Raw genomic sequence first — 72,089 nt, 5'->3', positions numbered from 1 at the left:
CGAACGCCGACCAGGGCCAGGCCCACCTCTCTCCTAGGTGGTCTCAACCTGCCCTGTCGCTTCGCCACAAAGATCCACACAGAGGGCTGTCGGGAAAGTATGTCCTTCCAGCCCCCAATTCGTGAATCAACCGCGGGTACTCCTTGAGCCGACCCGTATTTTGTCATCACATGTATCATGTATACAGTATATAGTATATACCCGCGATCACCTCCCGAGTGATCACGGCCGAATAGTATAGCATGGCAGACGGACAAGAATGTAGGGCCACTGATGATAAACTAGCATCCTATACTAAGCATTAGGATTGCAGGTAAGGTATCAACAGCTGGAGCAACAATGACAGGCTATGCATCAGAATAGGATTAACGGAAAGCAGTAACATGCTACACTACTCTAATGCAAGCAGTAGAGAGAAAAATAGGCGATATCTGGTGATCAAAGGGGGGGCTTGCCTGGTTGCTCTGGCAAGAGAGAGGGGTCGTCAACTCCGTAGTCGTACTGGGTAGTAGCGGCATCGGTCTCGGTGTCTAGCGAGTGAAGAGGAGGAGGAAACAATAATATAATGCAAACAAATGCATGGCGATGCATGACATGGCAAGTAGTGGTGCTAGGGGTGCCCTAACGCGGTATGAGGTGATACCGGTGAAGGGGGGAAACATCCGGGAAAATATCCCCGGTGTTTTGCGTTTTCGGACAAATGAACCGAAAGGGGGAAAGTTGCGTGTTTGCTATGCTAGGGATGCGTGGCGGACGAACGGGCTACGTATCCGGATGCGTCTCGTCGTTCTGAGCAACTTTCATGTTGAAAATAATTTAATCCGAGTTAGGGATTAAAAGATATGATTTTCTAAAGATTTTATTAATTCTGGAATTTAATTAATTATTTATATTAATTCAAAATTGGATTTATGACATCAGCATGATGTCATGCTGACGTCAGCAGTCAACAGGGGTTGACTGGTCACCTGACCAGTGGGTCCCACTGGTCAGTGACATATTTTAATTAAACAAATTAATTAACCTAATTAGTATTAATTAGGGGGGTGGGCCCCACTGTCATACTCTGTTAGTTAATTAACAGTAGTTAATTAGGTTAATTAGTCATTAGATTAATTAATCCTAATTAGTTAATTTAATCAGAATTAATTAAGTTAATTAACTAGTTAATTAATTAATTTTCTTCATTTTTAATTCTTTTTTCCAATAAACGTCCTGGGGCGTGGGCCCCATATGTCATAGTCACAGGGGGTTCTTAGCGGGCGCTGGCGCTAGCAGTTTACTGGGCGGGCGCCCGAACGAGGGGCGAACCGGGCCGCATCGAGGACACGGGTGTCAGAGCGCACCGGCGGCCAGGGCAGGGCTCGCTGGCCGGCCGTTTCCGGCGCAGGAGGGGGTCGCCAGAGGCAGCAGCAGGCGCGCTGCGGCCTCGCGCAAGGCGGCAGAGGCGAGGTGATCGCCGGAGCGCGGCAAGATAGCAGCAGCGGCAGTAGGATGATGCTACGGCGAGGGGGAGCGCATCGGCCAGCGAGAACGGTGGTGCGGGCGGAGCAAGGTAGCAGCAGCAGCAGGGGCCGGACGGCGTGGGTGCGACATGGTTGCGGCAGCGGCAGGCGCGGATGCGGGCGGGCGAGCACGGAGGACGAGGCGACGGTGGCCTCGCTTGGCAGCGATAGGGAGGAGGTGGGGCTCGGGTGCGCGTGTGCGGCAGCAGGCGGGCGAGAGGCGCGACGACGGGGCAACCAGCGCGGCGACTGCGCGCGCGGTCAAGCACGGCGAGCGCGTGCACGCTCGGGAAAGAGGAGGAGAGGGAGAGCTCACGGGGGCCGTAGGTGTTTTGGCAGCATGCTCGGGGAGGCTCGGGGTGGCCGGAGTTGGTGGCGGCGTGCAGCGGTCCGAGGAGGAAGTCCAGCACGGGGCGGCGTCGTTCGGGGAAGGTGACGGCGTCGGGATCGAGCGGCTCCAGCACGAGGCGTTCCGAGCAGCGGCGGCATTTGAGCCTGATCCCGATTGGATTGGGGGAGAGGGAGATTGGGGGTGCGAGTGGGGGAATGGGAGGAGTGGGCGCCGTGTGGGCTAGGGTTACGGGGTGCAGGGGGGTTAAGGGAGTGAGGGGTGTGGCCTGGGCCGGTTGGTTCGGCGGGATGGGCTGGTGGCCTGCTGGGCTAAAGGCCAGTGAGGGGGGGTTCCTTTCATTTTTGTTTTATCTTTTTTTAGTTAGTTTAGTTTTCTCTTTTGTATTTTCTTTTCTTTTATTTATTTACTTTTTTGTTTTATTCTATTTTAAAATACTTAGGCACTTTATAAGAAGTGTTTATTACACCATAAATAAATATGCAAATTATGGCACTGCCCGAACATTTTTATTTTAACTTTTGAAAACTTTTATTATTTAACTTTATTTTAAATTTGAATTTGACTCGGTTTTGAACTAACGGTAGATTATCAACGGTAACCGTGGTGACGTGGCATGATTAGCGTTGGATTACTGTAGCATGATTATCCGGGTGTTACACCGGCAGGGCCGCCGACGTCGGCCGTGGCAGCGGGGGCGCTCGAGCAAAACCGGGCGCGCGGCTACGGTGTGAACTAGCGCACGCTTTCGGTCGCGTTCGAGACAGAGGGGAGCGCTGCGCCGAGTGGAGCTGGCGCGAGGCCGTGGTGGTGGCCGGAAGTCGTCGGACGGCGAGGTCCGATAGCAGACAGAGCACGATGAGGCGGCGAGCTAGCTAGGACGGAGCATGCGACGCGAGGAGAGGAACGGAGAGGGGGATGCTCACCGGGCGGCTATGACGAGCCGTCGACGGTTTTGGAGCGCAGGGTTCGCCGGAGACGACGAAGATTGCCGGCGACAGAGGCGGAAGGGGGTGGAGGAGAGCGGCCACTAGAGGGCCTCCCAGCTCCCGCTGATGGTCGAGGAAGATGAAGCGGAGGATGGCGCTCCTCCCAGCCTCCAACATGATCGAGGGTGCGCCGGGGACCGCGAGATCGACGGAGGGCGACGGCGACGTGCTCGGGCAAGGAGAGGGGAGAGCGGCAAGCGCGTGAGGGAGAAACTGGCAGGGAGAGGGAGAGGCGGAGCGGGGCAAGTGGGAAGGTGAGTGGGAGAGGCGTCCGAGGCGTCGCCCTTATCCTCTCCCAGCGAGGCCGGCGAGGTGGTCCGGTGGAGACGTGCGCGTGCGGTCGCTCGCACAGTGGGGAGGGGGAAGACGACAGGGGGAGTGGGCCGGCCTACGTCGGCCAGGTGGGCTGAGGCCCAAGGGGGGCGCGGTGGCCAGCTGGGCCAATCGGCCCAGTTGAGGGGGGGGGCTTTTCCTTTTTCTTTTACTTTAAAACAGTTTTTAAGCTTTTCTGTTTTAGCTATTTTAGGCCACTTAGACATTTTGCAAAAAAATGTTGGTTCCCCACCAATATTGCCAAAGGATTATTTGCCACATGATGAACATTTTAGTTTTCATGTTTAAGCAATTTAGAATTTCACTTAGCATTTGAATTTGCATTCAAAGGGAAAATTGAAAGAAACGTGAGACAATAATGATCAGAAACTTGTTTAGCAAAATTATAAACTTAACCCCAAGGGTTACTGTAGCATCATTACACCGGGGTGTTACAGACATGATGCTAAATTTTAGTGTATGAGATGATCATGTTTTGTAACACAGTTATCGACAACTGGCAGGAGCCATATGGTTGTCGCTTTATTGTATGAAATGCAATCGCCATGTAATTGCTTTACTTTATCACTAAGCGGTAGAGATAGTCGTAGAAGCAATAGTTGGCGAGACGACAACGATGCTTCGATGGAGATCAAGGTGTCAAGCCGGTGACGATGGTGACCATGACGGTGCTTTGGAGGTGGAGATCAAAGGCACAAGATGACGATGGCCATATCATATCACTTATATTGATTGCATGTGATGTTTATCCTTTATGCATCTTATTTTGCTTAGTTCGGCGGTAGCATTATAAGATGATCTCTCACTAAATTTCAAGGTATAAGTGTTCTCCCTGAGTATGCACCGTTGCTACTGTTCGTCATGCCGAGGCACCATGTGATGATCAGGTGTGATAAGCTCTATGTTCACATACAATGGGTGCAAGCTAGTTTTGCACACGCAAAATACTCGGGTTAAACTTGACGAGCCTAGCATATGCAGATATGGCCTCGGAACACTGAGACCGAAAGGTCGAGTGTGAATCATATAGTAGATATTATCAACATAGTGATGTTCACCATTGAAAACTACTCCATCTCACGTGATGATCGGACATGGTTTAGTTGATACGGATCACGTGATCACTTAGATGATTAGAGGGATGTCTATCTAAGTGGGAGTTCTTAAGTAATTTGATTAATTGAACTTTAATTTATCATGAACTTATTACCTGATAGTATTTTGCATGTCTATGTTGTTGTAGATAGATGGCCCGTGCTGTTGTTCCGTTGAATTTTAATGTGTTCCTAGAGAAAGCTAAGTTGAAAGATGATGGTAGCAATTACACTGACTGGTTTCGTAACTTGAGGATTATCCTCATTTCTGCATAGAAGAATTACGTCCTAGAAGCACCGCTAGGTGACAAACCCGCTGCAGGAGCAACGCCAGATGTTATGAACACCTGGCAGAGCAAAGCTGATGACTACTTGATAGTTCAGTGCGCCATGCTTTACGGCTTAGAACCGGGACTTCAACGAAGTTTTGAACGTCATGGAGCATATGAGATGTTCCAGGAGTTGAAGTTAATATTTCAAGCAAATACCCGGATTGAGAGATATGAAGTCCTCAATAAGTTCTACAGCTGCAAAATGGAGGAGAATAGTTCTATCAGTGAACATATACTCAGAATGTCTGGGTACCACAACCACTTGACTCAGCTGGGAGTTCATCTTCCTGATGATAGTGTCATTGACAGAGTTCTTCAATCACTGCCACCAAGCTACAAGAGCTTCATGATGAACTATAATATGCAAGGGATGGATAAGACAATTCCCGAGCTCTTCGCAATGCTAAAGGCTGCGGAGGTAGAAATCAAGAAGGAGCATCAAGTGTTGATGGTCAACAAGACCACCAGATTCAAGAAAAAGGGTAAAAGGAAGAAGGGGAACTTCAAGAAGAACGGCAAGCAAGTTTTTGCTCAAGTGAAGAAGCCAAAGTCTGGACCTAAGCCTGAGACTGAGTGCTTCTACTGCAAAGGGACTGGCCACTAGAAGCGGAATTGCCCAAAGTATTTGGCGGAGAAGAAGGATGGCAAAGTGAAAGGTATATTTGATATACATGTTATTGATGTATACCTTACTAATGCTTGCAGTAGCGCCTGGGTATTTGATACAGGTTCCGTTGCTAATATTTGCAACTCGAAACAGGGGCTACGGATTAAGCAAAGATTGGCTAAGGACGAGGTGACGATGCGTGTGGGAAATGGTTCCAAAGTCGATGTGATCGTCGTCGGCACGCTACCTCCACATATACCTTCGGGATTAGTTTTAGACCTAAATAATTGTTATTTGGTGCCAGCGTTGAGCATGAACATTATATCTGGATCTTGTTTGATGCGAGACAATTATTCATTTAAATCAGAGAATAATGGTTGTTCTATTTATATGAGTAATATATTTTATGGTCATGCACCCTTGATGAGTGGTCTATTTTACTAAATCTTGATAGTAGTGATACACATGTTCATAGTATTGAAGCCAAAAGATATAAGTTTAATAATGATAGTGCAACTTATTTGTGGCACTGTCGTTTGGGTCATATTGGTGTAAAGCGCATGAAGAAACTCCATGGTGATGGGCTTTTGGAATCACTTGATTATGAATCACTTGATGCTTGCGAACGATGCCTCATTGGCAAGATGACTAAGACTCCGTTCTCCGAAACAATGGAGCAACCAACAGACTTGTTGGAAATAATACATACTGATGTATGTGGTCCGATGAATGTTGATGCTCGCGGCGGGTATCATTATTTTCTTACCTTCATAGATGATTTGAGCAGATATGGGTATATCTACTTGATGAAACATAACTCTGAAACATTTGAAAAGTTCAAAGAATTTCAGAGTGAAGTGGAAAATCATCGTAACAAGAAAATTAAGTTTCTACGATCTGATCGTGGAGGAGAATATTTGAGTTACGAGTTTGGTCTTCATTTGAAACAATGCGGAATAGTTTCGCAACTCACGCCACCTGGAACACCCCAGTGTAACGGTGTGTCTGAACGTCGTAACCGCACTTTATTAGATATGGTGCGATCTATGATGTCTCTTACCGATTTACCGCTATCGTTTTGGGGTTATGCTTTAGAGACGGCTGCATTCACGTTAATTAGGGCACCATCAAAATCTATTGAGACGACGCCTTATGAACTGTGGTTTGGCAAGAAACCCAAGTTGTCGTTTCTTAAAGTTTGGGGCTGCGATGCTTATGTGAAAAAACATCAACCTGATAAGCTCGAACCCAAATCGGAGAAATGTGTCTTCATAGGAAACCCAAAGGAAACTGTTGGGTACACCTTCTATCACAGATCCGAAGGCAAGATATTCGTTGCTAAGAATGGATCCTTTCTAGAGAAGGAGTTTCTCTCGAAAGAAGTGAGTGGGAGGAAAGTAGAACTTGACAAGGTAATTGTACCTACTCCCTTATTGGAAAGTAGTTCATCACAAAAATTGGTTCCAGTGATTCCTACACCAGTAAGTGAGGAAGCTAATGATGATGATCATGAAACTTCTGATCAAGTTACTACCCAACCTCAAAGGTCAACCAGAGTAAGATCCGCACCAGAGTGGTACGGCAATCCTGTTCTGGAGGTCATGTTACTTGACCATGATGAACCTACGAACTATGAGGAAGCGATGATGAGCCCAGATTCCGCAAAATGGCTTGTGGCCATGAAATCTGAGATGGGATCCATGTATGAGAACAAAGTGTGGACTTTGGTTGACTTGCCCATTGATCGGCAGGCCATAGAGAATAAATGGATCTTCAAGAAGAATACTGACGCTGACGGTAATATTACTGCCTACAAAGCTCGACTTGTTGCGAAAGGTTTTTGACAAGTTCAAGGAGTTGACTACGATGAGACCTTCTCACCCGTAGCAATGCTTAAGTTCGTCCGAATCATGTTAGCAATTGCCGCATTTTATGATTATGAAATTTGGCAAATGGATGTCAAAACTGTATTTCTTAATGGATATCTTAAAGAAGAGTTGTATATGATGCAACCTGAAGGTTTTGTCGATCCAAAAGGTGCTAACAAAGTGTGCAAGCTCCAACGATTCATTTATGGACTGGTGCAAGCCTCTCGAAGTTGGAATATACGCTTTGATAGTGTGATCAAAGCATATGGTTTTATACAGACTTTTGGAGAAGCCTATATTTACAAGTGAGTGGGAGCTCTATAGCATTTCTGATATTATATGTGGATGACAATATTGTTGATCAGAAATCATACTGAATTTCTGAATAGCATAAAAGGATACTTGAATAAGATTTTTTCAATGAAAGACCTTGGTGAAGCTGCTTATATATTGGGCATCAAGATCTATAGAGATAGATCAAGACGCTTAATTGGACTTTCACAAAGCATGTACCTTGATAATTTTTTGAAGAAATTCAAAATGGATCAAGCAAAGAAAGGGTTCTTGCCTGTGTTACAAGGTGTGAAGTTGAGTCAGACTCAATACCCGACCACTGCAGAAGATAGAGAGAAAATGAAAGTCATTCCCTATGCTTCAGCCATAGGTTCTATCATGTATGCAATGTTGTGTACCAGACCTGATGTGTGCCTTGCCATTAGTTTAGCAGGGAGGTACCAAAGTAATCCAGGAGTGGATCACTGGACAGTGGTCAAGAACATCCTGAAATACCTGAAAAGGACTAAGGATATGTTTCTCTTTTATGGAGGTGACAAAGAGCTCCTCGTAAACGGTTATGTCGATGCAAGCTTTGACACTGATCCGGATGACTCTAAGTCACAAACTGGATACATATTTCTATTAAATGGTGGAGTTGTCAGTTGGTGCAGTTCCAAGCAGAGCGTCGTGGCGGGATCTACATATGAAGCGGAGTACATAACTGCTTTGGAAGCAGCAAATGAAGGAGTCTGGATGAAGGAGTTCATATCCGATCTAGGTGTCATACCTAGTGCATAGGGTCCAATGAAAATCTTTTGTGACAATACTGGTGCAATTGCCTTGGCAAAGGAATCCAAATTTCACAAGAGAATCAAGCACATCAAGAGACGCTTCAATTCCATCTGCGATCAAGTCAAGGAGGGAGACATAGAGATTTGCAAGATACATATAGATCTGAATGTTGCAGACCCATTGACTAAGCCTCTCTCACGAGCAAAACATGATCAGCACCAAGACTCCATGGGTGTAAGAATCATTACAATGTAATCTAGATTATTGAATCTAGTGCAAGTGGGAGACTGAAGGAAATATGCCCTAGAGGCAATAATAAAGTTGTTATTTATATTTCCTTATATCATGATAAATGTTTATTATTCATGCTAGAATTGTATTAACCGGAAACTTAGTACATGTGTGAATACATAAACAAATAGAGTGTCACTAGTATGCCTCTACTTGACTAGCTCGTTGATCAAAGATGGTTAAGTTTCCTAGCCATGTACAAAGAGTTGTCATTTGATAAACGGGATCACGTCATTAGAGTATGATGTGATTGACTTGACCCAGCCATTAGCTTGGCATGATGATCATTTAGTTTGTTGCTATTGCTTTCTCCATAACTTATACATGTTCCTATGACTATGAGATTATGCAACTCCCGAATACCGGAGGAACACTTAGTGTGCTATCAAACGTCACAACATAACTGGGTGACTATAAAGATGCTCTACAGGTGTCTCTGATGGTGTTTGTTGAGTTGGCATAGATCAAGATTAGGATTTGTCACTCCGTGTATCGGAGAGGTATCTGTGGGCCCTCTCGGTAATGCACATCACTATAAGCCTTGCAAGTAATGTAACTAATGAGTTAGTTATGGGATGTAGCATTACAGAACGAGTAAAGAGACTTGTCGGTAACGAGGTTGAACTAGGTATTAAGATACCAACGATCAAATCTCGGGTAAGTAACATACCGATGACAAAGGGAACAACGTATATTGTTATGCGGTTTGACCGATAAAGATCTTCGTAGAATATGTAGGAACCAATATGAGCATCTAGGTTCTGCTATTGGTTATTGACCAGAGATGAGTCTCAGTTCGATATACTGGAAGCCTATGTTTGGACATCAGAATGGTTCTGGGTGAGTTCGGGAATATACCGGAGTACCGGGAGGTTACCGGAACCCCCCGGGAAGTATATGGGCCTTATTGGGCCATAGTGGGAGAGAGGAGAAGGGAGCCTAGGAGGGGGCTCCCCCAAGCCCAATCCGAATTGGGTGGGGGGTCGGGCCCCCCTTTCCTTCCCCCTCTCTCCCCCTTCCTTCCTCTCCTAATCCAACTAGGGAAGGGGGGGAATCCTACTCCCGGTGCGAGTAGGACTCCCCTTGGGCGCGCCATAGAGGGGTCGGTGTTGGGGAACGTAGTAATTTCAAAAAAATTCTACGCACACGCAAGATCATGGTTATGCATAGCAATGAGAGGGGAGAGTGTTGTCCACGTACCCTCGTAGACCGTAAGTGGAAGCGTTAGCACAACGCGGTTGATGTAGTTGTACGTCTTCACGATCTGACTGATCCAAGTACCGAATGCACGGCACCTCCGAGTTCAGCACACGTTCAGCTCAATGACGTCCCGCGAACTCCGATCCAGCAGAGCCTCGCGGGAGAGTTCCATCAGCACGACGGCGTGATGATGGTGATGATGTTGCTACCCACGCAGGGCTTCGCCTAAGCACCGCTACGATATGACCGAGGTGGAATATGGTGGAGGGGGGCACCGCACACGGCTGGAAGAGATCAACAGATCAACTTGTGTGTCTAGAGGTGCCCCCTGCCCCTGTATATAAAGGAGCAAGGGGGAGGTCGGCCGGCCCTCTATGGGCGCGCCAGGAGGAGGAGTCCTCCTCCTAGTAGGAGTAGGACTCCCCCTTTCCTACCTCCTACTAGGAGGAGGAAAGGAAGGAGGAGAAGGAGAAGGAAGGAGAGGGAGGAAAAGGAGGAAAGGGGGGCCGGACCCCTAGTCCAATTCGGTTTGGGCTAGGGGGGCACGCGCCCTGCCTCCTCTCTTTCACCACTTGGCCCATGAGGCCCATTACTTCTTCCTCGTATTCCCGTAACTCCCCGGTACCCCCGAAAATACCCGAATCACTCGGAACCTTTCCGATGTCCGAATATAGTCGTCCAATATATCGATCTTTACATCTCGACCATTTCGAGGCTCCTCGTCATGTCCCCGGTCTCATCCGGGACTCCGAACTACCTTCGGTACATCAAATCACATAAACTCATAATACAATCGTCACTGAAACTTTAAACGTGCGGACCCTACGGGTTCGAGAACTATGTAGACATGACCGAGACACGTCTCTGGCCAATAACCAATAGCGGAACCTGGATGCTCATATTGGCTCCCACATATTCTACGAAGATCTTTATCGGTCAAACCGCATAACAACATACGTTGTTCCCTTTGTCATCGGTATGTTACTTGCCCGAGATTCGATCGTCAGTATCTCAATACCTAGTTCAATCTCGTTACCGGCAAGTCTCTTTACTCGTTCCGTAATATATCATCCCGCAACTAACTCATTAGTTGCAATGCTTGCAAGGCTTTAAGTGATGTGCATTACCGAGAGGGCCCAGAGATACCTCTCCGACAATCGGAGTGACAAATCCTAATCTCGAAATACGCCAAACCAACAAGTACCTTTGGAGACACCTGTAGAGCACCTTTATAATCACCCAGTTACATTGTGACGTTTGGTAGCACACAAAGTGTTCCTCCGGTAAACGGGAGTTGCATAATCTCATAGTCATAAGAACATGTATAAGTCATGAAGAAAGCAATAGCAACAAACTAAACGATCAAGTGCTATGCTAACGGAATGGGTCAAGTCAATCACATCATTCTCTAATGATGTGACCCCGTTAATCAAATGACAACTCATGTCTATGGCTAGGAAACTTAACCATCTTTGATTCAACGAGCTAGTCAAGTAGAGGCATACTAGTGACACTCTGTTTGTCTATGTATTCACACATGTATTATGTTTCCGGTTAATACAATTCTAGCATGAATAATAAACATTTATCATGAAATAAGGAAATAAATAATAACTTTATTATTACCTATAGGGCATATTTCCTTCAGTCTCCCACTTGCACTAGAGTCAATAATCTAGTTCACATCGCCATGTGATTTAATACCAATAGTTCACATCACCATGTGATTAACACCCATAGTTCACATCGACATGTGACCAACACCCAAAGGGTTTACTAGAGTCAATAATCTAGTTCACATCGCTATGTGATTAACACCCAAAGAGTACTAAGGTGTGATCATGTTTTGCTTGTGAGAGAAGTTTAGTCAACGGGTCTGCCACATTCAGATCCGTATGTATTTTGCAAATTTCTATGTCAACAATGCTCTGCACAGAGCTACTCTAGCTAATTGCTCCCACTTTCAATATGTATCCAGATTGAGATTTAGAGTCATCTGGATCAGTGTCAAAATTTGCATTGACGTAACCCTTTACGACGAACCTTTTGTCACTTCCATAATCGAGAAACATATCTTTATTCCACTAAGGATAATTTTGACCAATGTCCAGTGATCTACTCCTAGATCACTATTGTACTCCTTTGCCAAACTCAGGGCAGGGTATACAATAGGTCTGGTACACAACATGGCATACTTTATAGAACCTATGGCTGAGGCATAGGGAATGACTTTCATTCTCTCTCTATCTTTTGTCGTGGTCGGGTTTTGAGTCTTACTCAACTTCACACCTTGTAACACAGGAAAGAACTCCTTCTTTGACTGTTCCATTTTGAACTACTTCAAAATCTTGTCAAGGTATGTACTCATTGAAAAACTTATCAAGCGTCTTGATTTATCTCTATAGATCTTGATGCTCAATATGTAAGCAGCTTCACCGAGGTCTTTCTTTGAAAAACTCCTTTCAAACATTTCTTTATGCTTTGCAGAATAATTCTACATTATCTCCGATCAACAATATTTCATTCACATATACTTATCAGAAATGATGTAGTGCTCCCACTCACTTTCTTGTAAATACAGGCTTGACCGCAAGTCTGTATAAAACTATATGCTTTGATCAACTTATCAAAGCGTATATTCCAACTCCGAGATGCTTGCACCAGTCCATAGATGGATCACTGGAGCTTGCATATTTTCTTAGTACCTTTAGGATTGACAAAATCTTCTGGTTGCATCATATACAACTCTTCTTTAATAAATCCATTAAGGAATGCAGTTTTGTTTATCCATTTGCCAAATTTCATAAAATGCGGCAATTGCTAACATGATTCGGACAGACTTAAGCATAGATACGAGTGAGAAACTCTCATCGTAGTCAACACCTTGAACTTGTCGAAAACCTTTTTGCGACAATTCTAGCTTTGTAGATAGTAACACTACTATCAGCATCCGTGTTCCTCTTGAAGATCCATTTATCTCAATGGCTCGCCGATCATTGGGCAAGTCAATCAAAGTCCATACTTTGCTCTCATACATGGATCTCATCTCAGATTTCATGGCCTCAAGCCATTTCGCGGAATCTAGGCTCATCATCGCTTCCTCATAGTTCGTAGGTTCGTCATGGTCAAGTAACATGACCTCCAGAACAGGATTATCGTACCACTCTGGTGCGGATCTCACTCTGGTTTACCTACGAGGTTCTGTAGTAACTTGATCTGAAGTTACATGATCATCATTATTAGCTTCCTCACTAATTGGTGTATTAGTCACAAGAACAGATTTCTATGATGAACTACTTTCCAATAAGGGAGCAGGTACAGTTACCTCATCAAGTTCTATTTTCCTCCCACTCACTTCTTTCAAGAGAAACTCCTTCTCTAGAAAGGATCCATTCTCAGCAATGAATATCTTGCCTTCGGATCTGTGATAGAAGGTGTACCCAACATTTTCTTTTGGGTATCCTATGAAGATTTACTTCTCCGATTTAGGTTCGAGCTTATCATGTTGAAACTTTTTCACATAAGCATCGCAGTCCCAAACTTTAAGAAACGATAGCTTAGGTTTCTCGCCAAACCACAGTTCATACGGTGTCGTCTCAACGGATTTAGATGGTGCCCTATTTAACGTGAATGTAGTTGTCTCTAATGCATAACCCCAAAACGATAGTGGTCATCGGTAAGAGACATCATAGATCGCACCATATCTAATAAAGCACGGTTACGACGTTCAGACACACCATTACACTGTGGTGTTCCAGGTGGCGTGAGTAGTGAAACTATTTCACATTGTTTTAACTGAAGGCCAAACTTGTAACTCAAATATTTTACTTCTGCGTTCATATCGTAGAAACTTTTATTTTTGTTACGATGATTCTCCACTTCACTCTGAAATTCTTTGAACTTTTCAAATATTTCAGACTTGTGTTTCATCAAGTAGATATACTCATATCTGCTCAAATCATCTGTGAAGATCAGAAAATAATGATACATGCCGCGAGCCTCAATATTCATCAGACCACATACATCAGTATGTATGATTTCCAACAAATCTGTTGCTCACTCCATTGTTCCAGAGAACGGAGTCTTAGTCATCTTGCCCATGAGGCATGGTTCGCAAGCATCAAATGATTCATAATCAAGTGATTCCAAAAGCCCATCAGCATGGATTTTCTTCATGCGCTTTACACCAATATGACCTAAATGGCAGGGCCACAAATAAGTTGCACTATCATTATTAACTTTGCATCTTTTGGCTTCAATATTATGAAAATGTGTATCACCATGATCGAGATCCAACGAACCATTTTCATTGGGTGTATGACCATAGAAGGTTTTATTCATGTAAACAGAACAACAATTATTCTCTAACTTACATGAATAACCGTATTGCAATAAACATGATCCAATCATATTTATGCTCAACGCAAACACCAAATAACATTTATTTAGGTTCAACACTAATCCCGAAATTATAGGGAGTGTGCGATGATGATCATATCAATCTTGGAACCACTTCCAACACACATCATCACTTCACCCTTAACTAGTCTCTGTTTATTTTGCAACTCCCATTTCGAGTTACTACTCTTAGCAACTGAACCAGTATCAAATACCGAGGGGTTTCTATAAACACTAGTAAAGTACACATCAATAACATGTATATCAAATATAGCTTTGTTCACTTTGCCATCCTTCTTATCCACCAAACACTTGGGGTAGTTCCGCTTCTAGTGACCAGTCCCTTTGTAGTAGAAGCACTTAGTCTCAGGCTTAGGTCCAGACTTGGGTTTCTTCATTAGAGCGGCAACTTGTTTGCCATTCTTATTGAAGTTCCCCTTCTTCCCTTTGCCCTTTATCTTTAAACTAGTGGTCTTGTCAACCATCAACACTTGATGTTTTTCTTGATTTCTACCTTCGCCGATTTTTGCATCGCGAAGAGCTTGGGAATTGTTTTCGTCATCCCTTGCATATTATAGTTCATCACTAAGTTCTACTAACTTGGTGATGGTGACTAGAGAATTATGTCAATCACTATTTTATCTGGAAGATTAACTCCCACTTGATTCAAGCGATTGTAGTACCCAGACAATCTGAGCACATGCTTACTGCTTGAGCTATTCTCCTCCATCTTTTAGCTATAGAACTTGTTGGAGACTTCATATCTCTCAACTCGGGTATTTGCTTGAAATATTAATTTGAACTCCTCGAACATCTCATATGGTCCATGACGTTCAAAATGTCTTTGAAATCCCGATTCTAAGCTGTTAAGCATGGTGCACTAAACTATCAAGTAGTCATCATATTGAGCTAGCCAAACGTTCATAACGTCTGCATCTGCTCCTGCAATAGGTCAGTCACCTAGCGGTGCATCAAGGACATAATTCTTCTGTGCAACAATGAGGATAAACCTCAGATCACGGACCCAGTCCGCATCATTGCTACTATCATCTTTCAACTTAGTTTTCTCTAGGAACACATATAAAACATAGGGAAGCAATAACGTGAGCTATTGATCTACAACATAGATATGCAAATACTACCAAGACTAAGTTCATGATAAATTTAAGTTCAATTAATAATATTACTTAAGAACTCCCACTTAGATAGACATCCCTCTAATCCTCTAAGTGATCACGTGATCCATATCAACTAAACCATGTCCGATCATCACGTGAGATGGAGTAGTTTCAACGGTGAACATCACTATGTTGATCATATCTACTATATGATTCACGCTCGACCTTTCGGTCTCTGTGTTCCAAGGCCATATTTGTTATATGCTAGGCTCGTCAAGTTTAACCTGAGTATTCTGCGTGTGCAACTGTTTTGCACCCATTGTATTTGAACGTAGAGCCTATCACACCCGATCATCACGTGGTGTCTCAGCATGAAGAACTTTCGCAATGGTGCATACTCAGGGAGAACACTTGTACCTTGATAATTAGTGAGAGGTCATCTTATAAAGCTACTGTCGAACTAAGCAAAATAAGATGTATAAAAAATAAACATCACATGCAATCAAAATACGTGACATGATATGGCCATCATCATCTTGTGCCTTTGATCTCCATCTCCAAAGCATCGTCATGATTTCCATCGTCACCGGCATGACACCATGATCTCCATCATCTTGATCTATATCAATGTGTCGTCACATGGTCGTCTCGCCAACTATTGCTCTTGCAACTATTGCTATCGCATAGCGATAAAGTAAAGCAATTATTTGGCGCTTGCATCTTATGCAATAAAGAGACAACCATAAGGCTTCTGCCAGTTGCCGATAACTTCAACAAAACATGATCATCTTATACAACAACTTATATCTCATCACGTCTTGACCATATCACATCACAACATGCCCTGCAAAAACAAGTTAGACGTCCTCTACTTTGTTGTTGCAAGTTTTACGTGGCTGCTACGGGTTGAGCAAGAACCGTTCTTACCTACGCATCAAAACCACAACGATAGTTTGTCAAGTTAGTGCTGTTTTAACCTTCTCAAGGACCGGGCGTAGCCACACTCGGTTCAACTAAAGTTGGAGAAACTGACACCCGCCAGCCACCTGTGTGTAAAGCACGTCGGTAGAACCAGTCTCGCGTAAGCGTACGCGTAATGTCGGTCCGGGCCGCTTCATCCAACAATACCGCAGAACCAAAGTATGACATGCTGGTAAGCAGTATTACTTATATCATCCACAACTCACTTGTGTTCTACTCGTGCATATGACATCTACGCATAAAACCTGGCTCGGATGCCACTGTTGGGGAACGTAGTAATTTCAAAAATTTCCTACGCACACGCAAGATCATGGTGATGCATAGCAACGAGAGGGGAGAGTGTTGTCCACGTACCCTCGTAGACCGTAAGCGGAAGCGTTAGCACAACGCGGTTGATGTAGTCGTACGTCTTCACGATCCGACCGATCCAAGTACCGAACGCACGGCACCTCTGAGTTCAGAATACGTTCAGCTCGATGACGTCCCGCGAACTCCGATCCAGCAGAGCTTCACGGGAGAGTTCCGTCAGCACGACGGCATGATGACGGTGATGATGTTGCTAACGACACAGGGCTTCGCCTAAGCACCGCTACGATATGACCGAGGTGGAATATGGTGGAGGGGGGCACCGCACACGGCTGGAAGAGATCAACAGATCAACTTGTGTGTCTAGAGGTGCTCCCTGCCCCCGTATATAAAGGAGCAAGGGGGAGGCTGGCTGGCCCTCTATGGGCGCGCCAGGAGGAGGAGTCCTCCTCCTAGTAGGAGTAGGACTCCCCCTTTCCTACTCCTACTAGGAGGAGGAAAGGAAGGAGGAGAAGGAGAAGGAAGGAGAGGGAGGAAAAGGAGGAAAGGGGGGCTGGCCCCCTAGTCCAATTCGGTTTGGTCTAGGGGGGCGCGCGCCCTGCCTCCTCTCTTCCACCACTTGGCCCATGAGGCCCATTACTTCTTCCTCGTATTCCCGTAACTCCCCGGTACCCCCGAAAATACCCGAATCACTCAGAACCTTTCCGATGTCCGAATATAGTCGTACAATATATCAATCTTTACATCTTGACCATTTCGAGACTCCTTGTCATGTCCCCGATCTCATTCGGGACTCCGAACTACTTTCGGTACATCAAATCACATAAACTCATAATACAATCATCACCGAAACTTTAAGCGTGCGGACCCTACGGGTTCGAGAACTATGTAGACATGAACGAGACACGTCTCCTGCCAATAACCAATAGCGGAACCTGGATGCTCATATTGGCTCCCACATATTCTACGAAGATCTTTATCGGTCAAACTGCATAACAACATACATTGTTCCCTTTGTCATCGGTATGTTACTTGCCCGAGATTCGACCGTCGGTATCTCAATACCTAGTTCAATCTCGTTACCGGCAAGTCTCTTTACTCGTTCCGTAATATATCATCCCGCAACTAACTCATTAGTTGCAATGCTTGCAAGACTTTAAGTGATGTGCATTACCGAGAGGGCCCAGAGATATCTCTTCGACAATCGGAGTGACAAATCCTAATCTCGAAATACGCCAACCCAACAAGTACCTTTGGAGACACCTGTAGAGCACCTTTATAATCACCCAGTTACGTTGTGACGTTTGGTAGCACACAAAGTGTTCCTCCGGTAAATGGGAGTTGCATAATCTCATTGTCATAGGAACATGTATAAGTAATGAAGAAAGCAATAGCAACAAACTAAATGATCAAGTGATATGCTAACGGAATGGGTCAAGTCAATCACATCATTCTCTAATGATGTGACCCCGTTAATCAAATGAAAACTCATGTCTATGGCTAGAAAACTTAACCATCTTTGATTCAACGAGCTAGTCAAGTAGAGGCATACTAGTGACACTCTGTTTGTCTATGTATTCACGCATGTATTATGTTTCTGGTTAATACAATTCTAGCATGAATAATAAACATTTATCATGAAATAAGGAAATAAATAATAACTTTATTATTGCCTCTAGGGCATATTTCCTTCAGTCGGCCCTCCCCCTCCTCCACTCCTTTATATACGGGGGAAGGGGGCACCCCATAGACACATAAGTTGACATTGTTTAGCCGTGTGCGGTGCCCCCCTCCACCATAATCCACCTCGGTCATATCGTAGCAGTGCTTAGGCGAAGCCTTGCGCCGGTAGTTTCATCATCGCAGTCATTACGTCGTCGTGCTGACGAAACTCTCCCCGACACTCAGCTGGATCTAGAGTTCGTGGGACGTCACCGAGCTGAACGTGTGCAGATCGCGGAGGTGCCATACCTTTGATGTTAGGATCGGTCGGATCGTGAAGACATACGACTACATCAACCGCGTTGTCATAACGCTTCCGCTTACGGTCTATGGGGGTACGTAGACAACACTCTTCCCCTCTCGTTGCTATGCATCACCTAGATGGATCTTGCGTGTGCGTAGGATTTTTTTAAAAATTACTGCGTTCCCCAACAAAGGTTGGCGGCAACGGCAAAAAATTTCAGCGGCATTGGTTGCTAGGTAGATGTTTTTCTTGAACGGTGTTTTATAGGTCCATGTGAACCCCTTGTTACTTCGCCATCTTTCGCACATACTGCTAGAGCATTGTTTCCTTCAAATAACTTTTGTTAGATCTCAAAGAGATATTACAATTTACAGCCATTTTGATTCACACGATCTTTAAAACATAATGACTTCTTTGGATTGAAGGATTTTGTAGAAATTTCAGTCAGTTTGAATCCTATGAATTTTTGCCTACGAAAGTCCTTTGGATCATAGGATTGGGGTTTCCAAATCCAATGGAATCCTTTCCTATGCGCTTTATTCTATAGGAATTCCAACATGAGGTCAAACATCATCTAATTTTCCAATACACATTCACACCATCTCTATCTACTCTCTCTCTCTCTCACTAACTCTCTCTCTCTCTCTCCCTCTCTCCCTCTCTCTCTCACCTCTAAAACCTATATGTTTATTTCTTGTGCACCATTCAAAGGCACTAATTGCAGGATTCCTATGTTTTGAAATCCTGTAGGATTTCATGATACGTGACATATCAATCCTACGTTTTTCATATTCCCATGGTTTCATATTCCTGTAATCCAAAGAGGCCCTAAGAATAAGAAAATCATTGGAATCGAGTGGCATGCCATCTTCAATACTACATGATCTGTATGGGCGTTTGATTGTATGCAAAAAAAATGTATTCCCTCCATTTTTATATAGAAGGTCACAAACTCAAATTACAGGTATCAAGGTAAAATTTAATGCATACTTGACAAGCCAAATTTTCTTTATGTTTACCGAATCATTAATATGCAACATGCATGCAAGGAAACTGAGTGGAGAAAGTAGCTAGTGTCATTATGACTGCATACATGCAAATATTAAGGTTACTAGTACGAGGAAATAGCATTAGTTTTTTGCATAAGGTTGAAATTGATGGAATGTTTCATATGAATACCAGTATAGATGAATCCTAAGGAAAATTCCTATGAATTATAATCCTATAAATTAAATAATCCACATAGGAAAAATCCTAAGGATTAGAATCCTTCAAAATTCATTTTTTCAATATTCAACATAATTACTTTAAAAATCCTTTGAATCAAAGAGACCCTTAAGCTATTTTATGCTTCTCACACTATTTTGTTTTTTGAAATACAAAAATGTAAAAGTTGGGATCCTCTAATTATAGGCAACTTAAACTTTTATACAGTTTAGTCACCATTTTTTGATATGTGAAGTTTCAATTCAAAAGTTGGTTTCTTCCAAGTTTATCCATGCAAAATGATTCAAGATATATTTATTTTTATGACACAAGGTTTCCAGACCAATGATAATTAATGTTCATTTTGCACGCTTATAGCTCCCTGGTTCTATCCTGTGACCTCGTGGTCCCTCGTACCTGAGCTAACAAACAGTCTAAGAGCAACTCTAGCAGACCCCGCAAAAATACGACCCGCAAAATGCGTTTGCGGGTTCACGAAAATCGTTTTTGCGGGTCAAAAACATATGCGGCCGAGCAGAACCCGTATCTAAACCTGCATAATTTGAAAAAAATTGTTTCGCGGGAGAAATTGCACGAACTGAGTTCATCACATACTACATTGTTCATGGCATACTACATAGTTCATCACAAACTACAAGCCTAGTTATACTACATACTACGTTAAACTAGTACTAGGGGGTCGGATCTGACGGCGGCGAGGTCGCGACAACTGGACGACGCCGGAGAGAAGCCAGACGCTCAATCCTCCTCGCCGGAGCTGCAGAGATCGATGTACTTCTCCGACTGCTCCTTGCGGATGCGGCGCCGTCCGCCTTCTCATTGGCAGCGACGTTGTCGGCGACCGCCTGCCGCCACTCGAGGGCTTCGAGCTCCTCGGCATGGCGTCGGCGCTCCTCCTCCTCGCGCACGCTCCGCTCGGTGATGGTGGCGATGACGGCGTCGAACTCCGCGATGTAGTCCTCGGGCCCGATGACTCCATGGCGGCCGAGCAGAGCGGGCTCCTCGGGCTCCTCCTTCACCGGGACGAAGGCGAACGGTGCCAGCGGCTCTGGTTCCTCCTCCTCGTCCGACCACTCCCTCTTCACGGGGAGGAAGCCCACGGCCGAGGAGGAGGAGGATCCGGCGTACGAAGAACGCGCGGAGGAGAACGATGCACGCCGGCGGTCTTACTCCACCGTCTCGCGGCGGTCGAAGCTCGCCGGCGGCGAAAGCCCGCGGTTGGTCCACTTCCGCGCGCCGCGCTTCCTCGCGCCGTCGGACCGGACGTGCCGCTCGCGCTCCGGGTCCCTCTCCCGGTCGAATCTGCTGCCGGAGCCGTGTCCGGAGCTCCACATTCACCCCCACATGGCGGCTGGAGGCGGGGCGGAGGGTCGCCGGCAGCGAGAAATTGGGAGAGGAGAAAGGGGAATCGGGTGGCTCGCGGCGGCGGGGGATAGGGTTTGGACCTGCAAAAGGGTTGCGGAACCGCACTTATAGCGCTCGGGGGGGGGGGGGGGGGGTTGGGGGGGGGGGCGGTTTGCGGGCTGCGGCAAAAGTTTTTGCAGGCCGGGCGAGTATGCGGGGTCTGTTCTGGCCGCAAAATTGGCCCGAGCCCGTATACTCGCGGGAATTTTTGCGGGCCGGGCGCTTTGCGGGGTCTGCTAGAGTTGCTCTAAGGCAACCCAATATCATATCCGGATAAACATTCTTTTGTTGCCATATCTTTTGTTCTATGTAAGAAAAGAACTTATATTATGATGGTTGTTGCATTTAAAAAGGATCATGCATTACAAAAAATGTACGTAATCTTTTTAAAAAATGTATAAACATTATAAAAAATATTTTTGTGTAATTAGAAACATGTATGTTGCATTTTGAAAATGTTCACGTATTTCAGAAAAATGTTCGTAACATTTTGAAAAAAATATACAATCTACAAAAATGTTCTTTTAGTTTAAAAGAAAGTTTTGTACCATCCAAAAAAAATCACTCACCCTTGAAATGATCAAAGTTTCATAATTCTTTAGTACAAATCAGAAATTTTTTGTTTGAGCTAGAATAATTTTAAATTAAAAATCTATATAAAAGAAAATATAGTGTAAAATGAATGTGCGTAAATTGATTCAGACAAATCAATAAAGTTTTTGTATGAATTCAAGTAATTTAAAATTTAAAAATCTAGATAAATGAAAATATATGTCAGAATGAACGTATGTAAATTTTCCGGACAAATCAATGATTTTGTTTTGAATTTGAATATTTTATATTTAATAATCTAGATAAAAGAAAATATTGTTCAAAATGAATGTAAAGGTAAGTTTCTTTTGGACAAATCAACAGAGTTTTTGTTGAATTCAAATATTTTTGAATTTGTAAACCTAGATAAAAGAAAATATAGTTCAGAATGAATGTAACCTAATTTATTGAATGAATTGAAAAATATTCACCCAGCCTCGTTTAAAAAGTAAATTTATCTCATTTAAGACATCAACTGTCATCTTGTCTGGTGGTTAACCCGGCTCTTTTTTTATTCATTTATAAAATGCATCTTTAATGTGTACTTTTACACTAAAGAATATACTCTCTCCGTCTCATAATATAAGAACGTTTTTGCCATTAGTCTAATGAGACTAATGGCAAAACGTTTTTATATTATGAGACGGAGGGAGTATATCTCGGTAGTTCAGTATTAGGCATGAAGAATTGTCAGGTGTGGTGGTTAGGATGCCCGCGTTAGTGCATCAGGTCACCTGGTTGAATTATCTTTGCTAAAAAAAACTGGTTGAATTATCACCCGGCCTATTTTTCCTGCCTAATTTTATTTACACCGTACAGTGATGTGGAACTCAGCCAATGACCAGTTAAAAAAAATCCATGGGTCTTTCTGAAAAAAAATAGACATCACATGCACCGCTATCAGCCACTGACAGCGGGCCCTGGTCACGCTGGTGTGCCACGCAGGCAGCGGATACATCCACAAATGCGAAATGTGATTATATTTGCACGCCCGCACAAGTTTAAGAACTAGAATCACACATTTTACAAGTTTGTGCACCAAACTAACCGCCGCACGCAAGTTCTAAGATAATTGGTTTGATACAAATATCTGGCATTGCCAATATTTGGCAAGTCAACATTTGACAAAAATGAAAAGTTGGCAAGTTTTTATGAGGTTAGAGTATCTCCAGCCGTGTCCTCAATAGGCCCTCATGCGATTTTTTCCGCGTCGGCGCCGAAAAAACGTCCCAGTCGCGTCTCAGGACGTCGAAATCTGTCGGCTCGGCCTATTTTTGGGCGCGATCGCAAGCCGAACCCGGCGCACTGGGGGCGCTCGGGGGCTCTGGAGCAAGGGAAAAGCATGCCTGGCCCACACCGTTGGGCAAAAAGTCAAGCCTATCGTCCAGATTCGTCTCCCACCCCCGCCGCTCGGCCGCCACCCGGCTGATCCAGGCGTCGCCCACCTCCCATCACCGCTAGATAGGCCATTCCCCGCCGGAAAAAGAGTAGAGGTTTCGCCAAGGCAGCCTCTCCACCACCGTTTGGGCGATTTTTTCGGCGTTTCGGCCGCGGAGGGGCAGTGTACCGGCGGGTGTGCGCCCACCTCGCCCGCAAGGTGTTCGGCGATTTGCCTACCTCGGCAATGGACTCGGACGACGAGGAGGCGCTCGTTGCGCTGCTGGAGGAGGAAGCCGATGCCGACGTTCAGGAAGAGGAACATCTCATGGTCCTCGCCGCCCTCGCCGACCTGCTGGTGAGCAATGAAAAGCCGCGGCGAGGTGGCTCGGCGTCGGGGCGGATGAAAGCAAAGAACCAGCATCGTCTTGAAGGCTACTGCATGCTCTACCCCGACTACTTCGCCGACGCTCCACTGCACGGCGACAAAGTATTTCGGCGTCGTTATTAGATGAGCCGAAAGCTTTTTCCTCAGGATTGTGAATTCCATCCGGGAGTTCGACAACTACTTCAAGTGCAAGAAGGATTGCACCGACAAACTTGGATTCACCTCAATTCAGAAGTGCACGACGGCAATGAGGATGCTTGCATACGGAACTCCCGATGATTCACTCGACGACTATGGGTGCATGGCCGAGTCCGCCACCATTGAGTGTTTCTACAAATTCTGTTGGGCAGTGGTGGTAGTGTTTGGACCGCAATACTTGCGAACACCCAATGCGGAAGACACTGCTCGAATCCTAGCACAGAATGCAGCAAGAGGAATTCCTGGGATGCTTGGAAGCATCGACTGCATGCATTGGAAATGTAAGAACTGCCCATTTGCTTGGCAGGGGATGTACAAAGGCGCCAAATGCAGTTGCAGTGTGGTACTTGAGGCGGTGGCCACACAGGACCTCTGGATTTGGCACTCCTTTTTTGGTATGTCAGGAACTCACAATGACATCAGTGTGCTGCAGTGCTCCCCTATCTTTGCCAAGCTTGTCGAAGGTCATTCTCCTCCGGTGAACTTCAAGGTCAATAGGCGGCAGTACAACAAGGGGTACTACCTAGCTGATGGCATCTATCCAAGATGGTCGACATTTGTGAAGACTATCTCAAACGTTGTGCCAGGAGGCAAGAAGTCCCATTTTGCCAAGGTTCAGGAGGCTTGCAGGAAGGATGTCGAACGATCATTTGGTGTGCTCCAATCTCGATTTGCTGTTGTCCGGTACCCTGCTAAGACTTGGTCGAAAGATCAAATGTGGGAGATCGTGACTTGTTGTGTCATCTTGCACAATATAATCATTGAGAGCGAGCAGGAAGAGCCAGCGTTTGACACCGAACCATACTACAAGCAGGGTCCTTTTGCCCAAGTTGATCACCAGCTACCGGCAACCTGGACTGCCTACCTCAATATGCGTCTGGAGATCCGAAACCCACGGGTGCATCAACAACTATAGCAGAATCTGGTGGAGCATCTATGGAGAATCAAGGGCGACGCCTAACTCGACGTGTGATGAAATATGAGTTTTTATTTGTTGAACTATATAATTTGTATTGAACTATTTTTTGTTGCACTATTTTTTGAACTATTTGATTTCTATTGATTTTCTGTGATGAACTACGTGATAAAAAAATTATTTATGTTGAGAATTCATGCCGTACCACGCTGAATATGGGTTGATTCTCGCCGATATCGGGTCAATTTTCGCCGAAAGTAGGCCGAAAACTGGGCCGACATCGGCGCCTGGGGGCGACGGCAGGGTGCCCAACCGCCCTCAGAACCGATTATACCGCCGGCTCGCCCCTAGGCGACGATTTTTATGCCTCCTGTGGGGAGGGGGGGGCAACGGCTGAAGATGCTCTTAGCAAGCAAAATTGGTAGTCAACCAATTACTAGCCAACATTTGGCATTTGTCAAATATTGACATGCCAATTTTTGGCATCAAACCAACATGCTCTAAGGTATCTCGTGTATTTACCTCTTTGTAAACACAATCAGTTCAATATATACGTTTTCTAGAATTCCGTACTGAAACAAAAACTCATGACTATGAGACAAGGGCCAAATGATAATGATGAACTTGAGCTGTTACTGGTTATTTATCGACATTGTATATATAGTTATATACACCCATGCAGATGCACGGTTGACGACTAGTTATATTTGTTTGCCGGTAAGACATGTTTCTTATATGTTGTCCGATTCTTTACTCTTGGGTTCTTCATCTACGACTCCTCTTTCTCCACTCTCCTTCATGACCACGTCGATGATAGGACCGACCACGGAATCCACCTCTTTCGTTAACTCATCAACCTGCGTTAACCAGGAAAGATAGAGAGAGTTTCATTTATACCCTCTACATAAAAACAAATATCATCACATTTACTAGCTGCCATCTAATGCTATTAGCATGACGTTTTAGCCCTCCGGAGCAAATGAACAGTAAATTCAGAATGAATGTCAAACAAATTTAAAGAAGTCTGATGTTTCTACATCTTCTTGTAGTGTCCAATGCGTGCTTGACATTTTTCACGCGAAACTGGACAATTTTGTTTGGTCGGCCAAAAAAACAAGATTCAGTGGTCTAGAAGTGCCAAAAATGGGGCACTCAACCTGATTTTCTGCACAAGTTAAAAATGATTGGGCTTTTTCCCTGGGCATTTGCAGATAACATTTAGACATGGACATGTACATGTCTAATTTTTCTTCGTGGTCTTTTAATATTTGCAGAAACATTTTTAACACGCAGGAGCAAATGCTATCCGGAGCCGAATTGGATATCCGCTACACAAGTAGTGTAGTAACGCTGCTTAACATGCTTGTCCCTATTACCCGCAAAAAAAACATGCTTGTCCCTATAACTCTAGAAGTCAACACGCATCTCTAACTTGCGGATATAGCATGGAACGGCCGGTAACTTGCACGGCTGCGCCATGACCTAGTTAAGCAACACTACTGAACATCAGCAGCTGCCGTAGTGTAAACGTTGAGGAACTTTCAGCTTTGGATTCACAGGAAGCCAAAACGTGCAAGTAATAAACTAGGCAATCAACCTAACCTTATGGATTAGGGCCTCGGCTAACTCGGCATCCTCCTCGATCGCATCGGCGACGGTCTTGATCCTGGACGCTGCCTCCTTGAGGCCTTCATTTTCGGGGAACGCCTCGGCCACCTCGCCGGCGACTTTCTCGGCAGCTTCGGCCACCGTGTCGATTACCTCGACCGCCACCTCTGCCGTCTTCTCCACCTTATCTACAAATGCGATTTATAATTACAACCACAGACACAAGTTGAGATGAAAATGCACGCTAAGATCGACAGGTAACATGTACAGAAGTCGTGCATATCTGATTCAGATTTTACCTTCCAATGCTCTTATCTTTCTGTAAATAGGTATCGCAACAAGGACTGCACCGACGACCAAGGTCATCCTGAGAGAACCACATAGCCTGTGAACGTGAGAAGGAAATCGACGAAACAAGAGCAACCGTAACCCCTCTGCACTCACCATGAAGGCATGTTGGACATAGGGAGATTTACTCTTGGCAAACTTTCTGGGCCTGGAACAGCTGCAGGGATTCTGAAAACAACACGTGAAATATACTGAACGATCTTGTACAGTAACCGCATCCTAAGAACAAGAAGGCACTTACTGTGTTGCTCTCCTGATCGGCAGGTTATGGTTGGCGCCCCAGAAGTTCATGGCAAGGATCCGCGGGCGATGAGCCGATGCAAATGAAACTGTGCTCCTTCGATGCCGAGAAATCCCCGGAGTGTAGAGCGCCAAGGCTTTGGAGGCAACGGAGGATATGAGGACCGCCATGGCGTGAGATCTGAAGGAAGAAGGTTTCTTCGACGTCGAAGCTACTCTTTATGGGTTCCTACGGAACATAACTTGTGGCAACCTGCTTGTGTTGCTTTCTTCTGCAGAGTTGTGCTCAGCTTAGATCTTATCAGTCTGCACCGACCATTCAAACGTGAAAGCGACAATCAGTGCACATCACCAGGATATCTATAAAACTGCTTTAGTATAGATAGAGACACGCGCTTACCTGGTTCCTTATATTGGGTTGCACGACAGAGGTTGACTGTGAAGTAAGATTGGAAAAAATGTTTTTCCAAAAAAAAAGATTGAATAAATGAAACGTTACTTCTGACACCTCTGTGCCAGAAAATACTTGCACTCCAAAGGCCTCCCCCTCTCGGTCGCCACAATGGCGGCGCCTATGGACGTCATTTCCTTCTTGAAGGCGTCGTCGTAGTTACTCTTCGTCCTTCATATTGCTTTGAGGGAAACCTTGATCCTTGGATCAGGCGGTGGCGGCGTTCCTGTGTCGTGCCCTTCTTGACGGCGCCACCTTGGAGTACTCGACTCCGTCTCTTTACGGTGGTTGAGAGCTCCGGAGACTTCAAGCGGCTTCCTCGTGTAGTTTGCTTGGAGAGTTATGGGTAGTGTACTTGTTCATTAACACCCTTGTATCTAGCCTTGTGTGCGTGTATTGTATTGTAGTGTTGTATGGATGTATTTGTATGATCGTTGCTTTATATATAAAGCGGGGCATGAGACTCTTTTGATAGAGACTCGTATAATCTCTTGGCGCTTGGATCCCTTCAGACGGTTCTCCATCAAATCGCTCTACCCGGCCATTGCGCCAACGCCTACCCCGGCGCCCTTTGCGCAGGTTTGGGAGATTAGACTCCCCTGAAGATTCAGATATTCCTGTGGCAATGGATCCGAGGCCGTGCTCCCTTTGGCGTGAAGGTGCTTAAGCGAAATGGCCCTGGAGACGGCCTATGCCCTCTATGTGGGACAGAGGAGGACTCGAACCACATCTTCTTCACGTGTATGTTGGCACAATTCTTGTGGAGCTGCTTCAGAGATGTCGTGGGTGGGCGTTGGTGCAACACCAACTTCCCCGACCTCTTCGAGAAAATCAAGGCCACTCCCCACCGCGCACACCACATAGCGTGGCTGGCCACAGGGGTCCTAGCACGGACGCTCTGGACCGTCCGCAATCGTCTTGTCATCCAACGCGTTCCCCTGCGCCATGCCACTGACGCGATTTTCAAAATGTGTCGTTGCTCGTAGGTTTGGCGGTCGCTTAGCCACCCCCCGGACCGAGACGCCATCAATATCATCATTGCAAATCTCTGCTTGATGTCTCTCCACTTGGTGCCGCCGCTCCCCCCACCACCCTCGGAGTGGGATTAGACCCTTGTGGCATGTGCTACAACTTGTGTTTTCTTTTTTAGTGCTTGTTGAGTTGTGCCCTCAGCAGAACCCTTTTATACTCTGTGTGTGTTCGTCTGTACTGAGCCTTCGTGTGTGTGTGTGCGCGCGTGCGGTTTGAACTTGTGTTGCACATTGTGGCTGTGGTGGTTTGCTTTATCAATAAAACAGGGCGAAAGCCTTTTTCGGTAAAGGTTGTCGAAGGTTTCGTTCTTTATTTTTGTTCTATTTTTCTCTTCATCATTTTTCTGTTTAGGAATTTTATTTTCAGATTTCCCTTTCCTTTCCTTTCCTTTCCTTTTTATCCCATTTTTCTTGTCCTTTCTTATTTTTGAATTTGATGAACATTTTCAAATCCAAGAACAATTTTCCATTTTTTAATCATTTTTAGAGCCTTGAACATTCTTTAAAACCACATTTCTTAACAATTTGTGAATATTCTCCAATTCAATTTTTTTTTCAAATTCGTGATTTTTTTAAAAATTCAAAAAACATTATTCAAATTCACCTTCATTTTTCAAAATCGTGGTTTCTTTTAAATTCATGAACATTTTCTAAATTTATGACTAGTTTCTCAAATTCCTCAACACTTTCAAAATTCACAAACATTTTGAATTTTTGAATTTAAAAAAATTTGTAAACATGTTTTGGGCATCTTTGGGATTTTTGTGCAGTGTGAAAAAAAGGGAAGAAAAAACCCACATATCATACCTACACTACGCATTTGGAAGCTTCTAGATGGTTTTTACTTTTTTATTCTTTCTGTTTCCTAAACATGTTTTTCAGGGTTTCTTGATCGGTATTTTATTCTCTGTTTTTTTGTTTCTTCTTCATTTCGTTTCCCTTTCTTCTCTATTTCTTTCAAAATTCATTAATACTTGTTGGAAAAAAATATTTTAAATTCGGAAATATTTTTTAAGTTCACAAACTTTTTTTTGACTTTGTGGACATTTTGCTAGTTTGCAAAAAAAATGATTCCGCGAACATTTTTTGAATCCATAAACATATTTTTAATGTTTCCAGCATCGGTTTAGGGAAGCTTTGAATTGTTATTTTTTCTTTTCTTTCTGTTTTCACAGCCAGTTTTCCAGGCTTTTTTTTGTCGGTTTTTCGACTCTATTTTCTAATTTCGTTGTGCTTTCTTCTCCTTTTTCTTTCATTTTCTTTTCCAATTCATTAATGCTTTACAAAAAATGAAAAAAAAACTAAAAATATTTTAAATTCTCGAATACCTTTTAAGTTACAAAAATGTATTGACTTAGCAGTCATTTTTTGAGTTCACAGACATTTTTATGATTTTGTGTTTTTTGAATCCGTGAACATTTTTTTGAATTCGTGAATATGTATTTGAATCAGCCAGGATGGTATTTTCAATTCGCGAGCATTTTTGGAATGCACAAACATTTTCTGAATGCGCAAATATTGTTTTTAATCTGTGAACATTTTTTTCATTCACCGCGAATATATTTCAAGTTCGTGAACATTTTGTGAATTCGGAAACATTTTTCAAATACACGAACATTTCTGAATTCGTGACCATTTTCTTACCACAATCATATTTTGAATTCATGAACATTTTGGGAATCCACAAAGATTTTTTTTAATTCACCATGAACAATTTTTCTTGAATTTGTGTGTATTTTTGGAATCCATGGACATTCTTTTCAGTACGTGAACATTTTTTGAGTCATGAACGTTTCTGGAATTCGCAAATATTTTTAACACCTTTTGAATTCGTGAATATTTTTTGAGTTAACGGACATCTTTTATTCGTCAACAATTTTCCAATTTCCAATCTTTTTAAAATAACTGAATATTTTTATTAAAATAAACTATTTGAAGTAAAAAACAACGTGAAAAAATCGGTTCCCATTGCTATTCTGGGAGTGCTAAATTCGGTCCAAGATTGGTGGAACGCGATGGTTCATCGCCGTGGCCACAGGAGGAAGACGGTCTCTGTCGTTGCTCATGCTGGTGGCATAGGAGGTTTGGAAAAGAGAGACATGCTAGGGTCTTCCACAATAAAGATGCCCTATATTGTCGTTGATAACATTAAAGGGGAGATCAAAAATTGTGTTCTCCACGTGGCAAAATATTTGAGCTCAATCATGTCGCGAGAGTAGGCTTTTTTGCTTCCATTTTTTTAGGGTCCGTTATCTTATTCCTCTTCTCCTCTAATCATGAGATGAGGCAAAGTTTTTGCCTCTGTTTAAAAAATAAATAAAATAAGTGAATCTTCCTTCGCACGATGAAATGGCGCCATCTCAATCAAGAAAATAAATAAATCGCAGGGCAAGACACGCGATTACGCGAAGCAACCGGCGCAAAATCCAAACCATAAACCCCAAGAGGCCAAAATCCCCAAAGTCCATACAGAATCCAAAGGAATCCAACGGAGCCGGCAAAACTGTAATGCCCACCAATCCAATCTACTGCATCCTAGTAGTATATTCCACTGTGTGGCGTAGCACATTCATGGCTTGGGTTCTTTTGGATTCCCGCAGACGATCATCGAGTGCCTGAAGCTGTCCTGCACCGGCGAGTTGCCCCCCAACTCCCGCTCCGGCCACACCTTCGTCCATGACCCCAAGGTAATACAGCACTATCTTAAGGCTGTTACTATTTTCCTGTTTTGTACTTATTTTGTTTTCGATTCTTACTTTTAAACATGCTTGCCTGGGATTCAGGTGGCAGGTGAAACCGAAACGAAAGGGCAGATCAAGCTGCGGTTTAAGACAGCAGCAGGAAAGGATGTGGTGTGCATCCGCTCTTTCCAGCTTACCCAGAAGGCGTCAAAGATGGAGTTTAAGGCAATCGAGAGCGTCCTCCAGACCATAAATCCACACACGGGCGAGGTCCCCTTTTCTAACTATAAAGATGATGTTTATTATTTATATTGCCATAATGTACTTAAATACGGCTCATGACACTAGGTGCAATCTAAAAAAGTAATCTTGCATCTGCTCCTGTTTCTAACTCGAGTATCATTAATATGATACTCTCTCTGTAAAGAAATATAAGAGCATTTAGACAATTAAAGTAGTGATCTAAACACCCTTATATTTCTTTACGGAGGGAGTATGAGTTACTGAACATACCAAGCACCTCTTGGCTATTGTAGTTGATACTTGCTATTGCTGTACATGTCTCTGTATACTGAAGGAGAAACTAAATAATATTTTACCCCATTTGGACAGAGGTATATCAAAAGGATTAGACCATTGACATGTCCTGTGAACCATGTAAATTTTCCAATACCTGAAAGGGCATACGATTTACTCTGTTCCTTGCTGTGCTTGCGTCTGGCCATAGAAAGTCTTCTCTAGAACACTCCTCTGCTTTTTACACATTATATTCATCCACAACTTCAAGTAGACTGATAGATATACACATTAAAAAAATCAATTCATTAGAATCTTGAGAACGGAAATTTTGAATCTGCACAATAGATTTTTCACAGCTGTTCTTTGATTGATTCCAAGTGGTACCGGTATAGTAGGGTACTTAAGTTGTGTATCACTAGAAGGCTATCAGCTTTTAGAGAATACTGCTGATATAAACTCATATCCTCACTGATTGTTTTTTCTTGTTGAGTTCAGAAGGTTTGTCTCAGCTACAAATGTGCTGATATGGATAGGGAGATTCCAGCCTTAATGGGTGTTTCGAAGGCTATATTGGATAATGTTATATTTGTGCACCAAGACGAATCCAATTGGCCGTTACAGGACCCGTCAACACTTAAGAAAAAGTTTGACGACATCTTTTCTGCTACCCGGTACATGAATGCATTACTATTTACTCAATAATTTGGAAGCTCCGGTGAAGGCCATCTTATTTGATTGTTGCAATATGTTTAAGATGGTGTAGTCTCCACCTTTATGGAGGTTAATGTTTCTGTGGGAGTGTGGGGCTGATGTCAAAACTAGCTTCTCACTACCTTAATTTCCAAATCTAATGTACAGCTATACCAAAGCTCTCGAAGTCATAAAGAAACTTCAGAAGGACCAAGCACAAGAAATCAAGACTTTTAGGTTAAAGCTGGAGAACCTTCAAACTCTTAAAGATCAAGTATACAGGGTAATTTTTATCTTTTTCTAGAATACGCACAAGCATGCGTATCATACATGGTAATTTGTATCTTCATGATTGTAGAATTCTAATTTTTGTTGTGTTACTGGCTTACTGCCATGGGGGATATATATGTGATATACAAATAACATCCCTGTCATAAGGTGACAGCGATTCATTACAACACTTCACAATTCACATTACCCTAGTAGACTACTTCATTTCTGTTGCCTTTACTCTTTCGTTGTCATACTTCCCAGCTCATTTTCTAATTAGTGCATTTCCCAGCTCATGTCAGTATTCATGTGCAGCCACACTGAACTGTGCACTGAAGATCTATCTGTTCTACACTTCCGCTGCAGTTTAGTTTAATTTTTTTAAAGGGTATGCTGCTTTTAATGCTAGTTTAGTTCCCTTACTTTCACAGCTTCAGGACAGTATTGCGCAAGATCAAGAGAAGTCAGATGCCTTAAAAACTCAAATGGAGGACCTGAAAACAAACATCCAGGCTGTCGAAAACAAAATCCGTCGTACCGAAACAAGTATCATGGACTTGAGGAGACTTCAGGAGCAAATTAGCACCAAGGCAACAGCTAGAAGTACATATTTAACACTTCAGCAGCAACAGTATGCTGCCCTTTCTGAGGAAAATGAAGGTCAGCAATTCCTCATCATGCCAGTAATTCTAATGGCTCCTTCACAGCATAGCGACAGTTTACCTTGCTTCATTTAGATACCGATGAGGAACTGAGGGAGTGGCAAACAACATTTGAAGAAAAAATTGCGATACTGTATACGAAAATCGGTAAACTTGAACGAAAGATGAATGATGAATATACAAAAATCTCTCTGCTATCTGAGACCATCAATGATTCAACACGTCAAATAGGGAAGCTCCAGGCAGAAGCTGATGTAATGCTGCAATCCTTTTCTTTTCTGAATGGCTTGACCATTTCTTTAATAATAGTGGGCACTGTGGTACGAGGTTAAATACAAATATGTTGTTTTCAGGCTCACGTGTCGGTCAAGCACGAACGAGACTCAGCCATCAGAAAGATATTCAATAAATATAATCTCGGGCCAATTCTTGATGCTCCTTTTACTAATGATATTGCCGCGAACCTTACATACAGGACTAAAGCAAGACTATCGAATCTCGAGGACGATTTGCAGGAAAAGAAGGTTATAATGCCTATTCTTCATATTTTTTGGAATTTAGTCGCAAAAGTAAACACTTCCATTAGAACTTTCTGATTTTTTTAATAGTACCAAACATTTTCTAGGGAGTCATTTCGCTGCCTATTTTTGTTTGGCGTTTCAGCAGTTCCATGACCGTCTGATATGCTCATGCAAGGTTGCTTGCTTTAGCCTTTATTCAATGCATCCGTGCAAGTACATGCAATTAATTAGGAATGAGTCAATGCTGAAAACGTGCATTCTTATCAAGTATGTCCCTTAGTAATCAAGTTCCTTTTCTTAAGCAGAAATCTAATGAGACACAGTTAGAGTTTCTTTGGGGACGTTATCTCAAAGTAAATGCTCGCTACTCTGAAGTTGATGGCCAGATACAATCTAAGAAAGAATCTAAGGTTAGTAATGGAGGACTTGCACGCATATGATATTCTGTAACTGATATATCAGATACCATTTTTTGATATGATATATTAAACACTTTCCAGATAGGTGTTTTAAGGCGTATGAAAGATAAAGAGACTGAACGAGATGCTGCAGAGATGGAGCTTTCAAAGCATAATCTGGCCCGTATTGATGAAAGAGATCGGCATTTGGTATTTATTTGACCTAACTATCGTTGTCCATTGGATATATCTATCGATGTATAGCTGTACTTGGCTGGTCTGCAAGGTTAATTTGTTCTCTCTCTAAGTTTAACACTCTTAATTCTAAATAAGTAAGTTGTCCCATTGTGATTTGAATAGCAAATTGAGGTCGAGAAGAGGACAATTGCCTTGGGAGAAAGAGACTACGATTTGATTATAAGTCAGAAGCGCCCAGAGATATATGCCTTGGACCACAAGATAAAAGCACTTCACCGGGAGAAAGATAACATAACTACTGATGCTGATGACAGAGTAAAATTAGAACTGAAGAAGGATGAATTGGAAAAGTGCAAGAAGAAACTTAAAAAGATGTACTTCTTTCCTTTCCCCTTTTAATTTCTATCTGTATTATGGTTCTACAGTTGGTTATATTCCAATACCAATTCTTCCATTACGAAGATTGAAATAACATGATTATAAAATGCAGATATGATGAACACAAGGACAAATTTAGAAGTGTTCTTAAGGGGAGGCTTCCTTATGAGAAGGATGTCAAGAAGGAGATTACTCAAACTTTTGGGTTCGTGTCACAGTGCCTTATTGATATGCTTACTCGTCTTTCTCAGTGATTTCCTAGTACATGACATGTCCTATTTCGGCCCGTATGATCAAAATGAATTTACTTATGTAAAGCTGTAATATATTGACTTTCTTTGATGCAATTGATCTTTTCTGTTCAAGCCATTGGTGGTTAGTGAAAACAGTAGTAGTATCTCTAATCAGGTACAGTTTAATCAATCATGTACGCATGTGTATGTATCCAGTTTAAGCATACAGGTTTGCTGTAAACATTCACATGGATGTGTATTTCAAGGGCCTAGTCTGTTAATGTGGCGTCTAGGCCTCCGCATCCCATTCTTTCAAGACTCCATCCTGATACGGGGAACATAAAAATGTTGCATTTGACTCGACACACCCAACTAGCAATCTGTAGTGTCAAAACGCTCTTATATTATATGGGACGGAGGGAGTAGTAATTTGTCATGCTTTCATGCTGCCTTACAGATTATACCACATGTGGAACTTTGTATTTTTTGCTACTGTTTGTTAATGGTACCACGAAACTCTGCTTGACTCAGGTTTGTAGACGCGGAATACAATGATTTGAGCTCAAAATCTCTGGAAGCGGAACAGCAGTTGAAATTGGCACAAATGAAAATTTCTGCTGCTAGAAGCCACTTGTCAAAGCTCCAAAAAGATTTGGACGGTAAATTTGGATACAACCGCTGCATGCTTTGCTTATTTCATACAAAGTTGATGATGCTTTTTTTGACATGTAAAAGCTCCACTATGTATGAAATTTAGAAAATCAAAATCTGAGAGGTGCACACTATATCTCGCCTTTTCCTTTTAAGATGTATTATCATTCCATCATTTTGAGTTGGTACGCTGGGACAATGACGGGTTCACTGCCAACTAAGTAGAGTGTATGCAGTTGAAATTGTTCCTTAGACATAATTTCCCTGACCTACGGTTACATTCTTATCCAGAATAAAGTGAAAGTAAACAAAGTATGTGAAAGATCCATTTTGATTATCAATGTATTGGACAATGCACCACACTGGACTATTGGGCATGCTTGATTTTGTCTCATGGTGTAGTATGGACCTTCTAGTTGTTCCAACTAGCACTACATAGGGATCAAGGGTAACCATCTGAATTCCATAAATGTTACCTTTCATGCAGCAAAAAGAAACCATCTGAATTCGAAACTTCAACCCATTACTAAGGTATCTGTTGACATCAACACTTACCCCAAGATTCTGAAAGATGCCATGGACGACAGAGATAAACAAACAAAGTAGGTATCCATAATTGTAGCTATCTCTTTAAGCCACATCTTCTTTCGATGCCCAGATTCAAAGCTTTCTTCCTATTTGCAGTACGTACAATTATGCAAAGGGAATGCGGCAAATGTATGAACCTTTTGAAAAAGTGGCCCGCCAGCAGCACAAGTGTCCTTGCTGTGATCGTGCTTTCACACCTGATGAAGAGGACCTCTTTGTGAAGAAGGTGGATGATCTAGTAAACATAGCTACCTTTTTCGTTTGATTTAGAGTTACTTTGTGCTGGATGATTTCTTTCTGTTGATGTTGTTGTCTGGTGCATCTTTCAGCAAAGGACTACAGGTACAAGTACCGCAGAGCGCCTGAATGTACTGGCAATCGAATTATCAAATGCTGAAGAGTTTTTCAATCAATTGGATAATCTCCATGTGGTTATGATGAATATGTGAAACTGGGGAAAGAGACCATACCTTTAGCAGAGAAGGATTTGGAACAACTTTTGGCAGGTGAAAGTGAGAAGGCGCAGATATTCGAAGACGTTAGTCATCACAATCGACACCACTTTATTTATTTATTCTCATACGCAAAATAAAGATAGAGACAGTCAAACATAATACCTTAGATGACCTGTGTTTCTTAGCTCTACTATGTGTCCTAATAAAGATTCTCCACTCCCGAGGCATAATTCTAGCTATCCTCTATCTACGTCAAGTGTCAAGTTGTAGTAAATCGGTTTATAATACGGATGTACAAGTGCACTTGTGTAGATATTATGCTCTTTGGGAAGAGGCCACAGAATGCTTCATCCTCTTCAGAGGGTTGGTAAATTATTTTGTTTGCAAATCTCCTAGGTCACATCCGTATGATGGTTGTTTGGGCTGTTCTTAAGCTTAAGCCCTTCGACATTGTGTGATGTTACTTTGGGTAATTGATATAATGGTCTGGTTGATAGGAGCATTGTCATTTGAGAAACTTACTTGAACCTTTTGCAAACACAGTTCAGGTCCGCTGTCTCCTGAGAAATCATGGATATTCACTTTTAGTTACCCAACAGTAAATGTAGGATCTATTTATAAACATAATTTATGACGTATTCTCTATTTTGCTCTGCTGTGACTTGTATGATTGATACGTTGCAGCTTGTGAGTGCTCTTGCTCAAGTTAAAATGGACAGGGATGGAGTCGAAGTCTTGTTACATCCAGTTGATACTATCAACAGGCATGTGCAAGAAATACAGGAGTTAGAACCACAAGTCAAAGATCTTGAGTATAAGCTTGATTCTCGTGGCCAAGGTGTTAAATCTGTCGAGGAAATCCAGTTGGAGCTGAACTCTGTGCAGAGGGCAAGGTAATGGTTTTTGATTTACCCCAGAATTATAAGATCCTCTGCCTGGGAATTGAGAAAATAGTTCTTCAGACAACTTAATTCTAGTAACCTTTGGAAATTAATAGGAACACTGAAATTATTACCCATGATCCATCCCAACCATCCTACATTATCCGACCAAACTTGCCATGTAGTGTATCGTTGCCTTTTTGTGTTCTCCTTTCCATTTCCATGTATATCCATTTATTGGTCAATGCTGGCGAGAAAAATGAACTAGAGTTGGCTAAAGAGCATTGGCAATTTGGCATGTATGTTTGACACTATGCAAGCCAGAGCCAAGACATTGGTCATTGATGAAATATTGGTTCCACGAGGCTCATACCAAGCGCTACGGCGCTGAAGTATGTAACCGATGCCATACTCCCAGGAAAAGCTCGAATGACCTCAGGGTTGGCTTTGGTGATCAATCAAACATATGCGAAGTGCGTTCAAATGTTAAATATTCAATCTGTCAACCATGAAACAATTGAATTAGCTTATTCTTCTTACTTCTTTTATGACTTGCTCTTGGAGGCTCAAGTATGCTGGTCTGCTTACACATCTGTCTGGCAGGGACACATTGATTAGTGAAGTGGACGATCTCAGGGATCAGCAAAAAATACTTAGCGAGGATCTGTCAAATGCTCAGATGCGGTGGCATGCTCTTAGGGAAGAAAAACTAAGAGCCTCAAGTGTATTGCTGAAGTTCAAAAAGGCTGAAGAAGATTTGGTACTTTTTGCCGAGGAAAAAGAGCAACTGATCATAGATCAGAAGGTATTCGTCATTCACTGAACTTCCATTTCTCTGGTTAATAGTTTCTCTACTGAAATACTGTACCGGAGTGAAGTCTCTGGGTCTGTCTGGATGTTGGGACTGAATTAGGTCAATGGTATTGGGTCTTCCATTCAATTTCAGGTTGAAATGGATTTGTCCACAATTCTATTTCTGTTGTTTGGATGACTTGTGAATTGGGGAGCATTAATACTGGACTCAATTCCAAATGTTTTTTCATATGGAACTGGGTAATATTAAAGGCCACCCACTAGTTTGATCAGTTTATAGCTCACTTACCAACTTTGAGAAGTACTGGGTGCATGCAAATTATACTTGTGACAGATGGTCTAGATTTTAACCCTGAAGGCATGATCTCATTATTCTTGTTGTTGCACTCCTATGTACTGTAGTTTTGTGAGATATTTACCCAAAACCACCACAGTTGGGCTAGGGTACCAACTTGATACCACATTTCAATCAGGGCATGAGGAAGAGCACTGATTGTCTGATAAACTCGCGAAAACAACAAAACTAACAAGTTGGCCCCACCTGTCGGGCTGACATGGTGAAGACAAATAAGTTTGACCGGCCGATGTGTCAAATGAGATGCAGGCCCCACCTGTCAATGACTAGACGGTCATCTTCTTCACAACATTTTTTCTATGGAGCATTCCATCGAGCACCTTTTGTGCGTTCATCCTCTGGTCACTGAGGAAGGCACGCATGCCATGGGCACGCCGGAGCAGTGACCAGAGGAACGGCGGGCCGGACGCCTCCATCCCGTCCGCCGGCTCACACAGCTCTTCATGTCCTCCTACCAAGGCGGTGACCACCTTGCCGAAGCTGGCATACGCGGCGGCGCGGGCAAGTGGGAAAGGGGCGAGTGGCTCACCTTGAGCACGCATGCGTGCTCGGACGCACCGACGCCAGGCGTGAAGAAGATGACCGTCGTCATCCATGGCGGACTCGCCAGCGAACTCCGTCGCGCCGCCCGCCGCCGTCGCCGTGTCCAGGAGGCAGCGTGGGAGCTGCGCCTCCTCGCTGGCCCTGCTGGCAGGCCAGCACGCCGACACCAGGCGTGAGGCGGCCCTGGGCTGTCAGACCCAAGGAGATCCTGACATGGACTAGCTCGAGCAGGGCTCGGCTGCCGTGGCCATGGTGGCCATGGAGCTCTCGGCTCGGCCGTCCATGCCGGCGGGGGCGCCAGTGGGCTTCGAGGGTTCATGGCGTGCGGGGAACAGGCTGAGGCGGCCCTGGGCTAGCTTGAGCAGGGGCTCGGCTGCCATGTCCATGGAGCTCTCGGCTCGCATGGGCAGAGATGGGTCGGCCGCCCACAAGCTGCTCGATGCAATGCCATAGAAATCATCTGCCACCTCACCTGGTCAACACTTTTTTTGTGCTTGGTCTTTGCCACGTCAGCCTGGCAGGTGGGTCCCAACATGTCAGTTTCGCTGTTTTCGTGAGCTTACCAGACAATCAGTGCTCTTCGTTATTCGTTAGACGTAGATATGGTCGTTCCTCTTACCTTGGCTCAAATGTTGTACCAAGTTGTTACCTAGCCCCAACTATGGTGGTTTTGGATAAATATCTCTAGTTTTGTGCATCAATGACACTGTAACTGTTGCACCTGTGCACGATGATCTAATTCATGCTAAATGTTTATTTCTTATGGATGCAGCATTTAGAAGAGGCTCTTGTTCCATTGTCAAAAGAGAGAGAAAGCTTGTTGCAAGAGCATAAAGCTTTGAAGGAAAGGCTTGATCAGGAGTATGATCAGCTGGCTGAAAGAAAAAGGGGATTCCAGCAAGAAATAGATGCACTTGGAACCCTTAACACACGCATCAAAGAGTATATATTTTTTCCACTCCTTCTCTTTCAATTTGTCCCACCTTTCCCACTTACTTTGACTAAAAAAATCCCTCTCAGGTACCTGGATGCAAAGAAAGTAGAGAAGCTTAATGAACTGCAGGAAAGGCATACCCTATCCCTGTCTCAGTTACAGAAATGTGAGGCAAGAAAGCAAGACATCTCGGTTGAGCTTGACAAGAGCAAACAGCTATTGCGGAGCCAAGATCAATTGAAAAGAAACATCGATGACAATCTGAACTACAGGAAAACAAAGGCTGAAGTGGATCGACTTGCTCATGATATCGAGTTACTTGAAGAAAATGTGCTTTCTATCGGCAGCAAATCCACTATAGGAGCTGATCATAAGCGGCATGCTCAAGAGAAGGAGAGGCTTCTTTCAGAGGTATTGTGTTTCTCTCGTTCCAAATAATTGACAAAGTTGCATGTAATAAATGCCATTCTTTTCTTATACCTATTTAGGGAATCATGAACATACATTTGACCAGATAGTACATATATTATACATTTCTGAAGAGTAAAAATGCATGTCCAATCTTCAACTTTCAGAGGTGTGTCACCTAGGTCCTGGTAATATGAAAATGCATGTGATAGTCCTTATGGTAAATTAATGAGTCATCAGATGTCCTGGCCTAATTGACTTGCGTGCAACAACAACAACAACAATAACAACAAAGCCTTTAGTCCCAAACAAGTTGGGGTAGGCTAGAGGTGAAACCCATAAGATCTGGCTCTGGCAAATGGATAGCAAGCTTCCACGCACCCCTGTCCATAGCTAGCTCTTTGGTGATACTCCAATCCTTCAGGTCTCTCTTAACGGACTCCTCCCATGTCTAATTCGGTCTACCCCGCCCTCTCTTGACATTCTCCGCACGCTTTAGCCGTCTGCTATGCACTGAAGCTTCTGGAGGCCTGCGCTGAATATGCCCAAACCATCTCAGACGATGTTGGACAAGCTTCTCTCCACTTGGTGCTACCCCAACTCTATCTCGTATATCATCATTCCGGACTCGATCCTTCCTCGTGTGGCCACACATCCATCTCAACATACGCATCTCCGCCACACTAACTGTTGAACATGTCGCCTTTTAGTCAGCCAACACTCAGCGCCATACAACATTGCGGGTCGAACCGCCTTCCTGTAGATCTTGCCTTTTAGCTTTTGTGGCACTCTCTTGTCATAGAGAATGCCAGAAGCTTGGCACCACTTCATCCATCCAGCTTTGATTCGATGGTTCACATCTTCATCAATACCCCCATCCTCCTGCAGCATTGACCCCAAATACCGAAAGGTGTCCTTCTGGGGTACCGCCTTGCCATCAAGGCTAACCTCCTCCTCCTCCTCACACCTAATTGACTTGCGTAATGCACAAAAAATCTAAAATGAGCAATTTCATAGTACAAGCATCTAAGTGACACAATTTGGAAGTTCAAGGACACGCCATGCATTTTACTCTATTTCTTAGTGTGAAACTGTATCACATATGGCTGACACCTTGATATTTGATTTTTTTTGGCAATCCTTACAGTATAATACTCCCTCCGTTTCAAATTACTCGTCGCAGAAATGGATGTATCTAGAACTAAAATACATCTAGATACATACATACCTGCGACAAGTAATTTGGAACGGAGGGAGTAGGTGTGAAGGAACAATTCCTGTTTACCAAAGTAATATTTCAAAGCACAAACTTGAGCTTAAACAGACACAATATAAGGATATTGAGAAGAGATATTTTAACCAACTTCTCCAACTTAAGGTAGGTGGCATGATATTCCAGGTTCAGTTTCTCCAACTTTCTGATCTTTTTACTTGATAAGAAAACTGATGTGGTCGCAGACAACTGAGATGGCAAATAAGGACTTGGACCAATACTATACTGCTTTGGATAAGTGAGTACCCTTTCACGGCAAAACGGCAAATCTGACCTTTCACTGAAAGTTGAGGCAAAAATTACCCCTTCCAGAATATATGGATGCTCCCTTCTGCTAGTAAATCCTTCTTTAGCCTTTCAGCGCTTCATCTTAAACTTTCTTTACGATGGCACACTTGTATTTCTGTAGGGCTCTTATGCGGTTCCATACCATGAAAATGGAGGAGATAAATAAAATAATAAAGGAACTGTGGCAGCAGACATACAGAGGCCAAGATATTGATTGCATAAGCATCAGTTCTGACTCTGAGGGTGCAGGCACTCGACCATATAGCTATCGTGTAAGTTAAATTAGCTACACGTTTGAGTAACCGAGTTGCTTGGAGTGCTGTTACATTTGCCTGTTTGAACCATCTTGTAGGTTGTCATGCAAAATGGTGGTGCTGAGCTGGAAATGCGAGGACGATGCAGTGCTGGTCAGAAGGTGAACTTTTTTTTTTGGTTTCTTTTGTCGTGGTAAACTTCGGTTGCTGTAGTAACATCTTCTTTGCAGTCTTGTTTGAACCAATAACTGTGGTAGCATGACCTTATGAATCTGTTGAACATGGAGAATCATATCTCAAAGTTATCTCCACTGCTGTTCAGGTTCTTGCTTCTCTCATAATCAGACTGGCACTGGCAGAGACATTCTGTCTGAATTGTGGCATATTAGCTCTGGATGAGCCAACCACCAATCTTGACGGGCCGAATGCGGAGAGCCTAGCTGCTGCCCTATTGAGGTAAACCTTAGGCATGGCAATTATATTATCATTTTGGAGCTTATTCTACCATTAACTGAGTCTCTTGTGTGTGCCATAGAATAATGGAAAGCAGAAAAGGCCAGGAGAACTTCCAGCTGATTGTAATCACCCATGATGAGCGGTTTGTTCAGCTTATTGGTCAGAGGCAGCTTGCCGAGAAGTACTACCGAGTTTCTAAGGATGAGCAGTGAGTTCACACAGTTTTTTCTTGAATCTTTTTCATGCTTCCGGACTTCCAATGTTTGCGCTTTCGTGCAAGCAAGTCCTCTTTGATTCAAATTTCAAAGGATGTTAGTCGGAATTCTGGACAGTTGAAATCCTTGGGAAATTCTCCTAATGATGGTTCTTTGATTTGTAGGATTGTACACCATAGGATTTTTCCTAAGCATTCCACTGCACTACATTTGATAGAAAAAATACCATTGACTCAAACTTCTTGGGAAGAATCATCCTCCCCACCTCCCCACCCTCATCCCCCAGTCTATGATACAATCAAACAAGCATTTCTTCAAATTCAATTCTGTAGGATTCAAAATGTTTGCATGACATTGCAATTCCGTATTTTTTGCATTTTTGTTCAGAATCGTGTGGACCAGAGGGTGCACGCATACCTGTCGACATTATTTGGTTTCTTACCTCGAATATTCATAAATGGGTGCTGGATCTAAAAAATTGGCCTGTGGAGTAGAATAAGATGAAGATATTCAATCTCACAGTATTTGGTTTTCTGTGCTAATGGTGTACCTTTGACCGAACCTTGCAGACAACACAGCAAAATTGAAGCCCAGGAGATATTTGACTGACGATGATTTCTTGGAGCATATATGCTCTTAGAGCTAAAACTGTTTACAGGCCAAGTGGGTGCGTTCAGTATGATGATCGGCTGTCATGGAGAGAAATGGGTCCCAGCGAACGAGTGTGATATCCGACTAGGTTCATTAGTTTGGTTTCTGTGCATGCATGCAATTGGCCGCTTTTTGTTGTCCATCATCTGAAGGTGGTACCATGTTGTATCTCCTTTTATTCTAAAATTGACTCCTTATGTGGTTCTCAAAAAAAAAAGACTCCTTATGCAGCCTCCAAACAAGCGAGAATGGTCTGTGGAAAAATGTGCGGCTGCTTTTCTTCCGCCGATCGCTAGCAAGCGAAAAGGGAGACCTTTATTTTTTTTTATCATCAAAAATATTTTTCCGCACTTCAAAAAATTCTGAAAAGAGTTCACACACACGTATTGTAGAATAACTATTTTGTACGCTGGTTTAGAACGGCAGCACTAGCCTGAAATTGTATAACGTAGAAAGTTGTGAACTGCTCGTTGGATGAATTATTTTGTGCTTTTTCGTCGGAATTCTGTTTAGCGCCCAAAAAACCCGAATTTTAGCGCGCGGAGCAGTTTTTGTGTGCATGTTGGAGATGCTCTTATGCCATTGGAAGGATATGAATTAGGCGAAACTTTTTCTTTTAGACCAATTTTTTACATTCCTTTAGTTTAAGGAATAGTTTTGAAAGTGGCGTGAACCCCATCGAGTCGCATAGAGCATATTTTGTGTTTTTTTTTCATATCGCTTCTGGAAATGATGCAAATGATATCAATAAGACAGAACTTGTTCATGTAGATTTTCCAAATTCCTTATGGTTTAACGAACATTTCTAATACACAATGAATATTTTCTAAACAATTGACTAACATTTTTATATACACAATAAACATAGTTAGAAAAACATGATGAACATTTTTAATACATGATGAATATTTTGTAATACACTAGGAATAATTTTTGATACATGTTGAATACACAATGAATATTTTCTAAACAACCGACTAACATTTTTCGAATACACAATAAACATCGTTAGAAAAACATGATGAATATTTTATAATACACTAGGAATGATTTTTGGTACATTTTGAATACACAATGAACATTTTCTAAACAACTGACTAACATTTTTTCAATACACAATAAACATCGTTAGAAAAACATGAAGAACATTTTTATACATGATGAATATAATACATGCAGAATAATTTTTAATACATTTCTAATACATCGCTCGTGCACTTGCCTAAAATCTCTCCTCCATCCAATCCCCGAAAGATACAGGGCATGGGGATACCCTCCGGTCCATTAGTTCTATCCCCACTAATGGAACATGACATGAGGATACCCTCTGGTCCATTAGTGCTTCACCTGTCCAACATTCGAGTAGTCCATCTCTAAAAAAGAAGGAAAAGATTGCACTGTTTCAAATTTTTTCTACGAAGGCCCCGGGTCCTAATGCCTTCCCAGCTCACTTCTTCCAGAAGCACTAGGGTATTTGTGGAGATGGGGTGATGAAGGCAATCCTGCGTATTGTGGAAGGGGAAGAGAGTGCTTAGAGCATTAACAAAACTTATTTGGTTCTTATACCAAAGGTAAGAAATCCCACCTCATTGATCAAGTTTCGCCCCGTTAGTCTTTGCAACATGCTCTATAAAATTGCTTCCAAAGTTGTTGCTAATCGGTTGAAAGTGGTACTTCCTGAGACCATCTCATCGCAACAGTCCGCTTTTGTTCCTGAGCGTCTCATCACAGATAACATAATTGTGGCCTATGCGTGTTTGCATTTTATGAAGCAGAACAAAGCTCCGAAACACCGCCATTGTGCGTTTAAGTTGGACATGATAAAGGCATATGATAGAATTGAGTGACCATATTTGGAAGCAATAATGCTCAAGCATGGTTTCTCTAACATTTAGGCTTCTATAGTAATGAGTATGGTTAACTCCATCACTTGTTCATTTTTATTCAATGGCAAGAAGCTTGATGAGTTCAAACCCACCAGAGGTATTCGGCAGGGAGACCAATTTCACCCTACCTTTTCTTGTTAGTAGCAGAGGGCCTCTCAGGCCTCCTCAAATCCAGACATCAATTGTCTCGGCTCAATAAAATCCAAGTGGCTCCATCGGTGCCGCCTGTTAACCATTTGTTGTTTGCAGATGATAGCCTGTTGTTTTTCAAGGCAAACGTTCAGGGGAGACATAGGTGTCAAACCTTCTTCAGTCTTACTCTTAGGCTTCCGGACAAATCATTAATAATAGTAAGTCTTTGGTGTATTTCAGAAAGGGCTGCCCAACAAATGTTAGATAAGAGGTTAAAGCACTCAATGTCCAAACACAAACTATGAATGAAAAATACTTGCGAATGCCTTCTAATATAGGTTCTGAGACCATCTTAGGAAAAGAGCGACATCAAACACTACCACATGAGATTCAAAGACAGTGTTGGTCTCACTAGAATAGTCAACACATGAGTCCCACTAGGACTCTACGACCCAGGATCTACTCATCCCAAGACCCAAGTTTAGGTTGGATCACATCCGACCTGCAAAGTTGGATCTGACCTCATGGGTTCCTTTCTTTAAGCACACAACCCCTTAGGTTCATATAGACATGGCCACGAGTCAGATTCACATCCAACTCGGCTAGTTGGTAGCTGCTTCTAGCAAGACATGTAAACTCCAAGTGTTCGATGAACCCGATCTGGTGAACTAGTACAACGTGTGTTCCTTTTGCCTCATGATATGTTGCCGGGCTCAAGGTGAATCGATCATTCTTGTGCAGCCCAACTTCTTTTTCATCATGAGACACCGACACCCGAAACCGGATTAACACTTAATCCATGTCACATGGCCATGCTTATTCGAGTAGGATCACATGAGGCGTCCATAGTATACATCCCCAAGTCGGAGAGGGAAAATCATTTCTTAGTTCACCATATCCCATGGCATGAGTTTGGACCAGTGCAAAACCAAAATTTATAACTGCTCAGTAACGGAGTAATGTTTGGTTGACCCTAAGTAGGCCGGTCATCGTCCTGAGTCCATGCACCGACCTCAGTTCTTGGACACATAACACATGTCATACTTGAGACTAATAGATGACCTTTTGCTGGGTCCCATCATTGGGCCTATCTGACATGACAAGTTATCTGAGCCCGGTTAGGACTTCCAGGAGCTGAACTCAAATCCCGCTGAGTCCATGCTATTCGGCTAGAATCTAGTGCTACATGGTGAGTGAGATCAAGATATCTATTGTGTTGTATGCCAGTCTAGTTGGGTGCGAGTTTGGTCTCATCCTTCTACTGACCAGGGACCATTTGGAACACACCATACAATGCATAGTCTCACATACAAGTCACGCACTTGTCAATATATATTATTGATAGTGTTTAAGGACTATATTAGTAACATCGTAAACACACACAAAAAATCATTTGACTTGATTGCCTCTAGGGCATATTTCCAACATACAACAATATGAATGACCGTCAACCAACCATAAAAAAGACAAATTGGGCCACAACAATACATGAATAGTAAACTTTTTTAAAGACCCCAAATTTTTCTTTTTTGCCGAGAGCTACTTAGATGTCCAAATGATCAGAAATTTGGAACGCACCTCACACACCAAATTATCTACCATGCAAAGAAAATTGGAATTTATTAACTTTTTTCTAGTATTTGTTTAAAAAAAATCATCGAAGGTGCTGATGAGCCTGGGCACCGAATTTCTACTCTCCATATACACCTGCTACTTATTCTTTCCTGACCCTTTCTTCGTAAAAGACTCCACTACGGAATCCACCTCTTCCTCTATCGCATCTATCTGTGTTGAATCAAGAGAATTATAATTAGTTTCATCAAAATATGAACCAAATGTCTTCACACAACAATCACCTCATGTTGTACTCAATGTACCGTTACTAATTACTAGTTGCCATCAAATGCCAGTCAGCCCAAAACAGTTCTACTTTACTTTTACACTACCGTAGACAACCCCATCTATGACCCACCAAAATGCTCAAATTTTCATATAAATTTAGACGGGATACATTGCATAATTACGCAATACTATCACATTGAACATAAGCATATCATACTTAAACACTAAAATGATCTAAAACAAGATAAATAAACTACTACTACTCCTTGTCGGACGAGATCTCTATCACCGTGGTGCCGGAGCCACCGGTCTTGTGGCATTGGCGACTGGGAAAATTCATGACATGTCATCAGAGTTAGAGTCCACATCGTCAATCTAGGTGAACATTTGCTCCCTCATCATTAACAACCCCAAGGTTGGCACTGTTCTTGATGACGAGGTCTAGGTTGGCAAGGAGCTCGACCATGATGACGATAGCGACACACTTGACTTTGACTTGCGCCTCCGTTGTATGGTGCCTCGCCTCCTTGACGAGGGCGGCATGGTACTGTGTCTCTGCCTCCTCCCACAAGAGGAGGCGGATGGCACTCCACCCTCCTCCGTCGTGTTGGCTTGATCCCCGCCCATGCCGGTGACCTTGAATCCAGCGACGATGAGCTCCTCCTCCACCTCCATACTGTCATCGTTCTCCCCCTCCTCTGAGATCGGATCCCTATCGACGGCTTTTGATGCCTCACCCGTTGTCATATATGCGCGGTCCTCTACACAAGTTGGGCGCGCTGCTCAGATGAGAGCACGGTATACTATATTGGGCGATGACACAATATTGTGAGGGTGCAACAACGATTGTAGGGTGGCACGATTTAGGCATGATAGCGGCAAGCTCGGATATGACGATGGAAATGGGAATCCTGTGGGGAAAGAGTGGAAATGGTGGCGGCGGCTAGGGAGTAGGGTTTGGAGGAGAGCCAATGCCGATTTATAACCCGTGGCTGGCCAATCAGGCAACACATCAGCTGGCGCGCTATGAATGTGGGTGATGAAGGAAATATGCCCTAGAGGAAATAATAAAGTTGTTATTTATATTTCCTTATATCATGATAAATGTTTATTATTCATGCTAGAATTTTATTAACCAGAAACTTAGTACATGTGTGAATACATAGACAAACATAATGTCACTAGTATGCCTCTACTTGACTAGCTCGTTGAATCAATGATGATTATGTTTCCTAACCATAGACATGAGTTGTCATTTGATTAACGGGATCACATCATTACAGTATGATGTGATTGACTTGACCCATCCATTAGCTTAGCACGATGATCGTTTAGTTTGTTGCTATTGCTTTCTCCATAACTTATACATGTTCCTATGACTATGAGATCATGCAACTCCCAAATACCGGAGGAACACTTTGTGTGCTACCAAACATCACAACGTAATTGGGTGATTATAAAGGTGCTCTACAGGTGTCTCCGATGGTGTTTGTTGAGTTGGCATAGATCGAGATTAGGATTTGTCACTCCGATTGTTGGAGAGGTATCTCTGGGCCCTCTCGGTAATGCACATCACTATAAACCTTGCAAGCAATGTGACTAATGAGTTAGTTGCGGGATGATGCATTACGGAACGAGTAAAGAGACTTGCTGGTAACGAGATTGAACTAGGTATTGAGATATCCACGATCAAATCTCGGGCAAGTAACATACCGATGACAAAGGGAACAACGTATGTTGTTATGCGGTTTGACCGATAAAGATCTTCGTAGAATATGTGGGAGCCAATATGAACATCCAAGTTCCGATATTGGTTATTGACTCGAGAAGCTTCTCGGTCATGTCTACATAGTTCTCGAACCCGTAGGGTCCGCACGCTTAACATTCGGTGACGATCGGTATTATGCGTTTATGTGTTTTGATGTACCGAAGGTAGTTCAGAGTCCCGGATTTGATCACGGACATGACGAGGAGTCTCGAAATGGTCTAGACATAAAGATTGATATATTGGACGGCTATATTCAGACACCGAAAGTGTTCCGGAGAAAACCGGAGTGCCAGAGGGTTAGCGGAACCCCCGAGGAGAACTAATGGGCCACATGGGCCTTAGTGGAGAGAGAGAGGGCCGGCCAGGGCAGGCCACGCACCCCCTCCCCCTCTGGTCCTAATTGGACTAGGGAAGGGGGTGGGCACCCCTTTCCTTCTCCCTCTCCTCCTTCCTTTCCCCCCTCCTAGTAGGAGTAGGAAAGGGGAGTCCTACTCCTACTAGGAAGAGGACTCCTCCTCTCCTGGCGCGCCCCAAGGGCCGACCGGCCTCCCCCTTGCTCCTTTATATACGGGGGCAGGGGCACACTAGAACACGAAAGTTGATTGTTTCCAGCCGTGTGCGGTGCCCCCCTCCACCATAATTCTCCTCGTTCATATCGTAGCGGTGCTTAGGCGAAGCCCTGTTCCAGTAGCATCATCATCACCTTCATCACGCCGTCGTGCTGACGAAGCTCTCCCTCGACACTCTGCTGGATCGTGAGTTCGTGGGACGTCACCGAGCTAAACGTGTGCAGATCACGGAGGTGCCGTACTTTTGATACTAGGATTGGTCGATCGTGAAGACGTACGACTACATCAACCACGTTGTCATAACTTTTCCGCTTACGGTCTACGAGGGTACGTGGACAACACTCTTCCCCTCTCGTTGCTATGCATCACCATGATCCTGCGTGTGCGTAGGATTTTTTTTGAAATTATTGCATTCCCCAGCAGTGATATCAGAGCCAGGTTTATGTGTAGATGTTATATGCACAAGTAGAACACAAAGGAGTTGTGGGCGTGGGTATATACATACTGCTTGCCGTCACTAGTTGATTCTTGATTCGGTGGTATTGTTGGATGAAGCGGTCCAGACCGACATTACGTGTACGCTTACGCGAGACTGGTTCTACCTACGTGCTTCGCACACATGTGGCTGGTGGGTGTCAGTTTCTCCAACTTTAGTTGAATCGGATTCAATGAACATGGTTCTTTTTGAAGATAAAAAAGCAATCACTATACCGCGTTGTGGTTTTTGATGCGTAGGTAAGAACAGTTCTTGATCGGCCCATAGCAGCCACGTAAAACTTGCAACAACAAAGTAAAGGACGTCTAACTTGTTTTTACAAGGCATGTTGTGATGTGATATGGTCAAGACATGATGCTCAATTTTATTGTATGAGATAATCATGTTTTGTAACACAGTTATCGGCAACTGGCATGAGCCATATGGTTGTCGCTTTATTGTATGAAATGCAATCGCCATGTAATTGCTTTACTTTATCACTAAGCAGTAGCGATAGTCGTAGAAGCAATAGTTGGCGAGACGACAACGATGCTTCGATGGAGATCAAGGCGTCAAGACGGTGACGATGGTGATCATGACAGTGCTTTGGAGATGGAGATCAAAGGCACAAGATGATGATGGCCATATCATATCACTTATATTGATTGCATGTGATGTTTATCCTTTATGCATCTTATTTTGCTTAGTTTGACGGTAGTACTATAAGATGATCTCTCACTAAATTTCAAGGTATAAGTGCTCTTTCTGAGTATGCACCGTTGCTACAGTTCGTCGTGCCAAGATACCACATGATGATCGGGTGTGATAAGCTCTACGTTCACATACAACGGGTGCAAGCCAGTTTTGCACACGCAGAATACTCGGGTTAAACTTGACGAGCCTAGCATATGCAGATATGGCCTCAAAACATTGAGACCGAAAGGTCGAACATGAACCATATAGTAGATATGATCAACATAGTGATGTTCACCATTGAAAACTACTCCATCTCACGTGATGATCGGACGTGGTTTAGTTGATATGGATCATGTGATCACTTAGATGATTAGAGAGATGTCTATCTAAGTGGGAGTTCTTAAGTAATTTGATTCATTGAACTTTAATTTATCATGAACTTAGTACCTGATAGTATTTTGCATGTCGATGTTGTTGTAGATAGATGGCCCGTGTTGTTGTTCCGTTGAATTTTAATGCGTTCCTAGAGAAAGCTAAGTTGAAAGATGATGGTAGAAACTATACGAACTGGGTCCGTTACTTGAGGGTTATCCTCACTACTGCACAGAAGAATTACGTCCTGGAAGCACCGCTAGGTGACAAACCCGCTGCAGGAGCAACGCCAGATGCTGTGAACACCTGGCAGAGCAAAGCTGATGACTACTCGATAGTTCAGTGTGCCATGCTTTACGGCTTAGAACCGGGACTTCAACGACATTTTGAACGTCATGGAGCATATGAGATGTTCCAGGAGTTGAAGTTAATATTTCAAGCAAATGCCCGGATAGAGAGATATGAAGTCTCCAATAAGTTCTACAGCTGCAAGATGGAGGAGAATAGTTCTGTCAGTGAACATATACTCAGAATGTCCGAGTACCACAACCACTTGACTCAACTGGGAGTTAATCTTCCTGATGATAGTGTCATTGACAGAGTTCTTCAATCACTGCCACCAAGCTATAAGAGCTTCATGATGAACTATAATATGCAAGGGATGGATAAGACGATTCCTGAGCTCTTCGCAATGCTAAAGACTGCGGAGGTAGAAATCAAGAAGGAGCATCAAGTGTTGATGGTAAACAAGACCACCAGTTTCAAGAAAAAGGACAAAGGGAAGAAGGGGAACTTCAAGAAGAACAGCAAGCCAATTGCTGCTCAAGTGAAGAAACCCAAGTCTGGACCTAAGCCTAAGACTGAGTGCTTCTACTGCAAAGGAACTGGTCACTGGAAGCGGAACTGCCCCAAGTATTTGGCGGAGAAGAAGGATGGCAAAGTGAAAGGTATATTTGATATACATGTTATTGATGTGTACCTTACTAATGCTCACAGTAGTGCCTGGGTATTTGATACTGGTTCAGTTGCTAACATTTGCAACTTGAAACAGGGGCTAAGGATTAAACGAAGATTGGCTAAGGACAATGTGACGATGCGCGTGGGAAATGGTTCCAAAATCGATGTGATCGCCGTCGGCACGCTACCTCATCATCTACCTTCGAGATTAGTTTTAGACCTAAATAATTGTTATTTGGTGCCAGCGTTGAGCATGAACATTATATCTGGATCTTGTTTGATGCGAGACGATTATTCATTTAAATCAGAGAATAATGGTTGTTCTATTTATATGAGTAATATCTTTTATGGTCATGCACCCTTGATGAGTGGTCTATTTTTACTAAATCTTGATAGTAGTGATACACATGTTCATAGTATTGAAGCCAAAAGATGCAGAGTTGATAATGATAGTGCAACTTATTTGTGGCACTACCATTTAGGTCATATTGGTGTAAAGCGCATGAAGAAACTCCATTCTGATGGACTTCTGGAATCACTTGATTATGAATCACTTAGTACTTGCGAACCATGCCTCATGGGCAAGATGACTAAAACTCCGTTCTCCAGAACAATGGAGCGAGCAACAGGGTTATTAGAAATCATAGATACTGATGTATGTGGTCCAATGAACATTGAAGCTCGCGACAGATATCGTTATTTTCTCACCTTCACAGATGATTTGAGAAGATATGGGTATATCTACTTAATGAAACACAAGTCTGAAACATTTGAAAAGTTCAAAGAATTTCAGAGTGGAGTGTAAAATCATCATAATAAGAAAATCAAGTTTCTACGATCTGATCGTGGAGGTGAATATTTGAGTTATGAGTTTGGACTTCATTTGAAACAATGCGGAATAGTTTCGCAACTCACGCCACCTGGAACACCACAATGTAATGGTGTGTCCGAACATCGTAACCGCACTTTATTAGATATGGTGCGATCTATGATGTCTCTCACTGATTTACCACTATCATTTTGGGGTTATGCTTTAGAGACGACTGCATTCACGTTAAATAGGGAACCATCTAAATCCGTTGAGACGACACCTTATGAACTGTGGTTTGGCAAGAAACCCAAGTTGTCGTTTCTTAAAGTTTGGGGCTGCGATGCTTATGTGAAAAAGCTTCAACCTGATAAGCTCGAACCCAAATCGGAGAAATGTGTCTTCATAGGATACCCAAAGGAGACTGTTGAGTACACCTTCTATCACAGATCCGAAGGCAAGGTATTCGTTGCTAAGAATGGATCCTTTCTAGAGAAGGAGTTTCTCTCGAAAGAAGTGAGTGGGAGGAAAGTAGAACTTGACAGGTAATTGTACCTTCTCCCTTATTGGAAAGTAGTTCATCACTAAAATCAGTTCCAGTGATTCCTACACCAGCAAGTGAGGAAGCTAATGATGATGATCATGAAACTTTTGATCAAGTTACTACCGAACCTCATGGGTCAATCAGAGTAAGATCCGCACCAGAGTGGTACGGTAATCTTGTTCTGGAAGTCATGTTACTTGACCATGACGAACCTACGAACTATGAGGAAGCGATGATGAGCCCAGATTCCACAAAATGGCTTGAGGCCATGAAATCTGAGATGGGATCCATGTATGAGAACAAAGTGTGGAGTTTGGTTGATTTGCCCGATGATCGGCATGCCATAGAGAATAAATGGATCTTCAAGAAGAAGACTGACACTGACGGTAATATTACTGTCTACAAAGCTCGACTTGTTGCAAAAGGTTTTCGACAAGTTCAAGGAGTTGACTACGATGAGACCTTCTCACCCATAGCGATGCTTAGGTCCGTCCGAATCATGTTAGCAATTGCCGAAATTTGGCAAATGGATGTCAAAACTGCATTCCTTAATGGATATCTTAAAGAAGAGTTGAATATGACGCAACCAGAAGGTTTTGCCAATCCAAAAGGTACTAACAAAGTGTGCAAGCTCCAGCAATCCATTTATGGACTGGTGCAAGCCTCTCGGAGTTGGAATATACGCTTTGATAGTGTGATCAAAGCATATGGTTTTATACAGACTTTTGGAGAAGCCTGTATTTACAAGAAAGTGAGTGGGAGCTCTGTAGCATTTCTGATATTATATGTAGATGACATATTGTTGATCGGAAATGATACTGAATTTCTGAATAGCATAAAAGGATACTTGAATAACAATTTTTCAATGAAAGACCTCAGTGAAGCTGCTTATATATTGGGCATCAAGATCTATAGAGATAGATCAAGACGCTTAATTGGACTTTCACAAAGCACATACCTTGATAAAGTTTTTGAAGAAGTTCAAAATGGATCAATGATACGTCTCCAACGTATCTATAATTTTTGATTGCTCCATGCTATATTATCTACTGTTTTGCACATTATTGGGCTTTATTATCCACTTTTATATTATTTTTCGGACTAACCTATTAACCGGAGGTCCAGCCCAGAATTGCTGTTTTTTGCCTGTTTTAGGGTTTCGAAGAAAATGAATATCAAACGGAGTCCAAACGGAATGAAACCTTCGGGAACGTGATCTTCTCAACGAACAAGACCCAGGAGACTTGGACCCTACGTCAAGACAAAAAAGAGGAGGCCACGAGGTAGGGGGCGTGCCTACCCCCAGGCGCACCCTCCACCCTCGTGGGCCCCCTGTTGCTCCACCGACGTACTCCTTCCTTCTATATATACCTACGTACACCCAAACGATCAGATACAGAGCCAAAAACCTAATTCCACCGCCGCAACTTTCTGTATCCACGGGATCCCATCTTGGGGCCTGTTCCGGAGCTCCGCCGGAGGGGGCATCGATCACGGAGGGCTTCTACATCAACACCATAGCCCCTCCGATGAAGTGTGAGTAGTTTACCTTAGACCTACGGGTCCATAGTTATTAGCTAGATGGCTTCTTCTCTCTTTTTGGATCTCAATACAATGTTCTCCCCCTCTCTTGTGGAGAACTATTCGATGTAATCTTCTTTTTGCGGTGTGTTTGTTGAGACCGATGAATTGTGAGTTTATGATCAAGTCTATCTATGAACAATATTTGAATCTTCTCTGAATTCTTTTATGTATGATTGGTTATCTTTGCAAGTCTCTTCGAATTATCAGTTTGGTTTGGCCTACTAGTTTGATCTTTCTTGCAATGGGAGAAGTGCTTAGCTTTGGGTTCAATCTTGCGGTGTCCTTTCCCAGTGAAAGTAGGGGCAGCAAGGCACGTATTGTATTGTTGCCATTGAGGATAACAAGATGGGGTTTTCATCATATTGCATCAGTTTATCCCTCTACATCATGTCATCTTGCTTAAGGTGTTACTCTATTTTTAACTTAATACTCTAGATGCATGCTGGATAGCGGTCGATGAGTGGAGTAATAGTAGTAGATGCAGGCAGGAGTTGGTCTACTTGTCTCGGACGTGATGCCTATATACATGATTATACCTAGATATTCTCATAACTATGCTCAATTCTGTCAATTGCTCAACAGTAATTTGTTCACCCACCGTAGAATACCTATGCTGTCGAGAGAAGCCACTAGTGAAACCTATGGCCCCCGGGTCTATCTTCATCATATTAATCTCCTACTACTTAGTTATTTCCTTTGCCTTTTTACTTTGCCTTTATTTTACTTTGCATCTTTATCACCAAAATACCAAAAAAAATTATCTTATCATATCTATCAGATCTCACTCTCGCAAGTGGCCGTGTAGGGATTGACAACCCCTATTCGCATTGGTTGCGAGGATTTATTTGTTTTGTGCAGGTACGAGGGACTCGCGCGTAGCCTCCTACTGGATTGATACCTTGGTTCTCAAAAACTGAGGGAAATACTTATGCTACTTTGCCGCATCATCCCTTCCTCTTCGGGGAAAACCAACGCAGTGCTCAAGAGGTAGCAAGAAGGATTTGTGGCGCCATTGCTGGGGAGGTCTACGCAAAAGTCATCATACGAAGTACCCATCACATACCCTTATCTCCCGCATTACATTATTTGTCATTTTCCTCTCGCTTTCCTCTCCCCCACTTCACCCTTGTCGTTTTATTCGCCCTCTCTCTCTCTATCCTCCCTCTCTTTCCCGTTTGCCTCTTTTTGCCCGCTTGCTTTTTGTTTGCTTGTGTGTTAGTTCGTTTGCTTGTCACGATGGCTCAAGATAATACTAAATTGTGTGACTTCACCAATACCAACAACAATGATTTTATTAGCACTTCAATTGCTCCTCTTACCGATGCTGAATCTTGTGAAATTAATACTGCTTTGCTGAATCTTGTCATGAAAGATCCGTTTTCCAGCCTTCCTAGTGAAGATGCTGCTACCCATCTAAATAGCTTCGTTGATTTGTGTGATATGCAAAAGAAGAAAGATGTGGATAATGATATTTTTAAATTGAAGCTATTTCTTTTTTCGCTTAGAGATCGTGCTAAAGCTTGGTTTTCGTCTTTGCCTAAAAATAGTATTGATTCATGGAACACGTGCAAAGATGCTTTTATCTCTAAGTATTTTCCTCCCGCTAAAATTGCCAAGCTTATGTATGTTCCTAAGAATAAGGCTGAAACCTCTAGTAAGGAAACTGCGGATCTTAAATCTATAAGTGTTCATCCCAATCTTTTTGCTATCATTAAGGAGCCATTTATTACAAATGATTTTTTCGATCATGTGCCTAAAAATTTTATAATCAATAAAAAGGAAGAAATTCCTAAAGATGGTAGATGCCTCATTGAAGAATTACCTACCAAAGATGGCAATACCTAGATCTATCCTTGCTTGTTATGCCTAGCTAGGGGCGTTAAATGATAGCGCTTGTTGGGAGGCAACCCAATTTTATTTTTATTACGTGCTTTTTGTTCCTGTTTAGTACTAAATAATTTATCTAGCCTTTTTTTTGCTTGTGTTTTTTGTGTTTAATTAGTGTTTGTGCCAAGTAGAACCGTTGGGAAGACTTGGGGAAAGTCTTGTTACACTTGCTGTAAAAACAGAAACTTTAGCGCTCACGAGAACTGCTGTCATTTTTATTTGGAAAGTGCTATTTAGTTAATTCTTTTTGCAGATGATTAATAGATAAATTACTCACGTCCAGAAATTTATTTTAGAATTTTTGGGGTTCCAGATCTTGCTCTAGCTACAGATTACTACAGACTGTTCTGTTTTTGACAGATTCTGTTTTTCGTGTGTTGTTTGCTTATTTTGATGAATCTATGGCTAGTAAAATAGTTTATAAACCATAGAGAAGTTGGAATACAGTAGGTATAACACCAATATAAATAAAAAATGAGTTCATTACAGTACCTTGAAGTGGTCTTTTGTTTTCTTTCGCTAACGGAGCTCACGAGATTTTCTACTTTGAGTTTTGTGTTGTGAAGTTTTCAAGTTTTGGGTAAAGATTTGATGGATTATGGAACAAGGAGTGGCAAGAGCCTAAGCTTGGGGATGCCCATGGCACCCCCAAGATAATCTAAGGACACCTAAAAGCCAAAGCTTGGGGATGCCCCGGAAGGCATCCCCTCTTTCGTCTACTTCTATCGGTAACTTTACTTGAAGCTATATTTTTATTCGCCACATGATATGTGTTTTGCTTGGAGCCTCTTGTATGATTTGAGTCTTTACTTTTTAGTTTACCACAATCATCCTTGATGTACACACCTTTTGAGAGAGGCATACATGATTTGAATTTTTTTAGAATACTCTATGTGCTTCGCTTATATCTTTTGAGTTATATAGTTTTGCTCTACTACTTCACTTATATCTTTTGGAGCACGGTGGTGGATTTGTTTTATAGAAAATATTAATCTCTCATGCTTCATTTAGATTATTTTGAGAGTCTTAAATAGCATGGTAATTTGCTTAAAATCCTAATATGCTAGGTATTCAAGATTAGTAAAATTTTCTTATGAGTGTTTTGAATGCTAAGGGAAGTTTGATGCTTGATGATTGTTTTGAGATATGGAGGTAATAATACGAAGTCGTGCTAGTTGAGTAGTTGTGAAATTGAGAAATACTTGTGTTGAAGTTTGCATGTCCCGTAGCATGCACGTATGGTAAACGTTATGTAACAAATTTGAAACATGAGGTGTTATTTGATTGTCCTCCTTATGAGTGGCGGTCGGGAACGAGCGATGGTCTTTTCCTACCAATCTATCCCCCTAGGAGCATGCGTGTAGTGCCGAGGTTTTTGATGACTTGTAGATTTTTGCAATAAGTATGTGAGTTCTTTATGACTAATGTTGAGTCCATGGATTATACGCACTCTCACCCTTCCATCCTTGCTAGCCTCTTCGGTACCGTGCATTGCCCTTTGTTACATTGAGAGTTGGCGCAAACTTCGCCGGTGCATTCAAACCCCGTGATATGATACGCTCTTTCACACATAAACCTCCTTATATCCTCCTCAAAACAGCCACCATACCTACCTATTATGGCATTTCCATAGCCATTCCGAGATATATTGCCATGCAACTTTCCACCATTCAGTTTATCATGACACATTCATCATTGTCATATTGCTTAGCATGATCATGTAGTTGACATAGTATTTGTGGCAAAGCCACCGTTCATAATTCTTTCATACATGTCACTCTTGGTCCATTGCATATCCCGATACACCGCCGGAGGCATTCATATAGAGTCATCTTTTGTTCTAGTATCGAGTTGTAATCATTGAGTTGTAAATAAATAGAAGTGTGATGATCATCATTTTTTTAGAACATTGTCCCAAGTGAGGAATATAAAAAAAGAGAGAAAGGCCATAAAAAAAAAGAGAAGGCCCCAAAAAAAGAGAGAAAAAGAGAGAAGGGACAATGTTACTATCCTTTGCCACACTTGTGCTTCAAAGTAGCACCGTAATCTTCATGATAGAGAGTCTCTTGTTTTGTCATTTCCATATACTAGTGGGAATTTCCATTATAGAACTTGCCTTGTATATTCCAACAATGGGCCTCCTCAAGTGCCCTAGGTCTTTGTGAGCAAGCAAGTTGGAAGCACACCCACTTAGTTTCTTTTGTTGAGCTTTCATACATTTATAGCTCTAGTGCATCCGTTGCATGGCAATCCCTACTCCTTGCATTAACATCAATCAGTGGGCATCTCCATAGCCCATTGATTAGCCTCGTTGATGTGAGACTTTCTCTTTTTTTGTCTTATCCACATAACCCCCCTCATTATATTCTATTCCACCCATAGTGCTATATCCATGGCTCGCGCTCATATATTGCGTGAAAGTTTATAGGTTCGAGATTACTAAAGTATGAAACAATTGCTTGGCTTGTCATCGGAGTTGTGCATGATGAGAGCATTCTTGTGTGACGAAAATGAAACATGACTAAACTATATGATTTTGTAGGGATGAACTTTCTTTGGCCATGTTATTTTGAGAAGACATAATTGCTTAGTTAGTATGCTTGAAGTATTATTATCTTTATGTCAATATGAACTTTTGTCTTGAATCTTTTAGATCTGAATATTCATACCACAATTAAGAATAATTACATTAAAATTATGCCAAGTAGCACTCCGCATCAAAAATTCTGTTTTTATCATTTACCTACTCGAGGACGAGCATGAATTAAGCTTGGGGATGCTTGATACGTCTCCAACGTATCTATAATTTTTGATTGCTCCATGCTATATTATCTACTGTTTTGGACATTATTGGGCTTTATTATCCACTTTTATATTATTTTTGGGACTAATCTATTAACCGGAGGTCCAACCCAGAATTGTTGTTTTTTGCCCGTTTTAGGGTTTCGAAGAAAAGGAATATCAAACGGAGTCCAAACGGAATGAAACCTTCGGGAACGTGATTTTCTCAAGGAACAAGACCCAGGAGACTTGGACCCTACGTCAAGACACAAAAGAGGAGGCCATGAGGTAGGGGGGCGCGCCTACTCCCCAGGCGCGCCCTCCATCCTCGTGGGGCCCCTGTTGCTCCACTGACGTACTCCTTCCTCCTATATATACCTACGTACCCCCAAACGATCAGATATGGAGCCAAAAACCTAATTCCACCGCCGCAACTTTCTGTATCCATGAGATCCCATCTTGGGGCCTGTTCCGGAGCTCCGCCGGAGGGGGCATCGATCACGGAGGGCTTCTACATCAACACCATAGCCCCTCCGATGAAGTGTGAGTAGTTTACCTCAGACCTACGGGTCCATAGTTATTAGCTAGATGGCTTCTTCTCTCTTTTTGGATCTCAATACAATGTTCTCCCCCTCTCTTGTGCAGAACTATTCGATGCAATCTTCTTTTTGTGGTGTGTTTGTTGAGACCGATGAATTGTGGGTTTATGATCAAGTCTATCTATGAACAATATTTGAATCTTCTCTGAATTCTTTTATGTATGATTGGTTATCTTTGCAAGTCTCTTCGAATTATCAGTTTGGTTTGGCCTACTAGATTGATCTTTCTTGCAATGGGAGAAGTGCTTAGCTTTGGGTTCAATCTTGCGGTGTCCTTTCCCAGTGAAAGTAGGGGCAGCAAGGCATGTATTGTATTGTTGCCATCGAGGATAACAAGATGGGGTTTTCATCATATTGCATGAGTTTATCCCTCTACATTATGTCATCTTGCTTAAGGTGTTACTCTGTTTTTAATTTAATACTCTAGATGCATGATGGATAGCGGTCGATGAGTGGAGTAATAGTAGTAGATGCAGGCAGGAGTCGGTCTACTTGTCTCAGACGTGATGCCTATATACATGATCATACCTAGATATTCCCATAACTATGCTCAATTCTGTCAATTGCTCAACAGTAATTTGTTCACCCACCGTAGAATATCTATGCTCTCGAGAGAAGCCACTAGTGAAACCTATGGCCCCCGGGTCTATCTTCATCATATTAATCTCCTACTACTTAGTTATTTCCTTTGCCTTTTTACTTTGCCTTTATTTTACTTTGCATCTTTATCACAAAAATACCAAAAATATTATCTTATCATATCTATCAGATCTCACTCTCGTAAGTGGCCGTGTAGGGATTGACAACCCCTATTCGCGTTGGTTGCGAGGATTTATTTGTTTTGTGCAGGTACGAGGGACTTGCGTGTAGCCTCCTACTGGATTGATACCTTGGTTCTCAAAAACTGAGGGAAATACTTACGCTACTTTGCTGCATCATCCCTTCCTCTTCGGGAAAAACCAACGCAGTGCTCAAGAGGTAGAAATCAAGCAAAGAAAGGGTTCTTGCCTGTGTTACAAGGTGTGAAGTTGAGTCAGACTCAATGCCCGACCACTGCAGAAGATAGAGAGAAAATGAAAGGTGTTCCCTATGCGTCAGCCATAGGCTCTATCATGTATGCAATGCTGTGTACCAGACCTGATGTGTGCCTTGCTATCAGTTTAGCAGGGAGGTATCAAAGTAATCCAGGAGTGGATCACTGGACAGCGGTCAAGAACATCCTGAAATACCTTAAAAGGACTAAGGATTTGTTTCTCGTATATGGAGGTGACAAAGAGCTCGTCGTAAACGGTTACGTCGATGCAAGCTTTGACACTGATCCGGATGACTCTAAGTCACAAACCGGATACATGTTTTTATTAAATGGTGGAGTTGTCAGTTGGTGCAGTTCCAAGCAGAGCATCGTGGCGGGATCTACATGTGAAGCGGAGTACATAGCTGCTTCGGAAGCAGCAAATGAAGGAGTCTGGATGAAGGAGTTCATATCCAATTTAGGTGTCATACCTAGTGCATCGGGTCCAATGAAAATCTTTTGTGACAATACTGGTGCAATTGCCTTGGCAAAGGAATCCAAATTTCACAAGAGAACTAAGCACATCAAGAGACGCTTCAATTCCATCCGTGATCAAGTCAAGGAGGGAGACATACAGATTTGCAAGATACATACGGATCTGAATGTTGCAGACCCGTTGACTAAGCCTCTCTCACGAGAAAAACATGATCAGCACCAAGACTCCATGGGTGTTAGAATCATTACAATGTAATCTAGATTATTGACTCTAGTGCAAGTGGGAGACTAAAGAAAATATGCCCTAGAGGCAATAATAAAGTTGTTATTTACATTTCCTTATATCATGATAAATGTTTATTATTCATGCTAGAATTGTATTAACCGGAAACTTAGTACATGTGTGAATACATAGACAAATAGAATGTCACTAGTATGCCTCTACATGACTAGCTCGTTGAATCAATCATGGTTATGTTTCCTAACCATAGACATGAGTTGTCATTTGATTAATGGGATCACATAATTAGAGAATGATGTGATTGACTTGACCCATCCATTAGCTTAGCACGATGATCGTCTAGTTTGTTGCTATTGCTTTGTCCATAACTTATACATGTTCCTATGACTATGAGATCATGCAACTCCTGAATACCTGAGGAACACTTTGTGTGCTGCCAAACATCACAATGTAACTAGGTGATTATAAAGGTGCTATACAGATGTCTCCGATGGTGTTTGTTGAGTTGGCATAGATTGAGATTAGGATTTGTCACTCCGATTGTCGGAGAGGTATCTCTGGGCCCTCTCGATAATGCACATCACTATAAGCCTTGCAAGCAATGTGACTAATGAGTTAGTTGTGGGATGATGCATTACAGAACGAGTAAAGACACTTGCCAGTAACGAGATTGAACTAGGTATTGAGATACCGACGATCGAATCTCGGGCAAGTAACATACCGATGACAAAGGGAACAACATATGTTGTTATGCGGTTTGACCAATAAAGATCTTCATAGAATATGTGGGAGCCAATATGAACATCCAGGTTCCGCTATTGGTTATTGACCGGAGACGCGTCTCAGTCATGTCTACATAGTTCTCGAGCCCATAGGGTCCGCACGCTTAACGTTCGGTAATGATCGGTATTATGAGTTTATGTGTTTTGATGTACCGAAGGTAGTTCGGAGTCCCGGATTTGATCATGGACATGACGAGGAGTTTCTAAATGGCCGAGACATAAATATTGATATATTGGACGGCTATATTCAGACACCGGAAGTGTTCTGGATGATTTCGGAGAAAACCTGAGTGCCGGAGGGTTACCGGAACCCCCCAGGAGAACTAATGGGCCACATGGGCCTTAGTGGAGAGAGAGAGGGCCGGCCAGGGCAGGCCACGCGCCCCCTTCCCCTCTAGTCTAAATTGGACTAGGGAAGGGGGGTGCCCCCTTTCCTTCTCACTCTCCTTCTTCCTCCCCCCCTAGTAGGAGTAGGAAAGGGGAGTCCTACTCCTACTAGGACTCCTCCTCCTCTCCTAGCGCGCCCCAAGGGCTGACCGGCCTCCCCCCTTGCTCCTTTATATACGGGGGCAGGGGGCACCCTAGAACACACAAGTTGATTGTTTCCAGCTATGTGCGGTGCCCCCCTCCACCATAATCCACCTTAGTCATATCATAGCGGTGCTTAGGCGAAGCCCTGTTCCGGTAGCATCATCATCACCTTCATCACGCCGTCGTGCTGACGAAGCTCTCCCTCGACACTTAGTTGGATCATGAGTTCGTGGGACGTCACCAAGCTGAACATGTGCAGATCGCGGAGGTGCCGTACTTCCGGTACTAGGATCGATCGATCATGAAGACATACGACTACATCAACCGCGTTGTCATAACGCTTCCGCTTACGGTCTACGAGGGTACATGGACAACACTCTTCTCCTCTCATTGCTATGCATCACCATGATCCTGCGTGTGCGTTGGATTTTTTTTGAAATTACTACGTTCCCCAACAGGTGAGGGGTTATTTTTTGGCATGTGTGTTGGGGGCGAGGAGGTTGGCTCTATTTTTACTGAGAGTTCCTCTTCTCAGAGCAAAATCAGGATGAAGAGGTATGTTTTGAGGGATGAAAAGCTAGAATTTTGAGGAACTAAAGGTACATGAGAAGGACTAGGTGAGGGTTACTGATACGTCTCCAACATATCTATAATTTTTGATTGTCCCATGTTGTTATATTATCATTCTTGGATGTTTTATAATCATTTTATATCATTTTTTGGTACTAACCTATTGACATAGTGCCAAGTGCCAGTTGCTGTTTTTTTGCATGTTTTTACATCGCAGGAAATCAATACCAAACGGAGTCCAAACGCAGTGAAACTTTTTGTGGATTTTTTATGGACCAGAAGACATCCAGTGGGTCGGAGAAGCGCCTGGGGGGAGTGCTCCGAGGGGAGCACAACCCACCAGGGCGCTCCTGGAGGGTTGTGTCCACCTCGGGTGCCTCTCGAACTGACTCTTTGCTCTATAAATACCCCAATATTCCAGAAACCCTAGGAGAGTCGACGAAAATCAATTCCAGCCACCGCAAGTTCTAGAACCACCAGATCCAATCTAGACACCATCACGGAGGGGTTCATCATGTCCATTGGTGCCTCTCCGATGATGCGTGAGTAGTTCTTTGTAGACCTAAGGGTCCATAGTTAGTAGCTAGATGGCTTTCTCTCTCTCGTTTGATTCTCAATACAATGGTCTCTTGCAGATCCATATGATGTAACCCTTTTTGCGGTGTGTTTGTTGGGATCGGATGAACTTTGAGTTTATGATCAGATCTATGTTTTTATCCATGAAAGTTATTTGAGTCTTCTTTGATCTCTTATATGCATGATTACTTATAGCCTCGTATTTCTTCTCCGATATTTGGGTTTTGTTTGGCCAACTTGATCTATTTATCTTGTAATGGGAAGAGGTGCTTTGTGATGGGTTCGATCTTACGGTGCTTGATTCCAGTGACAGAAGGGGGACCGACACGTATGTATCGTTGCTATTAAGGATAACAAGATGGGGTCTATTTCTACATAAATAGATCTTGTCTACATCATGTCATCGTTCTTATTGCATTACTCCATTTCTCCATGAACTTAATACACTAGATGCATGTTGGATAGCGGTCGATGTGTGGAGTAATAGTAGCAGATGCAGGCAGGAGTCGGTCTACTAATCTTGGACGTGATGCCTATATAATGATCATTGCCTGGATATCGTCATGATTATTTGAAGTTTTATCAATTGCCCAACAGTAATTTGTTCACCCACCGTTTGCTATTTTTCTCAAGAGAAGCCACTAATGAAACCAAAAATACAAAATACCTTGCTGCACTTTATTTTATTTGGCGTTCGACCTATCAAATTATTACAACTCTCTCACGTCCGTTTGCCAATTTCTGGCATCGTTACCCGAAAGGGATTGACAACCCCTTTAACACGTCGGGTTGCGAGTATTTTTTATTTGTGTGCAGGTGTTGTTTACGTAGTGTTGCTTGGTTCTCCTACTGGTTCGATAACCTTGGTCTCATCACTGAGGGAAATACCTACCGTCGCTGTGCTGCATCATCCATCCTCTTTGGGAAAATATCGACGTAGTCTAGCAGACATCAGTTACTTCCCTAATATTTTTAGGGGATTAAAGGATTATAGGGGAAGGGCTAGAGATGCTCTTATTTGATAGGGAAGATCCCTCGAGAAGATCCCATGCCATAGATAGGTTTATCTTCGATGGGGCTCTACTCCACTACTACATGTCTGAGGGTGGCGGTTTGGACATGTGAGGAGGAAGGTGATTACATACAAAATATAAGATGAGGGGGACAATGTTTGCGGCTGAGATGGAAGAAAGTTGAGGGAAAGAAGCCGACAGGGTTAAAGAGGTGATGGAGAGAAGTAGGGCATCTAAGTCAGAGATATAACAGAGAGAAGTGCGACAGGAGGGTCAAAGAGTGAGTGAAATAGAGGGGTTAAGTGAGCTTTGGGTGGGGGTTTGGGGTGGGGTTGTTGTGGAGGGGCTTAAGGTGTGGTGCGACGTGTGTTTGGTAGAGGTTAGCACTTAGAGCATCTCCATCCGTTCACCAATAAGTGCTTAGTGGAGCTCTACTGATATTTTCTTGGGGAACTCTTTCATCCCCCTCATAAAAAATATGCAGCTAGGGTGTCCCATGTAGCCATCATCGTCTCTAAGTGACTTACATCATCGTCGAGGTGGCGGAACCCCGATCTCGTTGATCTTGGATTCTGGGTCGCTCTAGCCCTGGCTAGGGTTCATTCTATGTGTCTAGTCGGTGGTGGCGAGGCAATGTCGTCATTAGCGGCATGAAATAGGTTATGTCCATCTTGAAATCGTTCCGACGATGCCGATTGGCATCCGTTGAGGGTGTCGCTTCTAAAACCGGCAGATCTCGGGTAGGGGGTCCCAAGTTTGTGATCTGAGCTACATGGTAATGTTTTACCCAGGTTTAGGCCCTCTTGATGAGGTAAAACCCTAAGCCCCACTTCTTATATATTGATTGTGATGGAGTACAAAGTATAGGATGATCTACCTCGAGATTGTATGAAGATGTTCTAATCTCTAAAATTGCGTAAGTGTGCCTCTATAGACTAAACCCCATGGCTTATATAGATGACAGGGTTACCTAGGGTTTACACATGGTCGGTTACAATCTAGGGATAAGCATGACGATCATCTAAATATGCTTGAAGTGTACGACAAGCCTCCAGGAGATCTTCATCTTGATTACGCCGTGGACCAGGGCTAGCATGGCCCGTTCGTCAGTCTTCGGTGCGTCATCGGCCCGACCCATAATTGGCAGGCTGACGTGGCAAGCACCCCCTAATCCAGGACACCAACAGAGGGTGTGTTGTGCTTTGGTCTGCGCCAGATTGGGGCCCCTCTTTCCGTTTATCTTTTTCTAGGTGGTCTTCAAGGTTATGCCTCCCAAGTTCTGTCTGGATAGGTCATGTATAGTTGTCCAACCCTCCTTGCCGCTTTCTTCTCTGGAACGATGATTTTATCCTCAGTTCGGTGTCATCGTCTTCTTCGAGCTCCGACTGGCGACTTAATTACTAGTCGTTGCATCAAGTGTTACCCTAGATCTGAAGGTGTTTCATAGATCTAGAGGGTCATCAAGCCTTGCTCACGACACGCCATTGCCGAGTGCAGGAGGAAAGCGACATCGATATATCCAAGGACCAATATGTTATTTTCTATTTTTATAAGGATGGCCTTGTAAGGATTGGACAATTTTAATATATGACCCTAGCATTCTCGCAAAGAAAATGTGGGGTTTTAGGTGGGATGATTTTGTAGCTCCCAATAAAACCACCCTCAATTCCCAACATGACATATGGGGCACACTTGTCAAGGAGATAGTCTCCTTCTGAAGACAACAATGGAGAACCAAGGACGATGTAGATTGTGACGACGACATCGATTGTGGCAGTGATGGCGGTAGTGTCTATGGCGGAGTAGGTCGGTCGATGGTGGCCCGTAGACCATGCAATGTTGGGAAAGGTATTTGGGTTGTAGAAAGGATGAAACATCGGTCTAGTCATCACTCGTCACTGGTATTGCAAGGGTTCATTTTTTTACATTGTTTGTGTCCTACACAAGTAGCGATACGGTTTAAGGGCACCTCCAAAGCGGACCCTCAAACCACTCACATCTGTCTGGGCCACGCGGCCCAGACATCTTTTGCCATCCAATACGGCCCTGCATCCGTCTGTCGACTGATCCAGGCGTTCTTTTTCCCGCAAATCGGGAGCAAACTAGGGGGCTTTGCAGGTGTTCGGATAGCAGCAACGCAGAACTCCGACACCCCCGGGCCACCCAAAGTCCCACCCAAAACCCCTCTTGGACCCGCATCTCCATCCTTCCCTCTTTATCTGCATCAATTTTCTCTCTCGCCACTGCCGCTACTCCACCACCCTGGTCGCCTGCCAAACCCTTCTCGGACCTCCGTGACATCCACCGCTACACCGGACTCCATGTTGCTTGTCCTCCGCCACCAGTGCTCACCTCTCGTTCGTCTATGGCGTAGGTACCAGCCGTCCCTACGGTAGTCACCACGCCCGACAAGTGTTTGGTGAAATGCCCCTTCTTCTTTGGGGGCAATGGATTCAGATATGGAGTACATATACGAGCAATACACTGAGTTGCTCGACAATTCGTCCGACGTGGAGGACTACATGGATGAGACGACAATGATGTAGGCGGTCCTTGCAGACGCGGAGCATGCAGAAGAGCATGTTCTCAATTTCAAGGGATCGATTGAAAGTCATTGAGTGCTCAATCGAAATAGGGAACGTGGCCATTTGACACTGATGGATGACTACTTTTCCCCCGATGCCCTATTCACACAAAAAAATTGCTGGTGCTTTTGGATGCGAATAAATGTCTTTGACCGTCTCTACCATGGTGTTCGGTCCTTTGATGACTACTTCATCTTGAAGAATGATGCTATAAGAAGGATTGGATTCTCTGGTTACCAGAAGTGCACGACCGCATTGCGAATGCTTGCATATGGCACGGCCTTTGGTTCATGGGACAAATACCTACTGATGTATAAGAGCACATGTAGAAATGCCATGGTCAGGTTTGCTACTACCATGATCTCAGTGTTTGGACCTCATTACTTGAGAGAAACAACTGTTGCAGACACCGAGAGGCTCTTGGCAATGTCCGAAGCAAGAAGGTGACTAGGTTTGCTCGGATCTCTTGACTGCATGCATTGGAGATGGAAGAACTACCCAAAAGCTGTAGAAGGGCAATATTAGGGCCATGTTAAGAAGCCCACCATCAGTTTTGAAGAAGGTGCATCACATGGTCTCTAAATTTGGCACGCTTTCTTTGGCATGCCCGGGTCTGACAATGACATCAATGTGCTGCAACCATATCCATTGTTTGCTAGGCTGACTGAAGGAAAAGCTTCTCCTTGTAACTATACTGTCATTTGACATGAATACAACATGAACTATTATCTGGTTGATGGTATATATCCTCCGTGGGCTATCTTTGTTAAGACTATCAATGACCCACTTGGTCAAAAAGGTCTCACTTTGCCCAAAGACAAGAAGCAACTAGAAAGGATGTTGAGAGAGCATTTGGAGTTCTCCAGACTCGTTTTGCCAGTGTTCATGAACCTGCTAAATAATTGGATCCAGAGACCTTGTGGGAGATGATGACATGTTGTGTGATCATGCACGACATGATCATGAAGGAGCTGACGCAACTCTTGAATTTGATAATATGGGTGATCCTATCGAACTTTCATAGCAGAATCCAGACACGTTTGATGAGTTTGTTTAAATGCATCAATAAATTCGACATCGAGTAATTCATGAGCATCCGAAGGAATATTTGATTGGACATGGGTAGGCAGTTAAAGGGGACAACTAATACATATGTGATAATTGAATTCAAGTTTAAACTACTTTAATTGGAAAATTTTGTTGGATTGTAATATTTAAATTAGAAGTACTGCCGTATTTGAGCATTTATAGATAAACTACGATTTGGTATGCGGCGGTTATTTTGAGCTTGCAGACTTTAAAAAAAGAGGTGGGTGTTTGTGGCAAGTTTTGGATGACCAGCTCCTACACAGTGTCTGCGGACAGATCTTTATTGGTCCGCGGACAGATACGATGTTCGATTTGGGGGTCGGCGTTGGAGATGCCCTAACATGCCTATCTCCAGCTCTATGATACTGACATGCTTGGCCTGCCATTCTTGCATAAAGCAATGAACAACAGGCAACGTGTACCATGAGCTAGTTAAGCCAGTACAGTGACACCATTAACTGCCATAATTTGAGCGCGGAGGTACCACGGAATAACGGAAGGACAAACGTGCAAGTAACAAATTACTACTAGTTGGCAGTTGACTTGGCCTAACCTTATGGAGTAGTGCCTCGGCTTTGTCCACATCCTTTTCGATCTCATCTGCCACGGCTTTGACACTGGATGCTGCCTTCTTGAGTCTTTCATTACCGGGAAACGCTTCAGAGACGTCGTCGGCGATTCTCTCCGCCGCCTCCGCCACCTTCTCGACCATCTCGATTGTCGCCTCTGCTGTTTGCTCCGCCTTATCTATCGTGTGTGATTTATGCACAAGGAGAGAAGTTGAAACAAAATACGGGCGCTAAGATTAACTTGTTACAAGTAGGAATATTATCTGATTTGGGTTTACCTTCCAGTGCTCTGAATCGCCAGTAAGCAGGCGCTGCAAGGAAGAAGGCACCAACAAGCCACGTGACCCTGAGAAGCTCACAGCTTGTGAACGCGAGAAAAGGAAATTGATGAAACACGGGCAAAGGTGCGACTTGTCTGCACTTACCATGAAGAAAAGTCGGGTGTTGGGAGATTGGCTCCTAGCACTAGCAGTTCTCCGGGGTCTCCACCGACCGCTGGGATTCTTAAAAAAACATGTAAATATGTGATCTTAACAACCTTGTACTGTAGATTAGCATGAAGTTTGTTGATACTTCTCAATCACGCATGCTATCATCGATGTACTACAAGTTAATAAGATGGGCAAATGCTATATGCTAGTTCATGCGTGACAAGAACGAGATGGTTAGAGAGGAGAGGATGGGAAAATGATATGTTCATGCATCCAAGAACAAGAAGATTAGAGAGGGAGAGAACATCGGTATCCACATACTGGGTTGCTCTTCTTATCGGCAGGCTGATACCCCGAGGCTTCGTGGTTAAGCCGATATGGATTGGCCGGCGAACAGATGATACAGATATACCAGTGCTCCGCTGTTGCCGAAAATCCTCTGATGTGTGTAGCGCCAAGGCTTTGGAAGTAACACAAGATATGAGGATCGCCATGAAATTGAAAGGAGTCACCTGGTTTCTTCGATGTTGAAGCTACCCTTTTAGGAATTTCGAACTTGTGGCAGCCTCCTTGCGTTTCTCTCGTCTGCAGAGTTCTCCTCAACTTAAAATCCTATTTATCAGTCTACACCAAACCACATAACAGGACAAGGTGAGAACCGTTAGGTTTCAGGCTTAGGATCGAAGGATAGAATGCGCGAGAGCACACTGTTTAGACTGATCGTGACTAGAGATACTAGTCTACTAGGAATCGAAGTCTTTGCGTGTCACGTGGCTTTTTTTAAAAAAAAAAAGTCAATTACACCACTGGTGTCACAACTTGGTGTGAAAAGTCAGTTTAGTGCTAAAACTTGCGGCATACATTGAACTGGTGGCACAACTTGCTTTCACGTGCATATACGATGCAAATCACGTTTCTATACGAACACGGTGCTGATTAAGCACGCCAACATGGCATGGGCCCACTGTCAGGGACAATGTGACGTGAAGGAGGTGTGCCTGCTTATCTTGCAAAAATAAAAAAACTCAGATTTTTTTTTCATTTTTCTCACAGATGGAGCTGTGCGGGGTCCATCTGTCAGCAACCCACAGCATTTTGCAAAAATTGGGATTCGATCCCGTGACTTGCAGGAGCAAATGCCACACCAGTAAAATCGTCAACGTTCCTTATGATAAAATTGATACGTAACATATATAAACTTTCTATCTTAAGAGGAATGGAGTCACAGCAGCCCATTTTGCACTGTTATTTAAGAAAACTTTATAAATACATGAATCTTGTAACCATGTGCTATAAATAAAATAATTTCAAAGTAACAATGAACACTTTTATATATTACATAAATATTTTTATAACATAATATTATTCTATATTATTATTATTATTATTATTTATCACATAAAAATAATTTACATATATTTTATAAATTCCTACAAAAAGTAACACGGCTGGGTGGTGCGGTGGCCACTCACACCTGATGCCCAGATATTGCCGCTTCGAATCCCAGCCAACTATTTTTATACTATATATACGTGTAAAAAAATTTACACTATATGGATATATATTTTTTAAAGCATGAACACTTCCATATACTGCATGAATAGTTTGTTAAAACTGTGAATATTTAAATTTTATATAAGAATTTATGAAAATATATAGAAAACTAAAAACTTTCTTAAAGCATGAATACTTTTATATACTTACATGATTTCTTTTAAACTGTGAACATTTTTAAACTTATATAAGCATTCACTAAAATATACTTCCTCCGTTCCAAAATATAATGTGTCCTCGGT

At 43.0% G+C, this 72,089-nt stretch overlaps 2 protein-coding genes and 1 pseudogene across 6 annotated transcripts; 1 reads left to right on the top strand and 2 right to left on the bottom strand.

Moving 5' to 3' along the window:
- Positions 1-25,079: 25,079 nt before the first annotated feature.
- On the bottom strand, positions 25,080-26,969 carry LOC125541758. Its single transcript, XM_048705094.1, has 5 exons — positions 26,704-26,969; positions 26,559-26,630; positions 26,414-26,481; positions 26,109-26,302; positions 25,080-25,363 (listed from the first exon to the last, which is right to left on the bottom strand). Exons 1-5 carry the CDS (start codon positions 26,871-26,873, stop codon positions 25,238-25,240), a joined length of 630 nt encoding a protein of 209 aa, XP_048561051.1. The 5' UTR covers positions 26,874-26,969; the 3' UTR covers positions 25,080-25,237.
- On the top strand, positions 26,872-43,817 carry LOC125537197 (annotated as a pseudogene).
- A 740-nt stretch (positions 43,818-44,557) lies between these two features.
- Positions 44,558-70,995, bottom strand: LOC125538460. Of its 5 annotated transcripts, XR_007296351.1 has the most exons (6): positions 70,615-70,995; positions 70,288-70,365; positions 70,141-70,208; positions 69,847-70,040; positions 45,085-45,642; positions 44,558-45,001 (listed from the first exon to the last, which is right to left on the bottom strand). XR_007296351.1 is itself a non-coding variant. In XM_048701740.1 (5 exons), exons 1-5 carry the CDS (start codon positions 70,785-70,787, stop codon positions 44,873-44,875), a joined length of 642 nt encoding a protein of 213 aa, XP_048557697.1. In that variant the 5' UTR covers positions 70,788-70,995; the 3' UTR covers positions 44,573-44,872. The 5 variants fall into 5 exon arrangements, 4 of the variants coding, with proteins under 4 accessions (XP_048557697.1, XP_048557698.1, XP_048557700.1 ...); XM_048701740.1 differs by lacking the exon at positions 45,085-45,642 and having other exon boundaries at positions 44,573-45,001; XM_048701741.1 differs by lacking the exon at positions 44,558-45,001 and having other exon boundaries at positions 45,016-45,642.
- Between the last annotated feature and the right edge of the window lie 1,094 nt (positions 70,996-72,089).

This window comes from Triticum urartu, chromosome 2 (genome assembly GCF_003073215.2).
Source record: "Triticum urartu cultivar G1812 chromosome 2, Tu2.1, whole genome shotgun sequence".
Lineage (NCBI taxonomy): Eukaryota > Viridiplantae > Streptophyta > Magnoliopsida > Poales > Poaceae > Triticum > Triticum urartu.
The sequence above is the reverse complement of the archived record's forward strand: the minus strand, read 5'-3'. Positions and strand labels throughout refer to the sequence as shown.

Excerpts from the sequence above, each read along its gene's own strand:
- LOC125541758 (XM_048705094.1), bottom strand. The coding sequence starts at position 26,873 with ATGGCGGTCCTCATATCCTCCGTTGCCTCCAAAGCCTTGGCGCTCTAC. Across the intron at positions 26,631-26,703 it reads CCGATCAGGAGAGCAACACA|AATCCCTGCAGCTGTTCCAG; the intron begins GTAAGTGCCTTC and ends TGTTGTTTTCAG. Across the intron at positions 26,303-26,413 it reads AAAGATAAGAGCATTGGAAG|ATAAGGTGGAGAAGACGGCA; the intron begins GTAAAATCTGAA and ends TCGCATTTGTAG.
- LOC125538460 (XM_048701740.1), bottom strand. The coding sequence starts at position 70,787 with ATGGCGATCCTCATATCTTGTGTTACTTCCAAAGCCTTGGCGCTACAC. Across the intron at positions 70,366-70,614 it reads CCGATAAGAAGAGCAACCCA|AATCCCAGCGGTCGGTGGAG; the intron begins GTATGTGGATAC and ends TGTTTTTTTAAG. Across the intron at positions 70,209-70,287 it reads ACACCCGACTTTTCTTCATG|GGTCACGTGGCTTGTTGGTG; the intron begins GTAAGTGCAGAC and ends TGAGCTTCTCAG.